Below are 69,352 nucleotides of genomic sequence, written 5' to 3'. Positions count from 1 at the left end.
TTGATACTATTATGAAATCAGGTGACCCCCTGTGAAAGGGTTGTTCTACGCCCAAAGGGGTCGTGACCCACAGGTTGAGGACTGCTGTCCAGGGAGACCCCAGCATGGAAACCCTGCGGGGCAGCTCCGCTCTACCCCAAGGGGTCGCCAACCACAACTGGGACTGGGGGCTGAGAAACAAGGTCCCTGTGGCATGCGACACATGGCACAGGTGCAGCAATTCCGTCCCTCCCTGCAGAGACGGGGTGCGGTTGTTTACCTCGTTACTGGGCAGTGCGATCTAGCTTCCTCGGTTGCCTGAGAGACACGATGCACGGCTTTGTACCGTGTAAATGTTAAGAGGGTCTTGGTGTTTCTACAAAAAGCCTGCTTATCCTGACACCAATTCCCAGGTCAGACCATTCCACAGCTTAGAAATACCCTTCATTGGAGAGTTCTTGAGCAGATGCAGGGTGTGGGCTTCTGGGGGGGGGGGTGTTCATGTTGTGCTTTCTTGCAATGTCCAAATTCCACATTCCTGTCCCCCGAGGTTTCAACCTGGGAACCCGGGAAGTCTCGGTGACTCGGCTGTCTGCTGTGGGGTGTACTGTGTGCTTCGCCCAGCCCAGCCGTCCTCTCTAATCCCCACCCACCCACCCTAAAATCTCAAGGGAGCTGATGAGTGTAATGTCACATAAAGAAATGAGGGTTCTTCCCCCACTGGGGGATGGACAACAGAAAAGTGGGTGAAGGGAGACATCAGACAGTATAAGACAATACAAAATAATAATTTATACATTGTCAAGGGTTTATGAGGAGGGAGCGAGGAGGGAAGGAGAAAATGAGGAGCTGATACCAAGGGCTCAAGTAGAAAACAAATGTTTTGAGAATGATGAGGGCAATAAATATACAAATGTGCTTGACCCAATGGATGGCCATGAGGAGGCTCTGGGGGAATCAAGAACCCCAGGTGGTATTTGTGGAGTGTGATAAGAGTTGTACGAGCCCCCAGTAAAATGATTTTTAAATGGGGGTTCTGAAAGTACAGTGCATCCAAAGCCTTGGCTAGATTCGGTCAAACGTAGCTTTGATGGGGTGTCAGGCTGCTTCCCATCTCTCTTTCCTCTTTGCCTCATATGCCCCCCAAAATTGGTTTTCCTAAAAAAATAAAAGTAAATTAAAATGCTGGCCATGATATTATTGAATCAAGGGCTAATCTTGAAAATCTACAGAAAACTGAAACACCTCAGTAAGAACAACCCAAATTATCTAACCCAGGAAATGGGCAGGAGTCACGCAGAGACAATTCACCAGAGCTGCCACCCAGAGGCAGCAGTCGGATAAAGAGATGCTCACGATGCTGAACACTACCAAGGAGTCTATTCCGGCTGCTAGCCGCCTCGTAGGACAGGGTAGAACTGCCCCCCTGGGTTTCTGAGACTGAAGCTCTTCACGGGAGTAGAAAGCCTCGTCTTTCTCCTGCGGAGCGGCTGGTGGTTTCCCAAGACTGACCTTGCAGTTGGCAGTCCAAAGCTTCACCCACTATGACACAAGGGTTCACACCGGCACTGACAGCAAGACGTTAAATTGGAAAGAAAATAGCAAATGCTGGTGAGGATGTGGAGGGATCGGAACCCTCGGACACCAGCTGGTGGATCGCAGAATTAATTGTACAACCACCAGGGCACTTCCTTAAACCGTGAGGAACAGAAATGCCATCGGACCGAGCAAACTCTCCACTCAGTGTATGCTCTGAATGCATAAAGAACAAAACACAGATGTGCATGTTTATCGCAGCGCTACCCACAACAGCAAAAAGACGAAACAACCACATGCCCATCGCGGAGAGATGGCTGGAGAGCCTCCAGCCGCGTACACAGTGGAATGTGCTGCATCCCTTTAAAAGGCAAGGCTAGCACGGCACGGTCAGACTCGTCAGGACACGCCGTGGACAGATTGGGAAACCAGTCTGCTCAGCAAAGTGCACCAAACTCACCAAAACAAATACCGCAGGAGACGCCTAATATTTAAAATAAACACACACACACAAATGGCTCTCACACCAAAAGAAGCAGACTTTAAAGGCTACAGGGAGGGGGATGGGAGGAAAGATGGGGAGGAGAATTGCCTCTGGGACATATGATCAATCAAAAGTTTAGAAGGAATGAAAAGCATAGAGGCTCACAAGGAAGGAGGAGGACTTGGGAAAGGGGGGATTTGAACCCCAATCCTCACAGGCAAAACCCCCAGACTGCTTCCACAATGGCATGCCGCAGCTGTGAGCTTGCTGTGAGTTGGCCCCCGAGTCGGGATGGCCCCTGTGCAAATGGGAACACATTGCCGCCAGGTCTCAGGCCCAGGGCTCGTGGACAGAACTGCTGTCCTCCACACGGTCTTCACGGGCTCATCTTCCTAGTCTGTCTCAGTCTGGAAGCTCTGCTGAAACCTGTCCGGCATCCTAGCAGCAGGTGCCCCTCTGTGGATGGACAGGGGGTGGCAGCACCTGAGGGGGTCTGCTGGGACTCCAGCCTGGGTCTCCTGCCAGAGGGGGGGGGGGGCATCTGCTGCTGAGCCACACTGTCCTCATAGCATGCAGCCCCCTGCATCTCCTCTCCAGCGACCTGAGGTTGCCACCCAGCCAAGTCTCCCAATGGTGTAAATGGTGATGGGCTCAGCTATTAACTGAGTGGTTGGTGGTTCAGATCCACCCAGAGATACCTCAGAAGAAAGGCCTGGCCATCTACTGGCCAAAGATCAGCCACTGAGCCCAGTTCGACTCTGGAACCCCCAGGCCATGATGGCTTGTTTGAACAGAGACCTGTGTGGGGAAGTGCCCTCGTTCACCACCCGAGACTTGGGTCAGATCCAGGGTAGCAACAACTAAGCAGCTCGGGTCCCTCATTTAAAAGAACACCAGGTGTCTCCTCCTTCCAGTACACCGAGCTCCTGTCCGAAGTCTCACCGGCACCTGTACAGGGACCAAGGCTGCCTCCACCAGAAACAGCACCAAGGACAGGTAGATGGAGCTCCAGAAGCATGTGCCCACACCAAAGCTGGCGCCTTTGGAGAGCACAGCAGGGTAGGGACCCCAGTGATTCAGCTGAGGGGAGCGCATGGCCAGTGGGAGGATCTTGTATACCTCAAGGGGAAGACCTGGCCCATGGGAACTGAGACAGTAACCCTGGAGGGGTGAGGGAGTTGTAAGCTATTAAAAATAGAAAGCAATGATGGGTCTTGGTTTTGATAGCTGATACCTTGGAGGATGACAGGCCTTTCTTCCAATGTGCCTCTGGGTGGACTTATACCTTCCACCTCTCCATTAACAGCCAATCTCATTAACCACTTGTACCACCCAGCGACTCTCTGTTCCCCACGCTCCCCATGTTAGTATTTGCTCCTCCCACTAACATGTCAGCCCCGGAGCAGCAATGCTTGGCTGGTTCCTTGCAGTATCTTCAGCATCTATCACTGAGCACATACGAGGGGGTACCCCCAAAAAACACGGGGGAAAGCTCCACTAGGCAGAGCTTCGTAGTACGCATTTTTCCTGCTAGGCGAGCAAGGAGCAACTCGCTCTGAGTTAGTGCACCCAGTGGCATCTCCTGGGAAGGTCCTCTCTGTTCCCAGTGAATTTTTTGTAAAAGCCATTTTGCTGAAACCTCGACTTTTGTATTGGCTGATTTTAGGGGAACAACATGCAACTGTGAAATTTTGTTTCCTGCCCAGGAAAATGCCACGGAAACTGTTGTGATGTTGAACACAGCTTACAAGGACAGTGCCATGGGAAAAACTCAAGTGTAAGAGTGGTTTTCTTGTTTCAAAAAAGGTGAAATGTCCATTGATGACAAACCTCCTCCTGGACATCCATCACCTTCCCAAACAGATGAAAATGTTGACTCGTAGTACATTAGGAGTTCCTTCCACCAGGTCAGACTGTTAATCAAGCTTTCTATTTAGAGGTTCTGAAAGGACTGCCTAACAGTGTGTGACCAAAAAAAGCCTGATTTGTGAAAGACAGGGATCTGGTTTTGTCACCACGATAATACACCTGCTCACACAGGTATCTCAGTGCACCAGTTTTAGGCAAAAAAAAAAAAACAACCAACCAGCATCTGTTGCCCCACATACCTGACTCATCTGCCCTTGCTCTGTGCAAATTCTTTTTGTTTCCTCGAATGAAGAGGCCCATGAAAGGGCAGCATCTGATGATGTAGAACAGGTGAATAACAAAACAAGGGAGGTGCTGTCAGCCATTCAAACAGATGAGCTTGAAAAATATTTCCAAGAATGGAACCACAGATTTGACAAATGTATGAAGTGTCATGGAGAGTGCTTTGATGGTGATACGGTTGTTTTGTAAAATAATAATAATAATAATTAAATATATAGTTTGGGGGGGAATCTAGGGCTTGGGGGTACCCCCATAGAGATGTGTAGGGGGGCGCTATGGATTGAACTGTGTCCCCCCCTACGCCTGTGGAGAAGCAGCCCTGGTGGGCCAGTGGTGAGTCTCAGCTGCTAATGGAAAGGCGGTGGTTAAAACCTTCCCAGAAGCTTCGTAGGAGAAAAGACCGGGCAGCTGGCTCCCATACAAATGGGAAACCCTTGGGAAACTTCTACTGTGTCACGTTGGGTGCCCGTGAATTGGAATCGAGCTGCTTTGGGGGCACAGCGGTGACAAGTTGGGCTGCACACTGCGAGCACAGCAGTTTGAAACCACCAGCTGCTCAGAGACAGAAAGATGAGGCTTTCTGCTCCCATAATCAGCTACCATCTCAGAAGCCCACAAAAGCAGTTCTGCCCTGTCCTGTAGGTAGGCTATGCGTCTGAATCCACTCCCTGGCAGTGAGACTGAGAACAAAGACAGCAACAATTCCCAGGGTTAAAATCTCACTTGAGAATGTTCTGTTCCGTTAACGAGGCACAAACAGATACATGTGTGTGGAAAGAGAAACTTAAGCAAGGAAACAGAGGTGGGGGAAGAGAGACACTGGGTACCACCAGGAGCCAGAAGCTGAAAAGAGACAAGGACACACCTCCAAAGCTGACAGAGAGAGGAGGGAAGCCTTCCCCTGACCTTGGGCTTCTGGCCTCAGGAGCCTGGAGTGGATGAAGTTCTGCCTGTGAAACTGCCCGCGCCGGTGTCCCCTGTTTCATTGCAGCCCCAGGAACTCAGTGTGGGAGTGGATGCAAGCAGGAACAGCAAACAGCAAACGCCTGGGCCTACTCTCGTGGGCGTTAACGCCACAGCACCGACTGCAGGTACTGCTACTCAGACCCTGCCCTGTGGGTTCACCTGTAGAAGTGCCCAGGGAGCCCTGGTGGCATGGTGGTTACAGGTGTGGCTGTGATCTGAAAGGCCAGTAGTCTGGATCCACCAGCTGCTCCTCGGGAGAAAGATGGGGCTTTCTGCACCTGTGAAGAGCTACAGACTTGGAATCCCACAGGGTCGCTATGAGTCGGCATCCACTGGATGGCAATGAGTTTGGTTTGGGTTTATAGTGGTGCCCTGGTTACTATGGAGACACCTAAGAAGCCATTGTTTGGAAATAAAATTACAAGAGGAAATTATTCACTTAATGCAAAAGTATGCATCTGAGAAGAAAGAGAAAACATGGAAAGGAAAGGCATGAATAAACATTCATTCTATTGTCAGAAGCTCCCCACCCGCACCCCACCCCTGCCACTATTTCTGTTTTTCTCAAGATGTTAAGTCAAGCCTGTGTGGTGCTTGTATCTCCTGGTTTTCTGTGTCATGCAGGGGCTCAGACGGCAGGGAGGGCGTTGAGGAGGGCCTGTGGGGCAGGGCTGAGTGTCTGGGTGGACTTGTCACTGACTCCTCCCTCAAGCCCCTCGTGCCCTTCTCTGGTGCAGGGCATGGGTCCCAAGGAGCTACTTCCCGAGTCTCCTGGGGGCTCCCTGAGCCCATTAACCTCCCCTCCTGTCTTGAGGTTTGATAGCTATTCTTGCTCCATCGCTAGCTTGTGATTCCTTCTCAGACATGCTTTTACTTCACCTGGAGTCCAAAGGTCTGGGGTCCATGGAGTTGGGTGCCCTGTCCAGGCCACTGTCCATGAGATGTCCTTCTCAACTTTGAACCTTGAGGAAAGTAGCCTCCTAAAGCCCTCTCTGAGGTCTAGAGGAACAGCTGCTAACTGCAAGGTCAGCAGTTCACAACCACCAGCCGCTGTTGACAGTCTGGATGAGTTAGCATCAACTCGATGGCAGTGTTTGGTTTTTCCTTTGTGTTCTGTTTGTTTACTTGCTTTAGATAAACTAGAAAAGACTGGTGTGCCTTTTGCAGACTTGGCTACATTCAGTCCTTTTCCAGAATCAGAAACCCCAAGGTCAGACTAGAAGCTGTGTCTGAACTGTTATTACAGAAATGCTGGTCCGGCCTCCGTTTCCATGACAACATCAAGAAAGTGTGCTGAAAGAAGTGTGGAAGTTCTCCTGGGGGGGGGGGGGAGGGACATGCTCTGGCTCCCGGGCCGGTCGCATTGCCAGGAGCCCTGGTGGTGGCACAGTGGTTCGAAGCTGGGCTGCTAACCAGATGCTCAATGGTTCAAATCCACCAGTCACTCCACTGCTTCTGGAAAGATCCCAAAGCCCACTCACGGCAGCCATGCCCACTCACGGCAGCCACACTCACTCACGGCAGCCACGGCCACCTCTGTAAAGGTGCAGCTTTGGAAACCAACCCTACGGGGCAGATCTCTGTCTTTTAGGACCAGCTTGAATCGGCTGAACAACAAACAACGGGTTTTAGTTGAAATAGTATCCTGATTGGCAAATCAGATGTTCAATAAACTTCCACCCAGTTCAGTTATTGGCTTCATACGACTTTTATTCTAACATTTGAAAACATGGATTGAAATTCCTCCTTCCACCAGATGTCCACGGGGCCTAGGACCTTCTCCTGGGACCCAGTGGCTGGCACGTTAACTCCCCCGCTTCCCTCTGACCTGCTCCCCGCTCCACGTTCTCCTCTCTCTGCCCCTCCCCCTTCACATTTTCTCAGAACCTCTTTGCTTCAAAACAAACAAACAAAGAAACCCTAACTCACTGCAGCACGATGATTCCGATGCATAGCAACCCTACAGGACAGGGTAGAACTGCCCCTGTGGGTTTCAGAGACTGTAACTCTTTACAGGAGTAGGAAGTCTGGCTTTCTCCCACAGAGCAGCTGGTGGTCTTGAACTGCTGACCTTGAGGTTAGTAGCCCAATGTGTACCTGTGGTACCTCAGGATGTCATGTTGCACTTTGTCTGGTGGCCCCTAGACTTGTGCATCCCCTCTTCCACCTTACTCGACTTCTGTGAGCTGCTGGAGAAAATATGCTGGGCTGACCCGGACATAAACTGCTCGGCAGCACCCCCTCAGGTAGCCCCTAGAACAGTGGTCCTCAACCTTCCTAATGCTACAACCCTTTAATACAATTCCTCATGTTATGGTGACCCCCCCCCAACCATAAAATTGTTTCCGTTGCTACTCATAACTGTAATTTCGCTACTGTTATGAATCGGATGACCCCTGTGAAAGGGATGTTCGACCCCCCAAAGGGGCTGTGACCCACAGGTTGGGAACTGCTGCCCTAGAACAAGTGTCAGCCCTACCAAACCTCAGACACCCCAGTGGGTTCCGGGAGCCAGGATCCACTGGCCGTTTTGTGCTCCTCATCATAAGGTCATAGTTCGGCTGGAGAAAGAGGAGGCTCTCTACTCCCATAGAGTTCCAGTCTCGGAAACCACAGAGGCAGTTCTACCCCGTCCTACAGGTTCACTGAGTCAGAATCAACTCGATGGCAGTGACTTTGGGTTTGTTTTTAACACCCACTGGTGACTGTGATGCATCAATATGTCCCCTCCTGTTTACACACACGCACACTTGGAGAAAAGACAGTGTTGCCTCTCCCTGCCCCCTCCTGGTTACATGAGGGCAGCTTGTAACTGGGCCCAACCTTGAGAGCACAAAGCCGGGGCCTCTCAGAGTCGGCAGTGGGAGGCAGGCAAGCTGGGCTCCATTGTGTGGACAGCCCCCAGTCTGTGTCCTTCCTGCCTCCACCAAGCGCTGCAGGAGCAAGCCAGCAGCACCCACGCCCACCTCCCCTCTGGCTTCTTTGCCTCCCAGCCAGGCCTGCAGACAGGAGAAGACTTGGCTCCTGCTTTTAGGTGCCGGCCAGCTGTTGCCCACCCAGGGGTCTTTTTTGAGTCCCGCTGACAAAGCAGGGAAACAACTTGGAAACCTTGGGAGATGGAGAGCGCCCCTCTACTCAAGGCCACCTTGTAGTGGCCATTGCTTCCCTTTTGTCAGTGCCCACAGACAGACAACTCACCGGTCCGGAAGCCAAGGCTCGGCTGGGGGAAGACAGGCTGGCAGCTCTCCGCAGCTGAAGCTCACAGATGTGTGAGCCAGCAAATGACTTAATGGGACCCTGTGGGTTTGCCCTGTTCCAGACCTAATAACTTCACACTAAATGACTGGGTGTGACTATGCAAATAAGGCTCTCCAGGGGTCTACCAAGGGGATTGGACAGCTTGTTAATGATGCAAATGAGTAGAGCATACAGAGAAGAGATCCTTGGAAGGGAGGGATGGGGCCATTACTGGGGGGAAAGTGGAGGTGGTCCCTTGTAGAGATGGGACCAGGCAAATAGAGTACAAGGAACCCCAACTAGGGGACCAGTCAGTTTTGCTATGCTCTTAGGCTTAAAGTGAGCCATTCCAGCAGCAGGAAAGCCCCTCACTCCCACCAAGAGCCAAGAGCTGGGAGTGCAGATGTTTGGACGGAGGTTCCTGCAAAGAGAACCTCCTAGACCCAGGAGCCAGAAGACAGCTGTCGTATCAGAGATGGTGAGAGACCATGAAAAATTGTGGCAGCAGAGGAGAACGTGTGCTGAGCTTCCCAGCCCATGAAGCAAGACAGCAGAGGGTCTTTGAGTAGGTGGCCTCTGGGCACTTGGCAGAGCTAAAGAGCTTGGTACCACTTGTTCACGAGGTATAGGGCCAGGCCAAGGGGGAGAGCCTGAGAGGCTGAGGGCTGGAGAGAAGCCTGCCTGTGGACCTGGCTGAGAAGAAGCTGTCCTAATTGAAGAACTGTATCCTGAGTCATTCCTGACCCTGAATTGTAAACCATTGAAAGAAGTCTAGATGAAACTTGCTGTCATTGAATTGATACTGACCCTATAGGAAAGAGTATAATGGCCCCTGAGGGTTACAAAGCAGACTCCACATCTTTCTCCTGCATAGCGACTGGTGGGTTTCAGCCATCCACCTTTCAGTTAAGTTGAATGCTTTACCCTGTACCACAGGCTCCCTGGAGACCACCTTGCCTCACTGCCAAGGAGTGGATTCCAACTCATAGCGACCCTACAGGACAGGGCTGAGCTGCCCCTGTGGGTTTCTGAGACTGTAACTCTTTACATAAGCATAAAGCCTTGCCTTTCTCCCTAGAGAAGCTGGTGATGTCAAACTGCTGACTTTGCAGTTAGTAACATGTAGCCACTGTACCATGAAGACTCTTACGGAGGCCCCCTTGGGCAAGCACAAACCCAAAGCCCGGCCCGTGGCTAGGGCGTCAATGGCAACTCAGGGAGACCCCAAGTGTTCCGCAGTCGAACATCCCCAACAGGGTTTTCTTGGCTGTCATCTTTACATGAGCAGGTTGCCAAGCCTTGCTTCTGCAGCACTGCTGGGAGGCTTTGAACCTCCAACCCTGAGGTCAGTAGTTGAGCACAAACTATGTGTGTCCCACGACTTAGGGACCTTGTGGGCTGTGCTCGTGGTGGGTTTTGCTGGGGACAGAACCAAAAAAGCTCACAGCCATGGGGTCGGTTCTGACTCACAGTGATCCTATGAGACAGGCTAGAACCACCCAGCAAGTTTCTGGGGCTATAAATCTTTACCAGAGCAGAAAGCATCATCTCTCTTCCTGGGAGAGGCTGGTTCATTCGAACTGCTGACCTCACAGTTAGCAGTGTCACGCATAACCCACTACCACTATGCCACTAGCGCTTCTGAGCCTGATGACAGAACTGTGTGATAGCCGTATTGGGAACAAGAGGCTGCTGCCGCCTTGGACAGAGGTGGCACTACCCATGTGCACAAGCCTTGCCATGGCTGTTTCACTCGTTTACAAGGGGCATGGGAAGGGCTGCCATTCCAGATCCTAGAATCACCTGCCTCCAAAGCCTCGGGAGTCTCTGGGTGAGGCAGTGGGGAAGGTTCTTAGCTGCTGACCTACAAGGTAGGGTTTGAGTCCACCCAGAGACCCGCTGGAAGAAAGGCCTGGGCATCCACTTTCCCAAACCAGCCTTGGAAACCCAGGAGAGTACGGTTCTACTTGACACACATGGGGCTGCCAGGAGTTGGAACTGATGCCATATCTGGTTTGGGTACACACACACACACACACACAATTTCCTGAAGACCCATCCCTGGCTCTGAGTGAGACTCCTGTAGTACCGAAACCACTTTCACCTCCAAGAGAACAGCTCTGATAAGAGACAGGTGCTCAGGATCTATAGAATCCAAGAACAGGAATGGGAATATCAATACCAGAAGGGTAGAGGGAAGGTGGGGAGAGGAGGGAAGGAAGGGATAACTGATTCTACTGATCAACACATAACCATACACACACACACACACACGCACACACACACACACACACACATACACACACTCAGGGAGATGAACAACAGAAACTATGGGGGAAGGGAGACAGTGGTCAGGGTAAGATATGAAAACAATAGTAATTTAAAGTTTATCAAGGGGTCATGAGGGTGGCAGGGGGAGGGAAAAAAGAGGAGCTGATACCAACGCCTCAATGGAAAGTAAATGTCTAGAAAAGAATGATGGCAACGTATGTCCAAATATGCTTGATACGATTGATATATGGATTGCTATAAGAGTTGTAAGGGGCCCCAATAAAGTGATCTTTTAATTGAAAAACAAACAAAAAACCTCACTGCCAGGGGTCGATTCTGACCCATAGTGGCCCAGAGAACAGACTGGAACTGCCTCCGTGAGTTTCCAAGACGGGACACCGTTACAGGAGAAAGCAGCCTCGTCTTCCTCCCGAGGAGCAGCTGCTGGTTTAGAAGCGCTGACCTGGACCTTGCAGTTAGCAACCCAAGAGTGACCAGGACACCACCAGCACTCCTTCCTTCCCTAATAAATACCTCATTTCCACCAGAAGAATCTGCAGGTCTTCAAGGGAGCAGACAGCCTCCGTGCTCTCCCACGGAGGCTCTGGAGGGTTTGAACTAGTCCCTGTGGTCATGTTACTTCCCTGCTTAGCTCTGAGGGTTCCGGGGTCACTTTTGAACTGATGAGGAGCTTCCTACTAGAAGGAGCCCGGTGTGTACTGGTTTACACAAGGTCAGCAGGTCGAACCCACAGATGGATGCATGAGACTGTCTCCTCCCGTAAAGAAGTCTAGCCTCAGAAACCCTAGGGGGCAGTTTTCCTGTCCAAACGCTTGCCTTGGGGTTGACTGTCCATGAAGGGGCTGTGGTGGCCCACTGGGTTGAGTGCTGGGCTGCTAGCCACTAGGTAGTCTGTTCAAGCCCCCCATTGGCTCTGTGGAGGGAAAGATAAACTGTTTGCGACAGTTCTACTCTGTCCTATAGGGTCACTGTGAGTTGGAATCCACTAGTTAGCAATGGGTTTTTTGGTTCCTGCCAAAGACAATGCGTGGCTCAGATGCACAAGACGTTGCTGAACAGAAAGGCAATTTCCCTGCGGGCGGCGGTCTGCCTTAGTGGTTGCACTTGTAAATTAACAGCTCTCCGGTACACCCCGGTCGCCTGGCCGGCTCCAGATCCTCCGCAGGGCCAGCTGCGCCGCCACCTGGGCACGCGGGCTTAGTGCAAGGCTGCACGCGCCCCGGCGGCCAGCGCTGGAGCGCGGTCTGGACGGCTCCCACGCACCCCACCGCTACCTGCACGCGGCGCCTGCGCAGGGGCGAGCGGAGCGCAGGTGCTGGACCCGGCTCCTGGATCAGGACGCTCGGCAGCCCACCTCGCCCTCTGCAGGAGCCTGCAGCCCTCGCAAGAAGCGAAATGCTGATGGGGACGGCTGCTCTCACTGGTCCTAGCCAGGGCTCCATTAACCAACCTGCAAAACGATGGTGGTGGCAGTACCGTGGCGTTGGTGTGAGGGGTGCAGGTGCCGATGACTCGGAGTGTGTGATAAAAAGGAGCAATTCCCAGGAGCCTCTGAGGATGGACGTCCCATCACGCCCTGCAGCTGCTCCTCAAACATAGCGGCACAGCGGACTCCTGACCAAAGTCCTCCTGCTCCCTCACAGCCATGGGAGCCCTGGTGGGGCTGTGGCTTAGGCACTGGGGCTAACCACAAGGTCAATGGTGCAAACCCCAGGCCTGGTCCGAGGAAAGATGAGGCTGTTGGCTTCCATAAAGATTTACCACCTGGGAAATCCTACACAGGGTCAGGATCCGTCCAAAGAGGCTCCAGTTCGATTCATTGCGACCCATGTGTTCAACAGAGTGAAACACGCCCCGGTCCTGGACAAGCCTCACAATTGTTCTTGTGTTTGAGCCCATTGATGCAATCACTGCATCCATCCATCTTATCAAGGCCTGTCCTCTATTCCGCTGCCCCTCCACTTGACCAAGCAAGATGTCCTTCTCCAGCGACTGGCCTCTCCTGACAACGTGTCCAAAGTACGTGAGATGAAGTCTCCATTTCCTTGCCTCTAAGGAGCACTCTGGCCTTACTTCTTCCAAGACAGATTGTTTGTTCTTTTGGCAGTCTATGGGCCTGTCAACATTCCATGTGGTGAGGGGTTTTGTTTGTTTGTTTGTTTTGAGAGTCATGCATATACTAAATGTTTCTAAACACAAAGCCTTCTCATGAAGTGTATAACATTGTTAGGCCCTTTTTACAAATAAAGAACAAGCTCAGAGAGGCAACTTGTCCAAGACTTCCTAGCAAGCGCGTGGCAGGGTGGGGATTCAAATACGAGCTGGCTTGTGTGATGGAATCTAGCTAGACTCCTCTGGACCTCATGTGACAGAGCAGAGCTGCCCACGGGATCTCCAAGGCTCTCGTCTTTACAGGGGCGGGGCACCAGGTCTTCCTTCCACAAAGCCACTGGGTGGGTTTGAAATGCCAACCTTTCAATTTGCAACTGAGCGCTTAACTGTTGCTCCACCGCCCCCTCACTGCCATTGAGTCCGTTCCAACCCGTAGCATCCTATAGGACCAAGTGGGACTTCCCTCAGGGGTCCAAGGCTGGAACTCTCTCCAGAAGTAAAAGGCCTCATCTTTCTCCTGGGCCACACCCCCAGGGATCCTTATACTAAACAGAATATACTTATTATATATATATATATATATATATATCTTAGTATATTTCATCTAATAAACAAATCGGTTGAGCTTTTAAAAAGCTGGCCTGTTGCCAATAAAGCAGGGTAGCTCGACCAATGTTAATTTTCCTTCCTGTTAATCCTCAGGGTTACTCTGCGTTGCCTAGAGAAACAAATCCAGAGACACTCATGTGTATGAGAAAGAACTTTATCTCAAACAGCAATTGTATATTGAGAAAACATCCTAGCCCAGCCCAGATCAAGTCCATAAGTCGGATATTAGCCCATAGGTCCAATCCCAGTCTATAAATTGCTCTTCAGACTCATGCAACTCATGCAATGATGCTGAATGCAGGAAGATCACAGGCCAGTGGGTGGAAAGTCGTGTGGATCCAGTGGCGGTGGAAGCATCTCAGCGCTGGCGTGAGTCTCCATGTGGCTCCTCCAGCTCCAGGGCTCTGGCTGCATCAGCATAGCTCCATGTATCTTGTCAGCAGGAAGACAAAGCAGACAGTGGAGTGTGTATCTGACCTCCAGTCAGCTATTTATCTCCTTCAGCCTCCAAATGAGGTCATCAAGCTGCAACCTGATTGACAGGCAAGGCTCCACCCCTTCACAAGTTGACAGGAGATTATGTAACGGCCACACTTGTGTTTCTCAGACATGAGGCAGAAGGCTGACTCGCAAAGACATCATACAAAACTTAAACAAAAAGTGACCTATCATTGTAGTCCCATCTAATGCATGGGATCTGATACATGACCCTTGGCTCTCTCAACGGTCATCAAAGGGAGTTCCTTCGAATATCACATCACACGTGCACCATCGGTTAATGATCCCTTTATTTTGTTTATAACTGCTTGTAAATAAAAGTTTATAAGTTAATTTTTGTTGATGGTAGTAGGTATCCTGAAGTTGATTCTCCTAGTGACCCTACAAGGCCATGCATAGCTGCCCCAGTAGGTTTCTGAGGCTGTGAGTCTCTATAGAACAGAGCACCAATTTGGTTCCCCCAGAGGGGTGGGTAGGTAGGCTGGAACCACCAACTTCTCAGTTGACAAAATTTAACTGTTGGGCTACCAGCTTCTCGTTGTCCATTATGCCCCCCATATTCACTGCAGTGGTTTTATTAGTACATTGCTCCCCAAGTGCCCCCCTGTCGGACTAGCCGGCCCAGGGCCTCCGTCCTGCCCACCCCCTCCCCACCTCAAAGCTTTTATTTGAATCTGACCAGTATCTTTGGAACTTTTAGAAAGAGCAATGAAAGAAACACAATGGTCTTTGTTGAGTTACTATGATTATTGTTTCTGTTGCTAGGTGCCATTGGGTTGGCTCTAGCTCACAGCAACCCCATCCAGGTATGACAGAAGGAAATGCTGCCCGACCCTGCCACAACCATCCTCACATTGGTTGTTTGTGGCCACTGTCTCCATCCATCTCGTTGGGGGTCCTCCTCTTTTTCACTGCCCTATTTACAACAGAACAAAACACTGCCTGTCCCCCCCCCCCCCCCCCCCGCGCGCCATCTTCATGGAAGAGCTTCCTCTTTTTTGCTCACCCTCCACTTTACGGAGCATGGTGGGCCGGTCTCTCCTGACCACGTGTCCAAAGTTCGTGAGAGGAAGTCTCCCTACCTGCACTTCTAATGCGCATTCTGGACGTGCTTTCTCTGAAACAGATTGGCCTGGGCTTCTGGTTGTCCATGGTCTAGTCAATATATTCACCAGTCCATACTTCAAACACAGCAATTTGACACCCGATCTTCCTTATTCATTGTCTCGCTTCACGTGCATGTGAGGTCATTGGAAGCGCCATGGCTCGGCTCAGATCGCATCAGTCATCAACGTGACATCTTTGATTCTAACACTTTAAGGAGGCCTTCGCAGCAGATTTACCCAATGCAGTTCATTGCTTCATTTCCTGGCTGCTGCTTCGCTGAGGGTTTATGGTCACAGATCTGAGAAAAATGACACCCTGGACAACTTTAATCCTTGATCTTCCTTCATCAGCAAGTGCTTCAAGTCCTCCTTGCTTTCAGTGAGGTGGCTTCACCTGCACATTGCAGTTCGTTCATGAGCCTTCCTCCAATACTGACCCCACATGCCTGGTCACTTACTCGGCTTCTCAGATTGTTTGCTCAGGATAAAGACTGTCTAATCACAGGGAAAGGACACAGCCCGACACTCACCTGTTCTGACTGAAAACCACTTAGTCTCCGCGTGTTTTGTTTGAAGGGCTGCCTCTGGGCTAATGTACAAGTTGTTAAAAACCTTTCTTCCAATCCTGATACCATATTCTACTTCATGTAATCCAGCGCCTCTAAGAATTTGCTCAGCATACAGACTGAATGGTATGGTGAGAGGATGCCACCCTGACCCACACCTCTCCTGATTTTAAACCAGGTTGATTCCCTCTTTCTCTTCACACAACTGCCTCTTGATACATGCCATGTCCAGGCTCTGCGCGAGCACAGTGAAGTGTTCGGGAATGCCCACCCTTCCCAAGGCGATCCACAGATTATTATGGATCCACCTCATCAACTGCCTTCGTAGTCAATAAAACATGGGGGGAAATCTCTCTGGTCTTCTCTACGTTTAGCCAAGATCCTCCTGGTGTCAGCTATGACAGCCCTTGTTCCACATCCTCTTCTGAATCCAGCCTGAGCCTCTGGCGGCGCCGTCAGTGAACTGCTAGAGACGCCGTTGGATGAGCCGCAGCACAATTTTACTTGCATGTGATATCCGTGATACTGTTCTATCGTTTGAGCAATCTGTGAGGTCACCTTTCTTTGAAGTGGGCATATATATGGGTCTCTTCCAGTCAGTTGGCCAAATAGCTGCCTTCCAGACTTCCTGGCACAGATGACTGAGTGCTTCCAGTGCTCCATCTATTGCAGGTAGATAGATAGATAGATAGATAGATAGATAGATAGATAGATAGATAGATAGATAGATAGATAGATTTCAATATAGAAGTGATTGCTCTTGCAAATGTTCTGTCGTGTGATCTCCAGCTTTGTTTCTATCACCAAGGCCTGATTGTCCAACTGCCCAATCCTTCCTGTATATTCAGCTGCTCTTAATGAAATTTGTAGGGTCTAATTGTTCTAAAGTGACGTGTCGATTCCTCCTTCCTACTCTGTCTCAGATCACAAGCTCCACTGACAGCCGTCCATCCTGGGTGAGATGCTGCATCTGATTCACCGGAGGGGCAAGCTTCCAGCATCACAGCAACACACAGGCCACCAAATTACAGCACAGGGACCACCAAGCAGTGGTCATAAAATGACAACCAAGAAATGCTATGAGGCAGCTCAATGGGGTCTCATGACAGCACCCAGCAACCGAACCCAAGGGCAAGGAGTAATACTTTACAGTATGGAAAATTTGTTTCTTAGCGTTCTGTGTGTGTATTTGTCAGATTTATTTTTAAGTTTAGTAAACCAAAGAGTCCCCATAACAATTTTGAATTAAAGCATGAAGACTTCCAGATAATCCTAATTGCTCTTTAAAAAAAAATCGTTTTATAGGGGGCTCTTACACTTATAATAATCCATACATCAATTGTGTCAGGCACATTTGTACATATGTTGCCATCATTATTTTCAACATATTTTCTCTCTACTTGAGCCCTTAGTATCTGCTCCTCTTTTTTCCCTTCCCCCTCCACCCTCTGCCCCCATGGACCCTTGATAAATTATAAATTATTATTGTTTTCTTATCATCTGCTGTCTCCCCTCACCGACGTTTTGGTTGTTTATACCCCTGGGAGGAGGGGTTATATGTCAGCCTTTGCAATCGCTTTCCTCTTTCTTCCCCCTTTCCCTCCCATCTTCCCCTGCCTCATGGTGTCACTACTCCCATTACCGTTCCTGAGGGGTTTCTCTGTCCTGGATTCTGTGTATTGAGACCTCTTATCTGTACCAGTGTATAGGCTGCGGTCTAGCTGGGTTTGTAAGGTGGAACTGGGGTCAAAATGCCAGGGGGTGGGGTGGGGGTGAAACATTAAAGAACTAGAGGAATGTTGTGTGTTTCATCAGTCCTATACTGCACCCTAGCTGACTCATTTCTTCCTTGTGACCCTTCTGTGAGAGCTATCCAATTGTCTACAGATGGGCTTTTGGTCTCCACTCCAACCCACCTCGTTCGAAAAGATATGATTGTTTGGGGTCTTCTGATGCCTGATACCTGATCCTGTAGACACCTCATGATCACACAGGCTGGTAGATACACCAGGCCATCTAACAGGGAAGCAACAAAACTCACTTGGAAGAAGCACACCAGTCTCTGTGTGTGTGAGTGTGTGTATTTAGTCTGTTATATTTTTAAGGATTTTATTTTTTTACTTGATTGGAAGACAGAGATGATCATGTGGATAAAATTTTAGTCTCAATTATTTAAGTAATTTAGTTCTTGAGAGATGAAGAGAATTTTTTAAGTGGGAAAGTATATTTTAATCAAATCTTGCTTGTTATTGTGATATTGGTCTTTTGGTAAGAAAGACGTCTTATTTCATTCTAAAGACTATACAGTAGACTCTAGAAGTCATGGTTGTGAGCTGCATGCGTCCCTGCCGTGGTTTATTTTCTTTTCTTGCACAGAGCGCAGGTGTTTCGAGTGCTGCTGGAAGCACATCCTCTCCTCCTACATACAAGCAGCTCACGTGGAGAGAAAACACGTCACGTGGCGTCAAAGGGGCCACCTCGAACCCTGAGCACACCGTAAAACAGATTAGCTTGTGGCCATCTGAACATTTGGTTTATTTCAATTTCTTTTTGTAATATAAATTTTAGGAAAATAATAGCTTAGTAAGAGTTACTAAACATAGAATTTTGGAAAATAGTTTTATTTTTAATGTGTTTCCTTGGGCTCATCGACCAAATTTTTATTTTATCTTTTAGTATATTTCATTTATTAGTAAATGAAGTAATTTGGAAATAAGTTGACCATTTTTACATTAATTTTTTAAACGTTTTATTAGGGGCTCATACAACTCTTATCACAGTCCATACATATACATACATCAATTGTATAAGGCACATCTGTACATTCTTTGCCCTAATCATTTTCTTTTCTTTCTTTCTTTTCCCTTTTCTTTTTTTACATTTTATTAGGGACTCATACAACTCTTATCACAATCCATACATATACATACATCAATTGTATAAAGCACATCCATACATTCCCCACCCCAATCATTCTCAAAGCATTTGCTCTCCACTTTTTACATTAATTTTAAAGGGTATGAATCTATATGTATTTTCTTATAATTAATATTTTGTTTTTTTAGAGTTTTGAAGGTTTTGTGGAAATGCGAATTTATTGTATTAACTTTAAAGAGGAAGGTTTTTTATTTTTGTTTTTTTAAGGTTTTTTTTTTCAAATACTTTTATTGGGGGCTCTTACATCTCTTATCACAATCCAATGTGTCAAGTGCATTTGCACATGCCGCCATCATCATTTTCAAAGCATTTTCTCCCCACTTGAGCCCTTGATATCAACTCCTCACTTCTTCACCCTCCCTCCCCAACCCATCGAGGCAGTTATTTTATTGTGCCAATCTGGCCGATAAACACGTGGGGTTAATTGAAGGGTAGAGGGATAAATGGTTCAATGAGTCTCACTTTTCTAATTCTCGGGTCTCTTGCTTTCTGATGGTTGGACCAGAGTGCAGCTGCCTTAGCCAGTTCCCTGCTTTAGCTTGCAAGGCTCACTTCCTGCAAGACATCCCCAAGGAGAAGCCGCATGGACCTACCCTGATGCAGCCTTGGGTGCTAGGGAAGCCGTGTGGAGACCCCTGCCAGCGCTGCGATACTTACACGTTCACTGACTCGGCTTTCCTCCTGCAGTCGGCGTCATAGTGTGTTTTGTGAGATGGAGGAGGACTTTGTGGATTGGTGTTGGACATATGGGTTAATGTTGAACTTTTGGGCTTGAGCAGCATTGGGTTGGGATGTTTTCATGATGCGCACTTACCCTTTATATAAAACTCTCTCTTATACTTATGAGTTTCTGTGTATTTGTTTCTCTAAAGTACTCAGACTATCATATGAACCTTGATAAGTTATAGATTATGTTCATATCTTACATCGTCCTCCGTCACCCCTCACCCACTTTTATGTTATTTGTCCCCCTGGGAAGGGTTCTAGATTGATCCTTGTGATAGGTTCCCCCTTTCTCCCCCCAATCTGCCCTAATCCTCCTGGTATCTCTACTCTCTTGTTAGCCCTAGGGGGGTTATCTGTCCTGGATTCCCTGTGTAGCAGGCTCGTACCTGTAGCAGTGTGCATACTCTGGTCTAATCTGACTTGTAAGGTAGAATTGAGGTCATGATAGAGGGATGAAGGAAACACCAAAGAGCTAGAGAAAAGACAAGCTAGTGACAGCAGGAAGGATCACGGGAAGTGTGGGCATCTCAGGGTCACGTGTCCACCTGGAGCAGCCTCATCGGTGGGTGTGGGGGACAGGAGTGAGTCTCCTCCGCAACACCACTGCTAACACGGTCCTTTACAAGAGCCGGGGCAGAGAATCCCTCCAAGAACCCCAGGAGGTGGGCTCGCTTGTTTTGACCCTCAGTGGACAAGTGATTCAAGCAGTTGAGAGGTTGAGCCACGGTTGGCTGGTGCTGGCGGGACTCGAACCCAAAAGACTGAGCTCATAACTGTTCTTCTCCACCACCTTCTTCTACACAGAACTGCCCACATCCAGGCTCACGTTGTTGTTCTCATCGTGTTAGCTGCCACTGGGTTGGTCCCCAATGTATCGCAACAGCCACCAACAAGGAACTCTTCCTGGGCTAGTCCTGGCCCATTGTGGACCGAACGATGGTTCTTCATAGGACTTTCAGGGCTGATTGTCAGAAACAGATCACCAGGCCTTTCTTCCGAGTCTACACCACTGTATTCTAGAAGCACCACGGAAACCTGTGCAGCGCCCCAGCAACACACATGCCTCCAGTGACAGGTGGCTGGTCGCTGCCTGTGAGGGGCACTGGCTGGGAATCAAACTCAGGTCTCACACATAAAAGGTGAGAATTCCACCAACAAACTACTCATGTCCTCAGGGTCGCTTTAAACCAGTGTGGAGTTGCTCTGGCCTGTGGGGGTCAGGGGAGGACTGTGCCCTGCATAGGGTCTTCAATGACTGGCTTGTGGGGATGTAGATCATCAGGCCTTTCTTGTGAGGTGCCTGTGGGTGGGCTGCAACCCCCAGCCTTTCAGTTAGCACCGGAGCAGGATGACTGGGGTTGCTTTAGACCTCCCATATGTGCACTTGGTTACAGAGGTATAGCTTCACCTTTCAGCTACACAGGACTACCTGTAATCGTCGCTGTGTGCCATTGAGTCACTTTCAACGGATAGCAACCCCATGTGACAGGGCAGAGCTGCCCATCTGGGTTCCCTAGCAATGGTTTCCGGTCTTAGCTGAGAACCAAAGGCTGGCTGTTCAAACTCAACAGCCGCTCCTAGGAAGAAAGATCTGCTTCCACAAAAGTGACAGCCTTGGAAACCCTGTGAGGCAGTTCAACTCGGGCCTACAGGGGTGCTAGCAAGGTTTTTTTTTGTTTTGTTTTGTTTTGGGGTTTTTTTTTGTTTTTTGTAGGTATAGTTCCAACCCTGGACCTTTGGGTTAGCAGCCAGGCACTTAACCACTGTGCCATCAGGGTACCTTCCAGTATGTTTAAGTTTTTAAGGAATTGCCAAATTTTTTCCTAAAGAGCCTGCCCCACTTCACATTTATACCAACAATGAGGGGGTTGGGGGTGTTATTCAAAAAACTTTTAACTAAATATTAACTCGATTCCCATGTTTTGTTTTTCTTTTGAACTAACAGGTACATGGCTCTACAGGAATACTGAGTTTTATTGCACGTCCCCTATATACATGCCACAAATGCCATGCTTAAAAATCAAAGGTTTGTGGTAACCCTGCATTTGAGCAAGTCTGCCTGTCAAAGGAAAACAGTCTCCAACAACTGGATGGCGATAATATAAAAAGATTATAGTAATGTCATAAAGGATAAGAAAGATTGGAGAGGAAATAAAATAAAGGAGTCGGACACATCTTACCTCAGCTCCTCTTAATGGACCTTGTGAAACTGGGAGACATGAGAGTGAGTCTTTACTATTTGGGGACATTTATAGGTAGATAAGTCATGCATACTCAGTAGTTACATTCATCACAAGATGGGTGGTAGCTACATTAAGGTCCCTGAGCTTAATACCTGAATTGGGGGAAGGGACAAGGGGTTGGGTATCACTGGGGAAGAGAGAGCAAAAGGATGATGTGGCTTCTATGGAGAGATAGAATCAACCATGTGCTCACTTTAAGGCAGCATAGCTGTTAAGGGGAGAATTTGTGGGAATGATTTTTAAAGAATTTTAAAATGATTTTTACTGTACTTGGACTTTACCTTTAACTTACCAAAGTGGAGGCTTTCCTACAGTGGAATACCAGCTTTCCAGATTCCCTCTGTTATAAGTTAGCGAATATAGTCCGCGTCATATTTCCCTGTATTAGTTTCCCACATCTATTGGCACCCTTAAAGTCTATTGGCTTTTCCCAAGAGGACAACCTTGCTTCAAGCCGCTGTGCCACGTTCAGCTCTTCGTCCACAACAGTGCCAATAGCGGGGCTCGCTTTACGGCCACATTTGCTTTACCGCAGTGGCCGCGAATGAATGAATGAATGGAGCCCACAATGTGTCAGAAGCACGCCTGTATAGTAGGGAGTATTTGCCCATTTCGTAGGGGGGAAAACTTAGAAATGAAAGCCCTAGGCCCACTCTTGTGCCCGCATAAGAAAACATCCCCACAGCCACCCTCTGCCCTCTGTAATCCACAGATCAGAAACTCAAAACCCCTCACTTGGGACACAGGTGCGGGCCTAGTGGGCGGAGCCAAAGAGAGTGCGCGCGTCTCGACCCCGCCCACCCGCGCTGGGCTCCGGAGGCTCAGGTGGGTGGGCGGAACCAAATAAATTGAACCCGCCTCCAGAGCCGCCCAATCCGCGCTGGGCTCCGACTCGGAAGGGGTGGAGCCTGTGGCCGAAGCAGGAGGGGGCGTGTTTTACCCGGCTCCGCCCACTCCACGAAGGCTTCCGACTCCTGGGAATGGGGGCACGGCTGATGGGAGGGGCCAAGAAGCGTGCGCTTCGTTCCCGCCCACTCTGCGCCCGGCCCCGGAGCGGCAGGCCAGTGGGCGGAACCAAGAATTTACGCGTCGGGGCCCCACCCACCCGGCGCTGAGCCGGGGGCCCGGAGGGGCGGGTCAGTGGGCGGGGCCTCGGCTGCGCGCGTCCTTGGCCGCCCGCCCGCGCCTCTTTGGTTGGGTTCGCTCCCTCCACGCGCTCCATGGCCGGGCTGCTGACGCTGCTGGCTCCCGCGGGCAGAGCGGGCGTCCGGGTGCGGCCCGGCGCCGCTTGGCTCCTCAGCGCCGCAGCGCCCTGCTCCCGGCCGCCCTTGGCCCGACCCCTGCTCCGGCCCGCGCCTAACGCCCGGGCGCTGTGCGCGGCCGGCAGGCACGGCCCGGGCCGCCAGGTAAGCCGTCCCCTCCGCCCCTCAACTCGGCCGCCTTCGCCCGCAAAGAGCTTTGCGCTTGTCGCTCCGGAGACTGGGCACCTACAGGGCCCCCAACACCCCACACGCCTAAAAAGCAACTTGCCCAGTTAACGGCTGGAGAAACTGAGGCACGGGGAGGGGACAGTTTCTCGGAAGCCACAAGCGCTCCGCAATGGGGGGGGGGGGGGCAGTGCCGAGGTAGAGGCCGGAGGGGAGGACGCGAGGCCTGGGCTTGGAGCAGACAACTTCCTTGCTGGGTCTTGGGTGCTGGCCCCTCCCCGGCCCCTGACAGTGTGGGGGTGCGCCCCGCGATGCTGCTGGCTGCCGCTCCTCTGTCCCTTTCGCGTTCCAGCCAAACTGGGGCAAGGCACCCATGGGGTGTGCTGCTCCACTCCGCCTCCTTTGGGGCCTTCAGAGCGGCCACGAGTAAACTGGTATTGATTCGGAGTGGCCGCGCCAACGACCACAGGTGTTTTTTAAAATCCAAACACAAACCAAACAAACTCACTGCCATCGAGTGGATGCTGACTCACAGCCACCCAATAGGGGCAGAACAGAAGTGCTCGTGTGAGTGTCCAAGACAGTCACTCTTTATGGGTGTAGAAAGCTGCACCCTGTAAAGAACAGTAGTAATAAACCGTGACAGAGGTGGTCCGGAGAGAGAGCAAAAGCCCTGCCCGAAGAACGGGCCAGGCAGGTGTCCCCGGGACAACGTCTGGTGCTCTGAGCATGGGGGCTTGGAGGTCCATCTCCCGGGTTTATGGATTTCGTCTTTGCCAGCCGGCACTGAAGGCCTCTGAGCCTGTTATCTTCCACAAGAAAACACAACCCGTTTTGCCCTGGAATTGATTTCATAGGGACCCTAAGGGACAGAAAAGAACTTCCCTCAGAGCTGCCAAGTGGGCTGGAGCTGCTGACCCTTCAGCTGGCAGTCACCTTAGAACTGTGCTACGGGGGCTTCATGCCTTCCAGAGGGCTAGCAATAGCCCCTTCTGGGAAGAGCATGGGGGACAGTTTTATGAGGGCCGAGAGAAAGATGCGCAGCCTGCTTCTGGAAGGATAGCCTTGGAAACCCGCTGAGGCAGTTCTACACCATCCTGTTAGGGTCACAATGAGCCGGAATGTACTCCATGACAAAAGGTGAGGTAATAATTAATGTGGAGTGTGTTCCCTTCATATATAAAAAAACCCAAACTCGGTGCCATTGAATCGATTCTGACTCAGTGACCCTACAGGACAGAGTAGGACTGTGCCTTAGGGCTTCCAAGACCTTAGCTCTTTACAGGGACAGACCACCTTTTTCCTGTGCAGAGACCGGTGGATTCAAATGGCTGACCTTGTGGTCAGCAGCTCACTGCACCGTGTCTCTAGGGCTCTGTGTCATAAGCCCCGCTATAAGAAAGAAAATGGCCCGGCTTATGGTGCTCACAGATAACTTCCTGTTTCAGAGATTAAAGAGAAAACCGCCCAAGTCAACATTCTAGAAGCCTGAGAAACGGGCTGGGGCTGGCTGTAGAGAAATGGCACCCATGGAGGAGGGGCTGAGTGTTTTGTCTCCTTCAGATCCTGGGGCTGGGCCTCTGGCTGCCTTCTCTTTTGGGTCGAAGACCTTCTGCCAACTCCGGAGATTGTAAGGGAGACTACCCACCACAGAGCGCGCTGGCACTGAGGGGGGGGGGGGGGATGGGTGTCCTGGGGAATGGGCAAAATGGGGCGGTGGGGGCTTGTTCTGTGGGAACCCGGGGCAACCAGCCCAGGCAGCTGGTCAGAAAGCTTTGAGGCAAGCTGGGAGGTGGAATCCTTCCACTTGCCCTGGTACTCCCTGCCGAGCATCTCCATGTGAGCATTTCTAAAAGGAAAAGCCATCCTTTTAGAAATGCTCACTGTAGGCCGGAAGGGCCACCAGGCTGTGTGGCCTCGTGGGGACCACCCCCAGCCAGAGCATGTGGCCCAGCTCTTTGCTTTCCAGGCTGCAATGGCACCACCGTCTGTCCCGCTGATTTGCTTAAACTTTTTAGTGTCCTGGGTGAAAGTTGAAACAATGTCTCGCGCACTTTTCACAGCTCTTGACCATGGATAGGACCAGTCCTGAGGACTGTGGAGGGTTCCCGGAGACCTCCCCCAAAGGTCGAGTTTCCTCTCTAGAACCCCAGAACCAGTCCTGGCCACACGGAGCCCCCCACCCTTCCCAAGTGCTTGCTTTCATAGACCTGAAGGCTGAACATCATTGTACATTGATGTCGACTTGATGCTAACTCAGAGCCCCCCCGACAGTAGCACTGGCCAGAGGGTGTCCGAGGCCGCGATCTTTATGTAATCCCATCCCTGCAGCCTTCATTCTTGGAAACCAAAGCGGTCTGGCCTTGGTTTATTTGGTTTTGTTGCTTTTGTTTCAACCGCAGTTTGGGAATAAAGAGACAGGCATCCCCCTGCCCTCCTGCACTATTAGTTATGTGCTAGGGCAGTGTTCGCAACCTTCCTAATGCCGAGACCCTTTAATACAGCTCCTCATGTTGTGACCCCCCAACCATAACATTATTTTCCTTGCTACTTCAAAACTGTCATTTTGCTACTGTTGTGAATCGTCATGTAAATACCTGGTATGTAGGATGTATTTTCATTGTTACAAATTGAATCTCATGAAAGCATAGTGGGTAATCACAAAAAACAATATGTAATTCTATATTGTGAAGTATTTATTTCTAATGACAAATAAATGTTGTCTTGAAGCATTGTGTGGCATGTTTAACAGTCTTCACGCCAGTACTCATAAATGGGTGTATCTGCATGTGGACAGCCCCGCCTGGAGACAGATAGAGGAGCAGTGTCTCGGTTCTTAGGACCATCAGAAATAGGTGTTTTCCAATGGTCTTAGGAAACCCCTGTGAAAGGGTCGTTTGTCCCCCAAAGGAGTCAAGACCCACAGGTTGAGAACTGCTGTGCTAGGGTCTGTGGAGTTGATTCTGACTCAGCTAAGCACCCTGTGCTACAGAGCAGAACTGCCCTCTCGGTAGGATTTTCCTGGCAGTGATCTTAACAGAAGTAGATTGCCAGGCCCTTCCTCCATGGCACTGCTGGGTGGGCTTGAAGCGCCAACCTTTCATTGGGTAGTCGAGCACAGGGAGGGGAGGGAAAGACTCTTAGAACTAATAAGCCTGTGTTTATTAGTTCTACGGACCTTGTGAGGGGAGTGGCCCATGAGTAGCTGTTGCGTATTATTAATAACCAGCATGACTCTGGGGAGATTTTAAATCCAGGCAGAGTTTCAGCCCCATTCGCCATGTGCAGGGGAGCCTTGGTGGGTTACACATTGGCCTGCTAACCGCAAGGCCAGTCAGCAGTTTAGTCCCCCAAGCCACTCCGAGGGAGGAAAAGGAAACCCACAGGGGAAGTTCTACCCTGTTCTGTTGGGTCGCTGTGCATCGGGATCTACCTACTCCCTAGCAGTGTTTAGTTCTTTTGGGTCACCATGTGCAGAACTTGGACCCCCATGGGGAGTTAGTTCCTTCTTGGGGGGCGGGGGAGGGTGGAGAAAGCCTGTTTTGTGACCCAGTATCTCATACCACATGCAAGCTCTATCTTTTGAGCCTGCTCCTCCTGCTGCCTGAACCAGGTCACCATGGCCGACCCGGAACGCCAGGGGGCGCAGTGCTCCCTAGCCGAGCAGGCATTCTTTCTCCCAGGGTGAAATGGCAGAATGGGCCACTTAGCCTTCGTCAAGGTCAGCTTGTAACCGGGAATGCAGCGCTGCAGGTGCTACAGTACGAGCGGCTCGTGAAATTGTCACCGTGGGACAGGGGGCAGACCCCGAGCACCGTGGATTGTGTGGCCCCATTATAGGCAGGGCCAATCCACAGATTGCTGGTTGCCAGGGGATTGGGGAGGGGGGAGGAGTGACTACAAAGGAATACAAGGCTTCTTTTTAAGGTGGCAGTGATTTCTTAAATTAGATGATGCTTAAAAAATGGAGACGAGAAACTCGTTCCTCAGAGTGGATTTGGACTCCTGGCGACCCTGTTCATGTCGGAGTAGAACTGGCCTCGTTTTTAGGGATGGATTTGTCAGAGGTACGTGCTGGGCCTTTCTCCTAGGGCCCCTCTGGAGGGATGGACTCGAACCTGCAGCTGTGGTGATGTTTTGTTGTTGTTGTTAGGTGCCATGGAGTCCATTCTGACCCATGTCGTATCCACCCTGTGCAACAGCATGAAGCACTGTCTAGTGCTGCACCATGCTCACAATGATCAGCTCCTTGTTCGCACTGAGACCGGGTCTCGAGCCTCAGTGAAGGTCTTCCTCATTTTCACTGCCCCTCTACTTCACCAAGCATGACAGCCTTCTCGGGAACGGATCGCTCCTGACAACATGTCCAAAGTACGTGAGATGAAGTCTTGCCATCCTTGCCTCCAAGCGCTTCATTCAAGACAGATCTGTTGGTTCTTTTGGCTGTCCGTGGTACTTTTAATAATCTTCGCCAGCACCGTAATTCAAATGAACCGAATCTTCTTCAGTCTTCCTTTTTCAATGCCCAACTTTTACATGCTTCCGAGGCCATTGCACCCTCCTCAAAGTTACATCCTTGCTCTTCAACACTGTAGAGAGGTCTTGTGCAGCATGTTTACCTAAACGCAACTCACCTTTTGATCTCTTGGCTGCTGCCTCCACGAGCATTGATTGTGGATCCAAGCAAGACCAAATCCTTGACCACTTCAGTCTTTTCTCCATTGAAAATGATGTTCCCTATTGGTCCAGTTGTGAGGATTTGGGTTTTCTTTACACTGAGTTGGGTTTGGGGTGCTAGATAAGTAGACCCCAGCAGGGAGTAGGAGGGGAGCATCTTATGAGAGTAGTTGAGAAGGCTTCCCTCAGCAGACTTTGGACAAAAACCTGAAGGGGGGGGAGGGACTGAGCTCTGAGGACGCTGTGGGACAGTGGGGTGCGGCTGCGGGGAGGTGGAAGGAATGGCAGATAGGAAGGACAGAAGTACTCAAGGATGTCTGGCCTCTTGGAGAAAAAGCAAGAGGGAGAAGGAAGGGGGTAGGGGGAATGAGGAGCTGATACCAAGGGCTCAAGTAGAAAGAAAAACTTTAAAAGGCAACATGTACAAATGTGCTTGACATGATGGATGGATGGATGGATGGATTGTGATAAGAGCTGTAAGAGCCAATACATTTTTTTTAAAGGGAAAGAGCAAGAGGGCCTGAGTGGTGGGGAGTCCAGGCTATTAGGGGGCCAAGTAGCTAGTGGTGGCTGACTAGCAGTGCCGTTGGGGGGTATGGAGAATCAACTGTAGGTGTGAAGGTGGAAGGTGGTCCAGATGGGGATTGTCAGAGGCCCAGGGGAGGCTCAGCCGATGGTCGGTCCCAGGTGAGCCAGTGGGGGATGGGGGGGGTGGAAGCTGGAAGGGTGGGCGAGTCCTTCTCCCAAGGAGTAGCTAATAAATTTGAACCACCGGAGCTTCTTGTTAGAGACCCCGTGCTTAGCCTGCTCCGCCACCAGGGCTCTGTTCTGTACAGAGTACCATCTCAGAGAGCCTGTGGGGCAGTCCTCGGTCCTGTAGGGTCACTGTGAGTCAGTCTACTGGGGGAAAGGGGTTTGATTTGGGTTAGTACCGTGTCTACCCGGAGTCTGAAAGGAACTTTGGTGGCACTGTGGCTAAGCTTCAGCACTGGACTGCCAAACAGGCCAGCGGGTCAAACCCACCAGCTGCTCTGGGGATGGTTTTGCTGTCTGCTCCCTAAGGATCTACAGCCTCGGAAACCCTGGGCAGGGTCTGCGTCAGTGGGAACTGACTCAGTGGCAGTGGGTTTGGGATCCAGTGTCCAGCCTTCAGTCCAGTTTCCAAAGGAGTTCAGGGCCCCTAGCTCTTAGGGTCCGAGTGAGGTGGCCTGCTCTCTCCAGGGCCGAAGTGGGTGTGGAGAAGCCTCCTGCCCCAGCGTCTCCTCTCTGTTGTGCGCAGGAGCCCAGCAAAGCCGTGGGGACGGTCCGGGACCAGGCTGGAAGCACAGAGGAGAAAATGCTGAGTAAGTCCCAGCAGCTGAAAAAGATCTTTCAAGAATACGGGGCAGTGGGGATGTCCCTGCACATCGGGGTCTCCTTACTCTCCTTGAGCATCATCTACGCGATTGTCTCAAGGTAAGCGCGAGAAATGCTGGGTCTTTCATAGTGTAATGTCTGTCTCGAGTTTGGAGCACTTTAAGGAACTTGCTCTCTGGCAGTGGTTCTCAATCTTCTCATGCCACGACCCTGTAATACAGTTCCTCATGTGGTGGCAATTCCCCCATCCGTAACATTGATTTTCATTGCTGCTTCTTAACTAATTTTGCTACTGTTATGAATCGAGTGACCCCTGTGAAAGGGGTCCTGACCCACAGGTTGAGAACTGCTGCTCTATGGGATCAAAGCGATTCTGGTCTATCTCACACAGATGTAGCTCATGCACTGGGCTGCGGTCTTTAAGGTGGGAAATTCAGAACCCCAGCCGCTCCTCGGGAGAAAGGCATGGCTTTCTACACCCGCAGTCTTGGAAGCTCTCAGGCAGTTCTACCCTCGCCTACTGGTTCTCTGGAAGTCATTGACTCAGTGGCAGCGAGTTTGGTTTTGGAATTTGGGGGTATGAAAAGGTGCCCTGGTGGTAACATGGGTAAAGCACTTTAGCTGCCACCTGAGAGGTTACCAGTTCAAATCCACCAGCTGCTCCAAAGGAGAAAGACCTTGAGAGCTGTGGGAACCTGATAGTGTGACAATTCTACTCTGCCCTCCGGGTCACGAGTCCGAATCAACTGGACGGTGGCATGTTAAGTATAGAAAACAAATCACAGATAGGAAGTTGGGGGGGGGGCGCGAGGGGAGGCTGTGAACTTTGGCTCACGAAGAAGGAATGATTGGGGCAAGCCGGGTGAGAACGGGTGCCTGGTGTGAGGAGCCTCATTGATGCCAATGAGTGACACAAGCCGTTCAATTAGTGCCCACTCTGCTGCCATGGGTATGCCCAACAACCAAGACACATTAGTAAAAGGATAGTAAACCTGGTGATTTGTTTACTGCCTATACACGTCTGTGAATTAGACCTTTTCCCTAAGGCTCTTGATTGACCCTAGCTCCTGTCACCCACTTTTTAAAGTCCTGGAGGTGTTTTGTTAACAAAGGCTGGCACCGTCATCCAGCTGCCAGCTTCCCTGATACCCTCTCTGATCTTTTCTCCAGCGGCGTGGACGTCTCCACCTTCCTGCTGAGCCTGGGATTCAAGGATTCGCTGGTTCACTCCAAGGTGGCGACTGGCACGAGCACCTTCGTGGTGGCATACGCCATCCACAAGCTGTTTGCGCCTGTGAGGATCAGCATCACCTTGGTGTCCGTGCCCCTGATCGTCAGATATTTCCGGAAGGTGGGCTTCTTCAAACCCCCCACGTCGAAGCCCTGAAGGGGAGCCAGGAGCCCGTTTCTTACCAACTCTGCATGGGGAGCGGGGGCTGATTTGGGGGTAGGGTGCTGTACTCAGGCCCAACTGTTGCCTCTGCCAGCAAGTCAGGCTTCTGAATAACTGTCATTTGTGACTTGGTACATTTTGCAAGCGTCCTTCATGGTGGGCTTGGGTTCATCTCAACTGCCCAAGTGAACTATCATCACAAGCCAGACCCTTCACTCGCAGAGCACATGCCCCGGGAAGGGCGTGTGTGCAGAGAGCAAGGCTTTGCATTGTTAGATGTGGTAACAGTCCCATTCCTGCCCCCATCATTCTGTGAAGCAGCTGCCCACCCTACAGCTAGCGAAGCCATGCTCAGACCTGTACACTCTGGAACTCGGAACTAAACCAGCACCCACCCTGTCCAGTCAGAGTTTTGCTCTGGGAGCAGAAAAGCCTGCAGGTGTGTGCCTCAGGTGGCTCTCCCAAGAACCCATTCAAGTCATTTGGGTCGTTTGTCTTCGTCTTGGCAAAACTGGGGCCTTCAAGTGGGAGGTGCCCGGCCACTCCCCAAAAGGCACGCTGGGAGAGAGCTGGCAGTCTGCTCCTGCAAAGGTGGCCCAGGACACCCCAGGAACAGGGCCCCCGTCGTTTCAGTTCGATGGGAGTCTGGCATCACTCATTTGGCTCCCAGCATGTGGGCATTTGGACACTGCAAGATGTGACAGCCGCAACTTCAGACATTCCAGGACTACTGTCACAAAGTTTACATTGTTGCTTATATTTTAAAAGGACTTAAACCTACAGCTAAAAAAAAAAACCTTAGCGTGCCCTAAGGCGGCAATTCAGTCTTTTTATAAATGGAAGCAGCCCTGGTGGCACAGGGGTTTAGCACTCGTTTGCCAGCCACCAGGTGAATGGTTCAGATCCACTAGCCACCGCAGGAGAACGCTGGGGCTGTGGCCTCCAAGGAAGCAGGAGCAGACCAGTCATCAGCATTGACGGACTGGGGGGAAGGCACCTGAAAATAGGAGGCAGTGTATTCTATGCTAGCTTTCCTGAGAGCAGGTATAAATAACCGAGGCCCCTCACTGTCAGGAACTGGGTAAGTGTGGGCACTCACACCCCTCACCCAACACTTGCCCCTGGGAACCATCAGACCCCACCCTGGGAAAGCCCCTCCCATGGGTCACCTTGCTGTGGGATCAACAGATCCCAGCAGCCTTCCTGTGCCCAGCCCAGCCAGTGCCCATCAGTTATTACACCAAGGCCGGGTTGCACGCTCACTTGCTGTGGTTTTAAAGAATCTTAAGCAGTCTGATACATGACCAAAAGACTTACAGGGTTTTGTAGGCCCTGCCTTTCAAGTCTCAGTCCAGGGACACCTGTACCCCAAACAGTGCTCTTCACACACCTGCTGCCACCAAGCCCCTAGAGCAGTGGTTCTCAACCTGTTTCGCACCCCCTTGGGGGTCGAACGACCCTTTTACAGGGGTCGCCTGATTCCTAACAGTAGCAAAATGACAGTGAAGTAGCAACGAAACTAATTTCACGGTTGGGGTCATACCATGAGGAACTGTATTAAAGGGTCACAGCATGAGGACGGTTGAGAACCACTGCCCCATAAGGTTTCTTCCCGCGGCTGGCACTGTTGCAGCAGCAGACTGCACGGCTTACTCCCACCCAATGACTGGTGAGCTCCAACCCCCACCTTGAGGCCAGCACTGCCAGGATGAGGACATTCCTCCGATATGTGAGCAGCAACTTGGACCCCTCATGCCTCTTTCCGGGATGTTGAGTCTCAGGGCTCTGGAAAGACAAACCCTTGTACCACATAGCCATATCCTTACCTTCCAAGCCCTGCCTGTGGCCAGCTCTCAGGTCTTAGGAACCTATGGGGAGAAGGGTAAGACCCCAGAACTAGGGGGCTGAGCATTTCCTGAACTCAACAGCAGGGTGTGTCCCTCAGGGCCTTTAATGTGGTGTTTAAGCAGAACAGGAACACTGGACCATCTATTTTTGAAATGTTAGCTATTGTTCATTTATCTATGCCGACCTGACCAAGCAGCTTAGCTTCTGAGAGACAAATAAAAGGCCTTTCTGAAGCCTGTGGAGAATTATTTAATCCTGAGTTAAGGCACCATTGTTGCCAATACTGAAGCGGGACTGGGACAGGTGTGGGGCTCCTCACTCAACGCTCAGCCACAGGTAGGCATCCTAACCAGGTGGATGATACTTGCCCTGCTGCTATGAGGGAGAGGGGGATGTTTGCTTGGTTAGAGACTGCACAGGTACCAACAGCCCTTTTGTCCTAAGGCTATCACTAGACAACTCTGTGACCCCAACATTGTTCTCAGATCAGTCTCTCACACCGACAGGTGGCCCCAACCTGCTATGCTAGCTCTCAGGATGTTCCATTGTTCCATGGTCTTCTCCATCGTTGGCAAGCTCACCGCCCCCTCCAACCTGGTGAACAGAAGCAGTTGATGTCAGAGCCCCAGAGAGTCAAGGCCAAGAGCGCGCCTGCAAGCCTCTCACCTCCAGGCCCTGTGGGGAGCTGGTGGCGCAGAGGGAGCCAGCCTCCTGGAAGGGTACTGCATTTATTTACACATTCATGTTTACAGTGTGCACATGCCCTAACTGTGATTAAAAACCTAGCCCTCAGCAGGGAGATCTGCAGTCTCACCAGAGTCCAGAACCAGGCCCACCTGAGATGGAGCATGTGCCAGTCTGAAAGGCCACTCAAGATGGGTGACGGAAGAGTGGGGCAGAAACCCAGGCAGATGGCAGGGGGCTGAGTGCCCTGCATGTGCCAGCAGGGATACAATCGAAGTAAAAGTCATAGGTCTGCCAAAGTCTTTATCAGAACAATGAAAGCAAAGCGTCCATTCCAACAGCTTTGCAGGCGTGGCCACCCAATAAGTTACACACACGCAGGAGCAGGGAGGTTATTGCACAAGGGCCTCCAGGGGTGGAGATCGGGGCACAGGCAGTACTTCCCGCCACCAGCCTCAGCCTGTTTCTCAGTGACAGGGCAGCTGCCATGCGGCCAGTGATGTCAGCGGACATCACACAGACTGAAGTGGGGCTTTCTGAATAGGGAGGCCGAAGCCTGCTCCGTACATACAGATAGGCCGCCCCACCTGCGGCGCTCGGCGCAGGACGGATGGTCTGTAGATGACGAGGGTTCCGTGGCACTGATTTCCCTGCTGGATCCCACCGCAGCTCTAGCTCAGATGGTCCCCCTGTGAGGCTCCTACGATGGCTGGCCAGCTGGCTCTCTGTTCTGGCTGCTTGGGGGTTTGGATGAATTGGCTGTGATCCAGGGGTGCTCCAGGAGTTCCTTCAGAGTCAGCCTGTGGCTCGGATTATGCTTCAACAGCCTTGAAATGAGGTCCCTGGCACCCACCGTGACCGACTCGGGGAATGAAAATGCAACCTGCAGTGCAATGAAGAGGAGGAGTCGTTAGGACCCGCGGAAGACGCTCGGTTTCGGAGCGATCAAGGGAGCAATCAGACAAATGAAGTATCCCTTACGGGGCTGGCTTACCCGTGAAATCCTGTCGTACGTCTCTTTGTATGTGCTTGCCTCAAAAGGGGGTTTCCCAACGAGAAATTCATAGCAAAGGACTCCGAGGCTCCAGAGGTCCACCTTCTCATCATGCATGTGGCCCTCGATCATCTCAGGAGGCAGGTAGTCCAGCGTGCCGCACAGGGTGGTTCTCCTGGAGAGGGAGGGCGAGCAAGGGTCGTCTTGAAAACCATCAGCAAGCAGCCTAGCATTTACTGTGTTCTCTAGGCCAGATTCTATGCCGATACAATGATGCTTCACATTTCTATAGCATTGTGATCGAAAGAGAAGAAAATAAATACAGCACAGAATTTCAAATGATTTTGGAATCCAGACTTCATGAAACCACGGAGGCTGGGGCACAGAAATGTTTAATGTCAAATAAGTGTTTAATGTGTTGAATTGGTGTATGGTTGGCCTGTTTCTAGCCCCCAAAAGTATTTTCAACAATAATCCCCCATACTAGACACAAAAGATTAAGGGTCTCTGTATGATCCCAGGGCCTGCAACCGAGCCGAGTCCCAGCTCTAGAATCTCCAATAGAGAATAGTTAACATCATTAGAATCTGCCTGATAGAGAATATTTATCACCATTACTGTGTGCTGTGTGATGGAGCACCGCTTCTACTAGGCCTTCCTGAGTGGGCTATGCAGACAAGGTGCTCAAATCCCACCAAGAAGAATGGAGCCTGTTGCTACATAGACACATCCCTGTGGGAATCCAAACACTGTCATAAAGTCGATTCTGACACACAGGAACCCGAGAAGGCACTCGAACAGTCCCTGTGGGATTCTGAGGCTCCAGATCTTTATAGGAGTTGCAAGCCTCATCTTTATCCTGCAGAGCTGGCAGGTTTGAACCACGAACCTAGTGGTTAACAGCCAGTCATCATCCACCCTGCCACCAAAGCGCACTCCTTGTGGAGGTGGGCCATGCAAATAAGATACACAGAACCGCATTGAGAAGATTGGTCAGGTTTGCCATCTCACTGGTCTTAATATGACCAGAGGCAAAAGGGGGACAATCTTATTACTACTAAAGAGAAGCACTGTGAAGGGAGTGAGCCATTTGAACCTGGGACCCCAGCCAGGAGAACCACCAAGGCCCAAGACACAGGCAGCTGTAACATCAGAGACGGCACGTGTTAGCAGTGGCAGACACACAGCTGTAGCAGAAGCAGGTGAGAGCAAAGTGGGCCTCCTAGGTGTACCAGCCCACAGAGTGAGAGGTGAGGACCTACAGAAACATACTGGGGTGCCTCAGGCAATTTGTAGGAAGAGCTAACGAGTTTTATAATGCTCCCCAAACAGGACAGAGGTCAGGCCAAGGGCAAGTAAGGCCTGCCTAACTGCATGCTTGGTGGAGAGGAGGCTATCCTGATGAACACCTGTATCCTAAGTGTTCCAGACTCTGAATTAGAATCGGTCGCTTCCCTAATAAAGCCCCCCGCCATGGATATTGTAAAAGTTCTCAAGAGCCACTCTGAATTCTCAATGACTTCACCCATGAGTTCTCAAGCCCAGCCGAGGCATAGAGTGGGCCATGGGAGATCTGGTAAAAGAGGCTGCACAGAAGAGAGTGACTTTGCTCTGCCTCAGCAGTTGGCCTCGGGCTGATGGGGACAGGGAAGCCCTGCAAGGACTGGGCACAATAGAATTTTTCTTGAAAAGCACTGGGGGCCTGTGAGGGCAAGCGTGGCCCCCAGGTTGCTTGCCTTAGCTGTTACCTCTCAGTCTGCAGCTGAGAGAAAAGCCATGCGGGGAGGGAGTAAGTGCCTGGAGCAAAGGCCACTCGGGCGAGCTGATGACTGCTGATAGGAACAAGGTCTCTGGTTCCACCCAGGCAGAGGGCAAGGCCATAGGCACAGGATTGAGAAGAGCATCGGGTGTGGAGGAAAGATAAAGCTGGAATATTTCACTGCTGTGTGTTTGAGTCCACTACAGATAATCAGCATTTCTTATGCCTTGGACTGCTAACCTCAAGGTCAGCAGTTCAGAAACACCAGCCACTCCATGAGAAAAAGGAGAGGCTATCTACTCCCAAATTACAGTCTTGGAAACGCACAGGGCTAAGTCACTGAGTGGGATGAATGGCAGTGAGTGGTATAATATGTGTGACAGATGTGAGTGTTGGGTATTAAGGAGCATAGACAGCACGGAACTGCCTCAAGCCCACACCTGACTGAATGTGCTGGAATGGGAACCAGGGTTTACGGCCAAAGAGATCCCAGACTGTTTAGTCCACCAGCCCTATGCAAAGCCTGGGCCCCAAATCACTGAACAGACACATCTGTAAGGCCCTTGGCCACCCTTCAGAGGTCTGGACAGGAACCACGGGAGACCTATGTGGAGAACACGAGGGAGGACACTTGGAAACCACCGGAGATCAGAAAGGCAGCATTCGCCCAGTCGGAGGGGCTGAGAGGAGGCGGCAGCACAGCACAGGGAGGAAATGGCCATCACGTTGCATTGAGGGAAGTGCAACCCATGAGGTAACACGTCATTTGGATGCCACCCTCAAAGGTGGCAAACCCTGACCAGGGCTGGGCACTCCGGCAGTGCCACCAAAACAAACAACCACTGAAGATCCAAAGGGCAGCATTTGCACAAGGACTGGGTGTAGAGGGGAGGGGAAGGAGAGCAGGAACCACAGGAAGAGGTGGGTGAGGATGGAACAATGAGGCGACGGCAGTGGATGAATCGAGTGGAAAATTGACCGGCCCTGTAAACGTTCACCTGATTCACAAAAATTAAAACAAAACAAACCCTTCCAAGTTCTGTCATCAAAGTAGTTGTGATCCTACAGGGCAGCGGGGAGCAGCACCATGGGGTTTCTGAAGCTGTGCATCTTTAGGGGAGCAGACAGCCAAATCCTTGTCCTGAGAAGCAGCTGGTGGGTCGGACTTAGGGTTCCTTTTCAGGAACCATAAAGTCTTAGAAGCCCATTGTAACCAGAAAAAAACTGTAGATTGCATGGAATGTGGTGGCTCTTTCCACCAGACCTAGCTAAGATTGAAGTGTCTCATTAGCTTGGCTTTTCTGCTCCAACTTTAAGCTGGGGGAAGACTTATTCCTATTGCCGGCAAAAGCAGACCAACAATCAGTAACTGACTGCTCTCTCGTCTCTCCACTGAATCCAGCCCAGCTTGAGTTTCCCCAAAGTACAGGCTGCTCGGCAACACCTTTTCGCACACCACCGTGCACACGCCTCCCTGCCACCAGTGTCATTCCTGCCACATCTCGAGTTTCTAAGGAAGGGAGCCTCCAACAACTCAGCCGGACACCAGCAGCCCCAAGCAATGGCAAGAGAAAGTGCTATCCGGCCTCCAACAACCAAAAGTACCTCACACCACCATTCTAGTCGAAGCCAACGCAGAGTGACCTACAGGACAGGGTTGAGCTGCCCTGTGGGTTTCCAAGCCCGTTTTCTGGAATAGAAAACCCCATCTTTCTCCCATGGAGTAGCTGGTGGATTTGAACTGCTGAACTTGTAGTTAATATCCCGATACATAACCAATACCTCACTGGAGCTGCAGGCTGTCAGACTGAGATGGCACCAAATTTGAGCCGGGGCAGAATGTTACACGCCAGGATCTTGTGACTTAGTGAGTTCCCTGGGGCTTCTGCTCGGCCCGCCAATGTCCCCCTTGGACTCACCTGGAAGACGGGGCGTGCACTGACCACCCAAAATCCGCGATCTTCAGCTCCCCAGTGGGGCCCAGGAGCAGGTTCTCTGGCTTAATGTCTCTGTGAATAACTTTCTTGGAATGACAGTAGGACAGGGCATCTGCCAATTCTGTGATATACTGCAGGAAAGAGGATACGCAGTAAGTCCTGGCTGTGGCGTAGGAAGGCCACTTTCATCTCAGCAGGATGCCCCCACCAGAGACTGGCATGGGTTTTGAAGCAAACACTTCATTCTGCACCTCCATAAATCAAACAAAGCAATCTGGAGGGTCAGTGTTCTGCTCACACTGGGAGATGGTGGGGTGCTGGTGGCGATGGGGTAGCACTAGGCCCAGCACAATGAGCCACTCAAAATGGGCAGGATGGAGGGGACACGGTGTGCAAACCAGTGCCTGTAGACGATGGCTGTAAACCAGGCTTACTGGGCTGGTGGAGCCTGGAGGGGCGACGCTCCTAGGCCCTCTGGCTGAGCTTCTCTAAATAGCAGCCAGGCTGTCACAGGACCACCCATCCAGTTCTGTGCTGCTTGATGAAACCCACTCGCCACGTGGGACCCGTCAGGCTTTAAAACCAAGACGAGAAGGTCAAAGGGTAGGGAAACTAGATTCCCAGAAAGCAGCAACCAGAATGGAGACTGTGAGAATATTCAACAGAGTGTGTCGAAAATGGGTTGAATGGAAACCTAATCCACCCTGTGAGCTTTGCCCAAAAACAGTCTTTGGGAAAAGAATTTTTAAAAGATAATTAAAAATAAAAACTTTCGAGTGTAATCAATCGGCTCATTTAAAAAACCCAAACCATTCTACACCAGAAAGATGTGTTTGACGTGGACAAGAGCAAGAGCAGCTGAGAGGTCAGGCGGGAGCCTTCGTGGGCAGCGGTTGACGCTGGCGGGGAAGGAGCCGCTAAGGAGGTGGGGACACTGCGCACAGCCAAGGTGCCCTTCACGTGGGTGGTCACAGTCGGGGGCATTCACCCAAAGGCATCTTTATTCAGGGAGAGAGCAATGAGACATCGAGCCTGGAGGGACATGGAGAATGTTCCTACGTGCATATCCCTAAAGACAGCGGCCAATCAAAGTGACCACCCGCTGCTGTGACCCACTGCCGCCCTGAGTGAAGTTGAGGCCTGCAAAAACAACACAAGTCGGAACCATGAGGTGGTCAGGGGATCCCAGGAGAGATTACAGTCTGTGGGGAAAGCCCGTGCGGCAGACGCAGGGGCGCCCCGCCCGGGAGAAGGTGCTGGCCTGGCAGTGGCAGAGAGGGGAGCCGACAGCACACAAGGATGCTGGTGGGTACAGTCATTTCCCCCGGGGGCTGCACATGCATGCTGGCATCAGCCATCGAGCAAGCGATGGCAGGAGAGGGAGTTTACAGACATCCTGTGGAGAGCAGGCAGCAAAACGGACTCGGGCAGGAACGCTGACAAACATGCGTAAGCTCTAAGGCGCCCCCGTCATGAGCTCTTCCCTCAAGATGTTTTTTTTTTTGTTGCAAATATTAAAAGCATTTTACAAACGTCCGTTGTCTAAAAAAGAAATGATTTGGAAAGGGGGGCAACTAACTAACTATATATATTTTTGCCAAAACAATGGCCATGGAAACACAAAGCAGCCAGGTGCCCCCGGCTGATTTCTGGGGGTGCGCTGCCTGTACAGAATGGCCCAGCTGGAGTGGCCTTTCCACTGCAGGCCCATGGCGACATCAGCCACGCTCTCATCCCACAAGGCAGGCCCTGGCCCGGGGACAGTGGCTGGTGGGAGACTCACTGTGGCTGTCCTCTGCTCATCAAACTTGGAAAGCTTCTGGAGCTCTCTGTAGACGGTTCCCAGAGGGGCGTACTCCAGGATGAGGTACACCCTGGTGGCGTCGTGGAAGTAACCGTACAGCCTGAGAATATTGGGGTGCCTGCAAGCAAGGACACACGTGGCCATGACTGGTGGTGTCTCCCCCACACCTCAAGAATATGTGCTGCACATACGAACCTCTCGGGCAAAGCCAGTGGGACGTGACTGCTTTGGGTCATGTCCCTTTCTCCAGCCCATCCCAGCTCCCCCTCGAGGTGCTGAAGCCAGACACCCATGTCACAGAGAAACACCCACAAATCACTTTCTGTGCAATGTCAAGATATTTGCGCGCCTCGGGTTAAGATGGTCATGTCCTTCCTGTAGGCAGCTCGGTCTTGGGGGTAAAATTCAGTTACTAGTTAGCTGCCTACAGATGCACAGCCCGACACAGCACTTCCCCGGGGGCTCGATCATCAAACACTAACAGGCAGAAGACATGTCCATTGTCCAATGCAGGCAAGAGTCCCAGGTGGCCAGTGTGTCTGCTGGAGAAGCTGTGCCCATTGAACTGCCTGCCTGCTGTTGCCATGGCTGGATTCAGGCCCAAAGAAAGCAGGATCTTAAGTACCAACAGCAATCCACTCCAATGGCCCATGCTGTGAAAGCTCAGGAAAAACTAAAGCCAAACCCGCACAGGCCAGAAATCAGCCTAGCTCAGAACAAGAGGGACTGGAGAAAAATGCAAAATGTGTTCACGCTCATAAATTATGTCACCACCAAAATAGTAAGCCTGCCAAGTGCTTCCTCAGGACCCACGGCAGAGCCCAGCCCGATCCCAGGGAAGTCACTGATGGCATTGCTGAGCCAGAGGCCCCCTGACCCAGCCTGGTCGTCCTGAGAGCGCGACGCTCTGCACGCCCCAGTGGGTGCTTACCTGAGGTGGGACTGGATCTCCACTTCTCTCCTGACCTGGTGCTCGACCCCCGCCTTCTCCAGCTGCGCTTTGAAGAGCACCTTCAGAGCCAGGATGAACTTGCTCTGCTTCTCTCTCGCCAGGTAAACATTACCAAATTTCCCCTTGCCCAGTGGGCGGCCAATCTCAAAATCTTCCAAGGCCCACTGCCTCCTAGGAACAAATAGGAGCACAGAGATTGCTCTTCCCCAACCATCTGTCAGCGGTGGTGCTGCCACGTTAAATTATGTCAGACTGAGAGCTGCCCCGGGTCTGCACCCACCCCAAGAATGGAGGCCACCCTGCTCCCCGCACTGCCATCGGCGGCACTCATCTGAGGCAATGGGCAAGCTGACCCTCTGAACAGGAGACATCCTGGGTTGAAAGGCCTAGTACCAACTCGGCTCTAAGAACATGGCTGGAAGCCCCCCGGGAGGGAAGAATGTTCCAGAAGCACGCGCGAGCCTCCGGGACACTATCTGCCTCTTCTTCCACACCCCCCGAGATGCAGACCCTGGGGTGGACACTGAGCCACTGTGATTGGTGGGAGCAGGCGGGACCCCCTGCGTTTGTAAGCAGGACAGTCTTGGGGCAGGTTCATCCCAGGTGCCGCGTCTACATTCAAGGCTCGACAGCTCAGGGGCTTTCACATAATCTCTGGGGAAGATGCTGTGCCACCTTTCTATTACATTCAGTATTTTTACTACTATTGTCCACAAAGCAGCCATGTGCAAGCTGTGTATAGTTCTGCCTCATGACCACATGCCTGTCTGAGTCGTAGAAGAGCAAATCTAGAAGCGGGCACAAACCACATCTCATGATTACTTTTAAAGGCAGAAAGCAGCTTTTACTGAAACACACACACATCTCTGTGGGTATCAGATTCACACAGGCTTTCTCTGCATTTGAGAAGCACAGCTTGAGTCAGTAACAGCCATCCTTTAAAAATTCCTTTTGGATGAGAGGGAATTAGTGGGGAAAATGAGGAGCTGATACCAAGGGCTCAAATAGAAAGTAAATGTTTAGAAAATGATGATGGCAACCTATGTACACATATGCTTGACACAATTGTATGGAATGTTATAAGAGCGGCAAGAGCTCCCAATAAAATGATTTTTTAAAAGAAAAAAAAAAGTCTTTCTAAATAAAGACTGGAGACCTGGACATGTTCTGATAACCAGTTGTGTGGCTTTTTAAGCGTTCCTCTAACCAATTCATATTTAGTGTGCTGTGAAGGTGAAGAACTACGCATGTAAGTAAAGCTTACTTTTTGGATTCTTCTTTTTTCTGTTTTGGTGCCAGCTCCTTCACAGGATTATTTCCTATATAGATTTAAAAAAAACCTGTTAATAATGGATCAAGATGCAGATGGTTAGCGAGACAAGATCAAAGGCAGTATGTTCACGAGGCAGGGCAGGCCGCACTCTGCAGGAAGAGTTGGTTTCTGTTCAGTCAGCCTCTCAGTGCCCGCTCTGTGAGCCTCCTAGATCCCCGGGGAGATTGATGCTACGCATGCACGCACGCACGCGCGTGCGCGAACCGCCAAGGGACAGGGGCCCAGATGTTTCAAGAAGCCAAGGATCTTCTACCTGACGAGAGAGAAAAAGCAAGCGCCTAGAACTGGCAGCCTGAACCTGGACTTCCAGCCTCTCCATTCCTGTCTGCCCATACCACCCCCAGAAGGTTCTTCTGTGACAGCAGCCCTGGAGCATCAGAAATGAGCCAGCCCCTCCTTCCTCATCCCACCCCATAAAAACTATCCAGCCCCGCCAGGCCCCTCCCTCCTGCATGGCCTGTGGGAAGGGAAAGCAGAAACAGAAGCCCCGCCCTGGCTGAAGCAGGCACAAGGCAGGCTCCCAGAGCGGAGTCATCAGCGAGCTGGAGTTTCAGAAACGTTGCACGCTCACAATGGCCCTGGGCTCAGCCCAGACATCTGCTGGCAGGTCCACTGGTCCCCTCCGCCAGGCTTCACCACCACCCCTCATCTTCCTAGGGGGGCAGCTCCCACCTGCCCACACCTCCCACACAGATGAAGGGGAGCACTGAGCACAGCCGTCTGTGCATCAGAGAACTGCTGCCAGCCACCGGGCCACAGCCCACTGCAGGGCGGCCTCTTGGGTGTCCCGGGACCCCTCGGTGTGACTCACCAATCTGGTTGGCACACCCGGAAGGCACTGTCTAAAATGCCCTTCTCCCCCATCCTCAGGCAGCTGCCAGCACACAGATGAAGACTGGCAACTACCGCTGCCCAGGCAGGCGGGCTCCCCCATACCCAGGCCCTCCTCCAAGTGCTGCTGCTACAGTAAGCCCTGCACCCCAGAACTGCCCACACCCCAGCGCTCTCATCGCAGTGGAAAAAGAAGCAGCTGGTTCACTAACACACCACCAAGCACCCTGCAGCCCCACCCCCCATTCAGCCATCGGAGGTGGGGGGATATGCTGTGAGGGCGGTGACCAGCACAGAAGCATTATTGCTTCAGCCTGACCAGCAGTCACCCTGTGTCCCTCCCGCCCTCAGGAGACAGGATGTAAATGCTAAGTCTTCAGGCGGTAACCTCGGCTCATTCATGGGCTCGGCTGTGGCAATTCGAAAGACCCCCGCTTCTCCAAGCTGCCTTACCGGACCCTGGTGGCGGCGGTGGGGGCAGGGCCTGCTCGGTCTTCGGGGGGTTGTTCAGTGGCTGAGAAACAGGCCGGGGGACGGTGGTCATCTGCAAGGGCGTCCGCTTTGGGTTCTGGCTCTGGCTCGGCACGGGCTTGTGGCTGGAGGGCAGCTTCTGTGCCTGGGCAGGGGCGCTGTGGGAGGAATTCGAGGGACACAGGACCCTCTTGGCCTGGCCACTAGAGGACAGCGGTTTCTGAGAAGGAATCCGCTGCATCACCGGAACACGCTTGGGACCGTCGCCGTGTGCCAGGGTGGCCTGGGTGGAAGGGAAGACAAGAGCGAGGTTACGGGCGGAAGGTGCCCAAAGCTGGTCCTCAAACAGTAAGGGACATCACTGTGCTCCCTTCTGTCTCTGTGTCACTGTCCGGTCGTCCTCACAGCAGTGTAAACTTCTCGTCATGCTGCTACACCCCCTACAGTAGAGTGGCAGTGCAACTTTTACATGTGCTGGGACCAGAACCCCGACATCTGCCTGGAGAGGGCCGGAGGAGCCCCTCCCCTTCAGTGACACAAGGGGGATTCGCAGGAACTTGGACCACACCAAGTTGTTGTTTCACAAAGAAGCCCCCAAACACAAACTTGATACTGACGGCTTGATACTAAAGGCTCATTTCCAATTTTGAAATCTGCTCGAATTATCTGTTAGAAAGCAAAAGCAATGCAACAAGGACTCCGTGCTGGCTACGTCCGAGGAGACCATCCACAGTCAGTATTTGCTAGACGGAGTACAAAAGGAGCTCACGGCGACTATTTTCTCTTGCTTGTCGAAGTTTGCCAACAGTGGTGAACAGAAAATTTTGACAAGGAAGAAATAGACGGAGGCTCTTCAGAAAGTTACCAAAATGTTCACTCCACACACTCAAAGCTTAAAAAGATTGCTAGTTTAACCCCTAAGACCTTGAGCCAATCGGCCTAAAACGGATGAGATTCCCTCCAGCCTGTTTCTCATCAGACCTGTGGAAGAAACAAAACCTCACAGGTCATTCTACAGTCACCGGGGTCAATGTTTTAACCCTTCTGTGACCCGTGGGACACACAGTGCCCACCGACATTTCCCACCCTTCTGGTGAGGGGTCTGTAACTGCGAGACTGAGGAAGAGGGCTCACTCACCCACCAAATCCCAGCACCAGAGACCCTTGTGACATGTGTTCAATAACTGTTTCAAAACCCAGATTCTCAAAAAAAATTTGTCATTTCAATCAGTGTCTTCCGTTACCAAAAAATACGGTTTCAGCAATACCATTAGTGCCGGAAACGACTGTCTGACACGGTTCGCAGAGGAGCTGCATGGCTTTCCCGCGCAGAGCAGGTCCCTCTGGAAGGAGCCGTGTTCACGACAGCCAGCACTGAGGCCATGGCACAGGATGACAAGTGTGCTGAACACAGCCCTTGCTTTTAAAGGCGCCCAAAATAAAATGGGCACTATGACTCCGTTTAGCTTTTTCTGGACAGGTTTACACTTCCCGCCACTAAGAACGGTGAGCATCCATCTATTTAAAGATGGAGACTTCTGAAAATAAGCCCACCACAAAACTAGAGATTTTTAAAGTAGGCAATTTAGAATTTCATGCAGGTTTTTTAAGAAGGAAAAACAAGCTGGAGGTGATTCCTACTGTGGGTCTATCACATTACGGACTTCCTCTCCCGGCGCCCCGCCAACACTCACTAAGCACTCACTTTTTCTTGGGGAAGCCCTTTCTGGGGTGCCCCACCCCAGGCTACCCCTTGGTGTGCCATCTCAGGCACAGGACTAGCTTGAGTTCTCTAAACTCCAGGGCCTTCTACCACAGTAATCCCTGCAGCCAAGACAAGTTCCCAGGAAATGCTGTCTGCATGCAGAACCTTCTGGACCACAGAAGTGAACCTCTGCTAGCAAGACGGGAGACATACAGGGGATCAATCTGGAAGCACACACAGGGGGCTCCCATCTCATCTAAGAGCATCAACCAGATGGGCGTGGGTGCGCCTGGTTTGTGTCAGTACTTTCTTGCGCACAGGGGAGGGCAGCGCTAACTGTGAGGACAGCTACACTAAGGGAATTTCGAAAAGGGCCAGTCAGAGCGGGGCATGCAGGGCAGCAATCCACAGCAACAACTGAAGGCCAGCATTCCAGATAGGGGACTTATCTCCACCTGAGACAGGATGGCCATCATCCCACCCAATCACCTTAATGGGTCCAGAAATGCAGTTTTCTTTAGCTCGATCCATGATGCCTGAAAGGAAAGAGAAAATCCTCTTTAATTCACACAAACCCACCCGCAGCTTCGAGTCACCGCTTCCTGAGGGAAAGCCCCGGTGAGACACAGAAGTGTGCCCTTTCTTAAGCCAAATGAGCCGGTCGGGGCAGTGCTGTCTAGTACGGCTGACGCCATGCCATGCACGGCCCCACCCCGTACACACTGCAGAGCAGAGGGGCTTCCTCCTCCATCACTTCTGCTCTGGGACTTCCTCCACCACTGTGACATGTGCCACCTTCAAGCACGCTCTACCTCCTCTCCTCTTTCAACAGCAAGGCTACGGAAGAAGGTCCCTTGCATTACATTCTCCTGAGTCCACCCCCTGGAGCTCTGTCCCTGGGACGGGACCTGTGGTTCCAAAGCCAGCAGTGAACTGCCCCGCCCGTGGGCTCAGCAGCAGGGCCTGCCCCCCCTGTGGCCCTTCCATCCTGGCTCAGGGTCCAGGAGCACTTCGTCCCCACCTCCGACCCTGCCTAGAGGGTTCACCGTGCTCACTGCGAAGAGTCAGGCCACCCTACAGTGGGTCCTTGGACCTTTCTTTCCCTCCTGGCTACACTCACCCAACCAAGTACCTGGGCCCAAATTCACATCTTCAGCCCTGAGCTCTCCCCTGAGCACATGAGGTATCCGACAATCAGACAGGTGTGGAAAGCAACTCAGTATTAATACAGGAAAAACACAAACGTATCCGAGTCCCTGCACACAAGAAGGTCCTGAGCTCCATCTGGAAGAGTATCTCTCCGTCCACTTGCATGTCCTGCGCTGAGCCCATCCCATCTCCATAAGCTGTTGACACCCTCATTTCCATTTCCAGCTCACAACCCTTCCCTGAATTCCAGGCTCAAATTGCTCACCACGGACATAGCATTGGAGAAGCATCTTGATTATAACCAACCCAAATGGAAGTCCTCATCCTTCCCCACCCCTACCTACCCAGGTCTGTCCTCACAGCAAGTCCACCCAGCCAGCTGCTCAGGCCAAACCCTTACCCAAGTCCTTCCCTCACACACTACGTCTAAGCTATGGGGGGTCTGCGGGGCCCCAGCCCCACCTTCATCACCTCACTATCACCACCTGCCCAAGCGATTCTCTGCAGGTCTACTTCCCTGCTGGGTCAGAGGTCTATGGCCCCCACCCCTGGCCTCAAGCCTAACAAAGAAACCCTGACCTATGGGGCATGTGGCAGGCCCCCAAAGTGCCAGAGCATGCAGTGGATGATGTCCATCGGGGACCCCTTCCTCTCCTCCAGCAGCTCGCCTGTCGTGGGGCCTTTGCGCTTCCTGTTCTTTCCTCGGATATGTAACTTGAGGGGGTCTCTTTCCAGGACCACCCACCGTGACTGTCCTTCACAGCCCCTTGTGGAGATGTGGTTGTCGGGGTTCTCTCCCACAGGCAGCTCCACGAGGGCAAGAGCTCTATCCTGTTTTAGTCAGTTGGGGGCCCAGAACCTACAGCAAAGCCTGGCACGGGTGTGCAGATGGCTGATCAAGAGTAAAACATGTACAGCAGAGCCCCCCAGTCCCCACCCCTCAGTCAGACACAGCCACCGACAGAGACAGCAGACATGGTTTGGTCTTTGTCTGACTCAGCTGCTCGCAGGATATGCGACTCCCCCAGAGCACATCCCAATGATCTCCGATCCCCTTTATCAAGACACAGACCGCTCTGTGATGAAGAGGCCTAGGAGCCCAGGTTCCATATGCCGTGCATTTTTACCCAAAAAAGAAACTGGAAAAGGAGCAGAAAATGCATTTAAAATGTTGATACACAAGCGGAGAAACCTCTATTACACAAAAATATCAAATGTGACGCTACTCTTCACAGTGTCCGTCATCTAAGTCTGTGTATTTCTGAAGGCTGTGTTCCCGCCTCTTCTAACCCGTCCCCACACAATTCGGCACGCTGCCACACCAAAACGGGGTTTGGATCAGGGCTGTAGTGGATGCTGCAGGGTTCCCCAGTGATGCGCTCAGTCAAATCGCCCTGGCTACCCTCTGTGGTGGAAAAGAAAATTCCTCCGCGTAACCTGCCTGGCCTTTTTCCTCACCAAATGCACTTTTCCCTCGTCTTAAAACTTCTTCCTAAAACTCCTGGTATTGTCCTGTGTCCTTTGAGAAAACCTGTCAAGATTACTCCTTTGGAATCCTAAAAGTCGCCTCCATAACCTTCTGAGCTGACCTTTCTGCCTTGCGCAGAAGACCCCCTAGAAGCCGTTATTATTGATTGAACTTTAAAACGTCATTTGAAAGTAACTAAGCCAAGGATTACTGAAATTGTCTGCAGCTACCGACTGGTGACAGACATGTTTTAATCACATTTTGTTTGGCACGAGCCAGGCCTGTATGACCTGGAACCTGGTGGTAAAGCTTTCCCTCTATCTGCTTGCATGCATCGTGAAAACACTCCTTCCTAGACAATGGGCTTTCATCTGTACTACTTATCACAAACAGCCACGGGGGGGGGGAATCAAAGGTTCTCCCACCCCCACCACATTCACTCACTAGGAAATATAAGTCCAAGAAAAAGGAAGAGGAGGTGGTGGCGTCAGGATTCAAAGTCAGAAGCAGGAGCTACATCACCTGCCTGTTGTTCCTTAAGCCCGGCCCACCATTAAGTGAGATCCAGCATTTTCCCCACCCCAGATGGTACCAAGCACCAGCACGGGGCACTAGCTCTCACTGACACATCAGAATCACCTGGAGTGCTTGTTGAAAACAGACACCTGGGTCTTTTCCAAGGGCTTCTCATCCAGTGGGTGCGCAGCAGGGAGGCCTGCCTACCTGTTCAACAAACCGATACCAACAAGCGAAGCTGCCACAGTTTCCTAGGCTCTAACCTTGACAGATGCCAACTGGGTAGGGGTTTGAAGTGCTGGCCTTGCAGTTAGCAGCTGAGTGCTTAACCAGTGTGCCACCACGGGGACTTACACTTTTCTACCCCATAGAATCCCATGTAGGTTGGTAAGACACTGTCCTAGGAAGGCCTCTGCGGAAGTGGTTCTGTATTTACTCATTCACTCAACCACCCAGGAAAAGCCTTCCCAGGCTCCTCTTCTAAAGTTGTTGGTAGCTGCCCTCCCCCGCCCACCGCCAGTCAATTCCCACTTATGCAAGCCCACGTGGACCGAGTAGACCCTCTCTCCAGAGGGTCTGTGCCCCTCAAGGTGCCATGAGCCATTCCAACTCACAGCCACAGCCGAGAACAGAACTGCCCCCCCCACGCCCCAGCCCCAACTTTTCTAGTCTTTGACCTTTATGGAAATCAGATCGCCAGACCTTTATCCCGCAGAGCCTCGGGGTAAGTGCCAAGTGCCTACTTCTCTGGCACAGTCGAGTACCTAAAGCAGGCAGCCACAGCCATGAAGTCCATACCAACTCAGCGACCACACGGGACAGAGGCGAATCGCTCCTTCTGTTTCCTGGACTGTAAATCTTTCCGGGAGCCGATGCCTCGTCTTCCGCCCCGGCAGCGGCTGGCCTTCACAACACCCCTCCACAGCTGGGAGATATCTCGCTAGCTCATGGTCTCTCTGCCCCCCCCAAGGATGGCAGCGACCTCTCCGCACTTCTTTCCCAGCTGCCCAGTGAACACGAGAACCCCATCGTTAAGAACTGCCAACACCTCTCGACAACCTTTACCCGCCATCGACGAGTGTAATCAACACGGGGCAACGCACCCGAAGGGCCCAGGTGGACGCGGGGCGGGGGGGTTGGCGCAGACAGAGAAGGTGCCCCTCGCTCACTCTTCCTTCCCCTCGGGCTCCATGGCCCCCAGCCCCGCCACCCGCGACCACCAGGCAGCCTGGCCCCAGGTCTCACCCCTGCCCGCCACACACTGGTCACCAGCCTCCTCCGACCCGAGGTCGTCAGCTCCTCCCAACAGCGTAACGGTTAGGGAGCAGAGCCTCTTCTTTTTAAATACGAGTTAAACCCTCCAGCCCAAGAGCCGGTTGGCCGGCGTTAAAGACAAGTCGCCTTCTGATTGGCTGGCCACGACGGGGCCTCGGGTCACGTGACGCGGCGGAGTGGACGCGCAGACGCCCTGGCTCTGCCAAGCCCCGGAAGTGGTGGCGCCAACGGCCGGCCAGGTTCGTGACTTTTCTAGCTGAGCCCGGTTCTCCCTGACGGGGCATCGGTCCGGGACGCAACCGCTCCCTGGCGTCGGGGCTGCTGCCGAGAAAACAAAGCCGGAGGAGGCGACCGAACCCCTCGGACGTGCCAGTAAGTAAGATGGCGAAGAGCGCGGGAGGCGGGGGGAGGGGCGATCAGTGGCGCGGCGCTCGGCTGAGCGTCCTAGTGCACGTGCTCTGTGAACGTGCGCCCCGAGCAATCGAGCGATCCATCGGGCAGGATCTATGCCTCCATTTTTCTGAGAGAAAGCGGGAGACCGATAGAGCCAGGCCAGCGGGTAAGGAGGCGCGGGGATACGGGCCGAGAGGCCGGGCGGTTTGCTGGGCTCAGCAAGGGCCCGCGGGCAGGGCTGGGCCGAGAGTGAGCGGAGAGGCCCGCGACTACCGGGCTGAGGAGACGGGCCCGCCCCCCCTCGAGCTCCGCACCAGCCCCCACGCCCCACACCCCCGAGCTTAGCCCGCCGCGGCTTCGGGGTGGCTGCGGCGCGTACATTGAGGCGTCCGGGGCCTCCGCCGCGGAGAAATCGGTCCAGGGTCACGCGCGGTCTTCCGGGCCACCTGCCTCAGTGCCCCCAGCTGCCAGCCTGGCGTGTAGGGGCTGCGAAGCCGGAGCTCGCCGTCTGGTGGGTTAAATCCTCATGTGCTCCCCCTGATGCCCCTGGCAGAAGTGAGGAGGCGGGACCGAGTGCGAGTTAGGTTCGGGGTGAACGTGGGTGGGTTGTCGCACCAGCCTCGCCGAGCCTACACAGGCGCAGGTCAGCGCGTTTGTTTCCACGGGCGCGTGCGGGCAACGAATGATTTCCTCCGATGAGTTCATGCATTCGAAGTGTCCGACGCTTAGTGCTTTACGAGTTGGGCAGCCGTTCAAAACCTCCAACCCCTCAACGTGAGACAGATGAACCCTTTGGCTCCCGTTAGATTTACCGCCTGGAAAGGGCAAGGCACTCCATCCCGCCTTCAGCGTTGCGAAGAGTCAGAATCAACTTGATGGGTGGCATCCAGAACACTTGGGTTCTGCAGCCGCGTGGATGTAGACAAGTTCACTACGCATTATATATTCTAACGTGGGGTCGCCATGAGTTGAAATCGACTCAATGGCAGCTACAAATAGCTAATTAGGACGAGCCGGTTTATGACATGTATAGGGACCATTACGAAGAAACCGTGGTTAGTGGCAAGCCACCAGTGTTCCAGCCTGGTTCCTCCAGACACTCGTTGTGAGACTTTGACTTATTTTCCCTCCATCATAGGATGCTTTTGAGGGTGGCGTGAGGTAATACATGAAAACTGTTGTGAGCATTCAGTACGCGTTAGCCACTGTTGTGAGCGGTCACCTCTGATTCTCCAAGGAGAGCTGTGTGGCTAGAGCAAGTGGGCCTCCCTCTTTCCTGTACTCTTTGACAGTCACTTGTAGAGTATGACAGGGCCAGGCCTGCCTGGTGGCTCTGTTCATTCGCTAACGAGTTTCCTGCAACCTTCTCACATTTGTCCACACATAACACTGGGGTCCTGATTTTCGAGACTGTCTAATTAAAGCCACGGTTGTGTGCTGTAGAGTCGATTCCCACTCACTGCAGCCCCAGATGGAGCTTTGCTGGTGCTGTGGCTTGGGTGTTGGGCCACCAAGCCCAAAACGGCTGGCAGCGCAAACCTCCCAGCCACCTGGGAGAAAGATGAGACTGTCAACTCCCTTAAAGATTTACTGTGAGTCAGAATCTACTTGATGGCAGCAGGTACTGGTATCAGGTGTTCTAAGTTGTACCCTTTACAGGCAGGAACCCCAGTGTTACTGGCAGGTAAGTGATAGGCTGCTAACTGAAAAGTCAGCCGTTCAAATCCCCTGACTGTCCGTCCTGTGAGAAAGCTGAGGCTCTCTGCTCATGTAAAGACTTACAGCATTGAAAACCCGTTACTAAACAGTTTGTCTTTCAAAATGACTTGAGTTGGTTTAGTGTTCATTAAGACAGTAGTTTTTTGCTCTTCCCTTTTAATTTAGATGTCTTAATTAAGGTTACATGTTGGGCAGCTAACCACAAGGTCAGCAATTTGAAACTACCAGCTGCCTTGAGGGAGAAAGTTGACGTCAACTGCTCCCATAAAGATTTATAGCCTCCGAAACCCACAGGGGCATGTCCTATTTTCTACTGCAGGGTCACTGTGGGTCAGAATCAACAACATCAGTGAGCTATAGAACTACAGTAGCCCGCGCAGCTGCTGGAAATAGTGGCCCCTGGACCCTTCCACAACTGACAGTGTCCGTCTTGTTCTTGGGATAAACAGAAGCTCCTGGGGGAGCAAGCAGTCAAGGGCCAGACTCGCAGCAAGGACGTCATTTGGGCAGAATGAGTCTTGGTGGCACAAGGGTTAAATGCTTAGTCACAAACTAGAAGGTTGGTGGGTGAAACCCACCCGCAGCTTCCCAGGTGCAAAGACCCGGCGATCTGCCTCCCAAACCCCCTACAGGGCAGGTCTACCCTTGGAGTCAGACTCGAGAACCACAGTTTGAAGGAAAGTTTGTTGATCTCAGCTCACAGCTAGCAGACGTTGCCTGGTACGGGAGGTCAGCAAAAGCCAGGCTTGGTGGGTCTTGCGTAACACCAGTGATGAACAACTGAGGAGCCCCCGTGCTGTGGAGGTCACTGGTCCGGGAAAGCGCAGCTGGTAGAGCTGGGAGCGCGCCTGCAGCCGTTTCTCTCTCGGCCCCTGCCCTCATCACCCTTCATGCCCCTCTTGCAGCTCCAGGGAATTGCCGCCGCTGTCGTCCTCTCCAAGATGTACCGCACCAAAGTGGGCCTGAAGGACCGCCAGCAGCTCTACAAGCTGATCATCAGCCAGTTGCTCTACGACGGCTACATCAGCATCGCCAATGGCCTCATCAACGAGATCAAGCCCCAGTCCGTGTGCGCGCCCTCGGAGCAGCTTCTGCACCTCATCAAACTAGGTAGCTCCTCCGAGGGGCCCGTCCGTCCGCCCACCGGCGGGGAGGGGGAGGTGGTGGTGGTGCCCAGCAGCCAGTGTTTTAGGATTCTTGCCGTTGCTTTTTGGTGTCCAGCGTGTGACTAGCAGGAGCCCTGGTGCTGCAGTAGTTCAAATGCTCGATTGCCAGGCGAGAAAGGTGGCAGTCTGCTTCTGTAAAGCGTGTGGGTTTGGAACCTGGAAGCATGGTTCTGCTCTGCTGCTCTACTCTGGGGCTGCCTTGGATGCCGTTGATTGCCCAGGTGGAAGGCCGGGTTCCCCGGTGAGCAGAGTCCAGGGCGTGGGCACAGTGAGCTGGTCTCAGCTTCGGGGCCTCTGTGCCTCTGCCTGAAGGACTCTGGTATTAGTACAACTTTCCTCATGTCTCAGCTCACCTCAGAGTCTTTCCCACCCATCTGCAGAGACCCCTACCCGCTTCCCTGTACCCCCTCCAGTTAGTGGACCTCGCTATCCTGTCCCTTTCCTTCTTGACTGAGTCACTGTGCAGCATGTCCTCCACTGTCTGGGTGTTCCCCCACTGGCTCAGAGAAAGCGTTCAACACAGCAGTGGCTGAGCCGTGGTCTTCATTACGGTCCTAGAGTGTAGCTTGGGGGTGGGGGGGTGGCAGTGTATAACAGGCCTGGTTCTCTGCAGCAGGGCTGGGATGGGTCTTAGGTAGTAGATGTTTAATAGCAATCAGCACCTACCGGCGGGGAAGCAGGGGAGACCTCGAGGCAGGGGGGTGGGTGGTCCCGAGTATGTCTTTTTGTAGAATATCCTCCATTTGTAGGAGAAAGATTGCCAGCCTCAGAATCCCCACATAGGGAAACAACTCCTGAGGCAGTGGTGGTGGTTTATCCTCAGTTTCCTCTAGAACTGACTTTGGAAATGACATGGAAAGGAAGTCATCAGAGCTGGAGCGTGAAGGTCTGGAGACTAGGTAGGAGTGTTTGCCGTTGGGCCATGGAGAGCTGCGTATGTGGTTTAATACCTAATAGGATAAGGCCACTCCTTGGTTTTCTTTCTTTCAATTCAGCAGACGTCTGTTTATACTGGTAGAATACAGTTAGTGGGGGGAAGCTAGCCCAGAACAAGGTAAGTAAGCATACCCACCCCTTCCTCGCTGGCATGGCTACATTCCAACAACAAGGTCCTCATTAGAGTTGCCGAACCACTGAGAATCCTAGCCCAACCCAGTGGGTACCATACCCTTAGCCGGGGTAGCCAGCGTCACTCAGACTGCTGCGTCCGGTGCTGCAGACACACAGCGTTGGTGTAAGTACCCAGCTAGCATGTGTGTCAGTGTCGTCGTGCAGAATGTCAGGCAGTACGTGTGTAAGTCAGGAAAGACTATATGTGTGCACAAGCACTTGTACGTTTGCATCAATTGAGAGCGTGGGCTGTCCGTCAGCTGACATTGCGAACTGTTTAGAAAAAGGATTCTCCTGACCTAGTCCTCCAATAGCAATCCCAAATGGATCGAGGAGTTTAAGTCCTCAAAGGCATTAGAAGGGAAAATAGCTGCCTGTTTCTTTAACTTAGAGTTGAAGAACACCTCTAGGCAAACCTATTTTCAGGTGGCTGTTGCCATTATAAAAGGAGGAGGGGGGGAGCATAAGACTCTGCACCTCCTGGAGTTGCCGGCAGTCGGTATTGACGGGAAGGCAGGGAGTTGGCCTTCTTGGGGTACCGCACGACACCAGCAGTGCCTCTGGCGTGACTGCCTCGTGGGCTGGAGTGTAAACACAGTCCCCTCTGTTTCAGTTTCCCATGATACGGAGTCTCTTCCCCGTGTGCCTCGCTGTGATTTGTCCTCACACTGCTTGCGGGGGTGGGGTGGGGTGCTTTCTGAGCCCAGAATGGTGGGCCCGACGTCATCGCCCACGAAGGTGTCTCCGGACCACAAGCTTCTAGCCTCATACACAGCCAGCATTGACCGAGTGCGGATGGGTGTCCTGCTGAAGAGCCAAGCCACCTGCTGTGATGCCCGGGGCTGTAGGTAGCTCTTCTATCCACCAAGTTGCACAGGGCCTGCTGTGGACGAACGCCCCAGGGTTTCCTTGTTGCTCAGCTGAGCGCTTCCCCCCACCCCCAACTACTACGGAGTGATTTTTCACTAGGCACTAATAAGTGAGGTGGTGTTGGGTTAAGTGTGTGCGGGGGCTCACACCCACGCATCCGGTTTCTTTTCAGGAATGGAGAACGATGACACAGCGGTGCAGTACGCCATCGGCCGCTCCGACACGGTTGCCCCCGGCACGGGGATTGACCTGGAATTTGACGCAGACGTCCAGACCATGTCGCCAGAGGCATCAGAGTACGAGACTTGCTATGTCACCTCCCATAAAGGGCCCTGCCGGGTTGCCACCTACAGCAGAGATGGACAGCTAATAGCAACCGGCTCTGCTGACGCCTCCATCAAGATCCTGGACACAGAGCGGATGCTGGCCAAGAGCGCCATGCCCATCGAGGTACGAGCCAGCCGCCCACATTTTGCTGTCCCTTCTTGTGTGACCCGAGAGGTGGCTGCTTGGCTTATGCTCCTCACGGTCTAGACGATGCGCTCTGGTTCTGGCTGGTGTGTCGAGCAGCTCTCTTTGTTGGTGTAGGTCATGATGAACGAGACTGCCCAGCAGAACATGGAAAACCACCCTGTGATCCGCACCCTCTACGACCATGTGGACGAGGTCACATGTCTCGCCTTCCACCCAACGGAACAGATCCTGGCCTCGGGATCCAGGGATTACACGCTGAAGTTATTTGATTACTCCAAGCCATCTGCAAAGAGAGCCTTCAAGTACATTCAGGTTAGCAAGCACACGGTGTGTGGCGGTTCTTTGTGAAGACTAGTCCCAGGGAGCATCCTGCCAGAGCCCAGCAGGAGGAGCAGGGGCGGGGAGTGTGCAGCAGGGCCGGGGTCAGCGGCCACCTCACTTTCAAAAGCAGCCCGTCTCAGTGAGGTCCAGCTCGTCAGGATCCAGCAGTTACTCGGTCCAAACCACTGCTTACAGGACAAGCAGCTACTCTCTATTTTGAATATAGTCAGTGACGGTGTCTAATAACCGAGTTTAATTTCTTAGGCATTTTCTGGAAGGAGCCCTGGAAGCCCCTTGGTTAAGCCCTCGGCGGCTTAAGTCGGCTGTTTCAAACCCACCAATCCCTTAGAGCAGTGGTTCTCAACCTTCCTAATGCCGCCACCCTTTAATTCAGTTCCTCATGTGGTGGAGACCCCCAACCATAAAATTGTTTTCATTGCTACTTCATCACTGTAATTTTGCTACCGTTATGAATTGTAATTAAATATCTGATATGCAGGATGTATTTTCATTGTTAACATAAGCACAGCTGAATATAAAAAGACTGGTCAACATCCAGATTAAGTTCCTATGGTACAGATATATTTTTTTGCAGATTAAGTTCCTGTGGTACAGATTTTTTTTTTTTGCAGTACTCGGTGCTTTTACAGTACGCAATTTTACATTTACCCAGTAATTATAATTCATGAAGTGTCGTTTTACCTAGAATACTGCTGCTTTCTACACAGTAGCTGCTTTCTACACACGTGTGACTGGTCCGCATGAGTACATTATGGTGCCATTCATGTCACATACACCTGTATCTGTACAGGGTGTATGTGATGGGGTTGGCACAATGACATTATCACGCCCGGTACTTGTACATGGGCATATATCTGCATGTGGGCGGACCCGCCTAGAGACGGATGCGGTGTCTCAGTTCCTATGACCATCAGAAATAGGTGTTTTCCGATGGTCTTAAGCGACCCCTGTGAAAGGGCCGTTTGACCCCCTCAGGGGTCATGACCCACAGGTTGAGGACCACTGCCTTGGAATGAGAGGACGCCATCTGCTCCTGTGCGGGTCCCAGCCTGGAAAGCCTGTGGGGCCCTGTTACCCTGTCCTCTGGGGTCACTGCAGTGGCTGAGGTTTGCTGTGGGTCTTCAGGGAAGGTCTTGGGAGGGAGTGTTTCACAGTCAGGGGTAATCCTGGTGTTTGGAGACAGGGCAGAGACAAGGGGCAACGGTACACCAGTGCCGGCTCCCTCAGCACTCGGCCGTGAGTGCTTCATTGGTTAGGCGCTTAGCGGCCCTGCTGCCCACCTGCCGGTGGTGAGGGCTTCGGCTGGGGCTTGTGCAGCGAGCTCACCAGTACGAGGGAGGTGTCCCAGATCCCTGCTGAAAATTAACGTTGATTTACACGAGGGCACTCTTTGTTTGTTCCGGGTGTGCACGCCCGCCCATATAGCCTTCCTGCTAGACCGCTGCTTCCCTGAGCAGTGGGTCACTTCTGGCCACGTCTGTCCTGCAGGAGGCGGAAATGCTGCGCTCCATCTCCTTTCACCCCTCCGGGGACTTTATTCTCGTGGGGACTCAGCACCCGACCCTGCGGCTGTACGACATCAACACGTTCCAGTGTTTCGTCTCCTGTAACCCCCAAGACCAGCACACCGACGCCATCTGCTCCGTGAGCTACAACCCGAGCGCCAACATGTACGTCACGGGCAGCAAGGACGGCTGCATCAAGTTGTGGGATGGCGTGTCAAACCGCTGCATCACCACCTTCGAGAAGGCGCACGATGGCGCCGAAGTGTGTTCTGCCATTTTTTCCAAGAATTCCAAGTACATCCTCTCCAGCGGCAAGGACTCTGTGGCCAAACTCTGGGAGATATCGACGGGACGCACGCTGGTGAGATACACAGGTACGTCGGAAACGGGCCTGGGGCCCAGATTAGCACCATGTGCTGGAGCTACACGCATTAGATGGGAGCAGGTCAGGGCTGAGGGCAGCTGGTCTGAGAAAGAAGGGCCAATGGGACAGGTCTTGGCCCATTTCTTGCAATTAGCAGCCCAATGCATAATCCACTATGCCACCAGGGAAGGCTACTTGACCCATTTCTAAGTAGAGGTACCACCACCCCCCTCATAAGACCACGTGTGTTCTGAGTCTCCGTAAGAGTGGGCCTGGGAGATGGAAGCCATCATCCCCTCCCTCCGTGGACTGCACCACCCTGGTGTCCCGAGAAGGAAGAGCCTGTGGCTGCGCTCTGACGATAGCATTTGCTTTCACTCCACTGCAGCCTGGGTCTCTGGTGGGGAGTCCCTAGGGGTGGGCCTCACTCTGTCCCTGTACTCAGCAAAGACCTACTTCCCTCTGTTGTAAGATGTATTTGGATCAGGCATCATCGGTGCTGGCACTCAGTAGAAAGCCCGCTTGCCAGGGCAGGTTCTGCTGGCAGGCAGTGGTCTGTCCCTGTTCACGGGAGCGTTCTGGAGAGGGAAATGGAAGGGGATGTGGCACTGCAGAGGAGCCCTTGTGATGCGGCAGGGGAAGTGTGAGTCTCGCAGACCCAGGGGGCAGTTCTTTGTCCTTCCTGCAGGTTCTCTAGAATCCACTCAGGGACAGTGGGTGGGTGGCATTGGAACCACTAGGGGGCAGCCTGACTAGCCACCCCTTTGTCCAGTGACCAGTTACAGCAGGAGGCTTCAAGATATTTTGGGGGTTGGGGAGAGGGGTTCCATTCTCTTAATTCCCTTATTTCATAAACTTTTCAAGGCGCCTTTGTATACAGCTACCAAGACTTACAAAGAGCCTTCTTTGTGACTTTGTTGAAACTTCTGCGTGTAGCAATCTGTGCGCGGCTGTTAAAGGATGGGGTGGTCGGCTTATTTCAAAAAGAACTTGCCAGGGTGATGAAAACACTGGTGCAAGCGCCCCCGGCAGCAGTGGCCATGTCACTGTGAGCCCTGCTGGGCCACCTGGGGCCCAGGACGCACCACTGACACGTGTTCTGTCTGCTTGTCCTTCCCTGTGTGGTTTCGTGGGTGCTGGCCGTTGTAGTGTGCTGTGGTGGCAGGGGGCTGTTGGCCTTTCCAGGGTGGAATGGACATGGGACCCCTGTGTGCAGGCTCCCTGGGGTGGCCTGCCTGTCCCAGGTGAAGACCTTTTCCTTTCAGTACGTTAGACCCATGTTTCCGGTGCAAAGGCGTACTTAGTATTCAAGAGGTTCTCGAAATAAAGGGAAAGGGAGATTTTTAAAGAAAATACTAGACATCTTGACATCAGAAATTAACTTAGAACATTGGACCAAAGGCTGCCCTCGAGGGAAAGTCTCCACAACCCGGAACCCCTGCAGTCCTGCTGCGCGAGTTAAGCCCTCCACCGAGAGGGCGAAGGTTGGTGGTTGGGGCTTAGCTGCTGCCGCCACGTTTACAGAATCTCCTGCAGGCGCTTAAACCCACCTCTCACTGGGCGCTTTCCCCGGGCCCGCCTGCGGGAGAGAGATGTGGCGTCGCTGCCATAGAGGAGCTCCAGCTTGGAAGCCCTCTGGGGCAGGCAAAACCCGAGCACCGGCTTGGCAGGACAGCGGCCAGAGCGCATGCGCTCTTTTCACAAGAGGAGGACCAGGGGCCCCTCGGCACAGAGAGTCTCAGAAATGCAAGTACAGGTCGGTCTTTTTCTTTTTTTTTCTTTCACTGTTAAGATTTTAAGATGATACGATCTGGTGTCGATAAAGATCCAGAAATTACACACAGTCTGTTCTATCAGGGGAAAGTGCCCATTTTAACGTACCCCTGAGCAGCGGTTGTATCAAGACTTTTAACTTGCAATTGGACTTCAAAAGATGCATGGGAAAATTCTATTAGCTTTTCATTCCATTTTCCCTAGAACTGTTTGAATCCCCTTCCTATGTCGTCCCACTGTGCCCTGCCGCGGAAAGCCAGCTGAGCACTCAGACAAGCGTCCCTCACAACATGCTCGTCTCCAGTGAGCCGGAGTCCTCAGAAAGCAGGCACCGTCTCACACTCGGTGGGCAGCACCGAGTGGGTCTTTCAAGGACATACCCGACTGGAGCAGCATTTACTGAGTGCATGCTTTGCTGCAACACTTCGCAGGCAGTTCTGTTGGTTGTCATCTGTGGGTCCTAACTCACAGTGGTGCCCTGTGTTCAGGGGAGAGCTGCTGGCTCCTTGGATGCTCCCGGCTGTCACTTTGTGACAGATTGCCACACCTGTCTTCTGAGCCGCCGCTAAGACTGCAAACTCAATGCCAGCGAGTCGCTCCAGACTCCTGGCACTGGAGTCGCGCTGCCCCCTGTGGGATTCCGAGCCTGTCTATGACTCTTCACCTGAGGAGAAAGCTTCATCTATCTCCAGTCGAGCATTTGGTGGTTTTGAACTGCTGACCTTGTGGTTAGCAGCTCCTGAGGCTCCCCTTGGTGGATTCAAACCACCAGCCTTTTGGTGCACAGTCAGGTGCTTCCTGGGTGAGTGAGTCATATTGTCCTCGATGGCAGGTGGGAAGCTGGAGGCTTACACTACTAGGTGATTGGCCAAGGCTGCGCCTGGGTGTTGGATGCTGGTGTGATCCTGGCAGTGCCATGGCCTCCACAGAGTGCAGGGTGGGCTCCAACGGGTGCAGCTTGGAAAAGCTGTGGAAGGTCACACATAAGGTAGGTTTTTCATGGTCCTAGAAAAAAATACACGCTGCCTTTTGGAGGTTCTTGTACGCTTTAACCCAGTCATTCCATTCCTGAAGACTTAACCCTGAGAACGTGAAGCTTTCTGTGCTAAGGACGTGTATCACAGCTGGGCTGCTCAGCGCTGAGTGTGCCAATGGGAGAGCGCTCCTAAGTAATGGTGTCCCAGGCGATGGGTAGGACACAGCCAGTTGAAGACGTAGGAATCTGACCCAGCATCAAACCAAACCCATGGCCATCAAGTCAGTTCTGGCCCACAGCCACCCTACGCAGGGTGCCCAAAGCTCTGAATCTTAATGGGAGCAGCGCTTCATCTTTCTCCCAGGGAGTTTGGTGGGTTTAAACCACTGACCTTGCGATTACCCACCCAACGCCTACCCAGCCAAAGCAGATTATAGAGTATATCACATGGCACCAGTGAAGTGTTGGTTAAAGATGGTGTGTTTCTCATGTCACAGCATTAGCCTTGGATGCTGGTTTCCAAAACCATACAGCAGGTGTGTTCCTGAGACTGTGTGACAGTGCCCTTGGACCCTGGGCCTGGGCAGGCAGGCTGCCTGCTGGCCCCACACTCCCCTACCTACTCTCCTCCTGTCCAGGTGCCGGTCTGAGTGGGCGGCAGGTGCACAGGACGCAGGCCGTCTTCAACCACACCGAGGACTACGTGCTGCTGCCTGACGAGAGGACCATCAGCCTGTGCTGCTGGGACTCTCGCACGGCCGAGCGCCGGAACCTGCTGTCCCTGGGCCACAACAACATCGTACGCTGCATCGTGCACTCGCCCACCAACCCCGGCTTCATGACCTGCAGCGACGACTTCCGCGCCCGCTTCTGGTACCGCCGCTCCACCACCGACTGAGCTACAGCTGCCGCCGCCGGCTGAGTTCATAGCCTTCTCAGACTGGACAGCAGGACCTCTGTTTACCTTGATGGGATTCATGGTGGAAAGAGCTGGAGATGCAAGTCTGTGCCGGGGCCGCCTTCACCACCTCCCCATGTGCTGGGCCTCGGCCGGCTTGTAGGGAGAGGGCCCGCTGCTGCCCCAGGCTGGTTGAGTGTTTGAAGGAGGACGGCACCCTGAAGGGCTGTGGAGCCCTGGGGAGGAGGGCTGCCAGGCCGGCTCTGGGGATCTCAAGCACCCACGCCAGAGACCGTCTCGTTCCACTCCTGCCAGTGGCATTGATCTTAATAAAGCTCAGACCTGCACCCCCAGTGTGACGGCTCTCTTACTCCACCACAATTAACAGCCACTTGTTCCCTGAAGGGTGCAGGTGAACGCGCCTGCGCCTCCCACACTGCCCTGTGCCCACCTGCTGGGCTGCCTGCAGTGAGAGCATCTCCCAGGACGGAGCCGTAGTGTTCTTGGCCCAGGACTGACAGAACGGCCTCGAGTCTGAGAGGCGTTTCACAGGTTACCTTCCCTTTTGGGTATGTACCCCCCAAAACCCATCACCTCATGATCTGGGTCGGTTTCAGAAAAATGCTAGTTGAAAGTAAAAGTGCTTACTTTCTACTCTAGGAACTTTTAATTCCTCTCGAAGTGGCTGCATAAACATGTGCCTTCCATCCCGACCCTCCAGGGTCAGTTTTAAGTCCTTGGTCAGTGAAGCCTGTTTTAAACATGGTTCTCGTGGTGCTGGATAGAGCCCGGTGTTCAGGTTTCCAAAGAGCCACCAGTTTAAATAGTGTAATTGGTGTCCGGATCCCGACCCTCAGCCTCTGGGTGCTACTTTTGTGACAGTAAAATAAACCAACTGGACAAACACTGGGACAGCAGTTCAGCCCACGCCCCTTAAAACTACCATGCTTTCAGCTTCAGACACCGCACGTGTCTGCCTGCCTCTGCTTTGGCCCCCACACTGTAGAGTGAGCAGCCACACTCCCTGCACGAGTGCCGGGGAGTCAGTGTGCGAGACCGAAAACCCTGGTGCCAGGGTTGCACAGGGTGGGGAGTCAGTCGGCAGTGTCGGCGCAGGGGGCCTGGTTTCTGGATTTCTGTTGACAAGCTCCGACTAGGCTTGCATGGTCCCAGAGAGAGGCCCGCCCCCACCACCCCTCTATGTTTAAAGCCCTGCAATGTGCTGAGCTGATGACGGTGCCAGGAAGGTCTTGCTGGCGTGATGTCCCCACCTTGTTCGCCATGCCAGACAGAACCACACGGGAAACACTGCCCACTCGGAGCGGACCTGCAACAGCTCTGTTCTCTTTCAAAGCTGTGCGATGGCGACAACAAAAGGTTTTCTGTACAAGAAAGCCAGTTCCTTATTTTTTTGGACCTTCCTTTGCCGGCCTCCATCTTGGAGCACCCTTCCACAGCAGTGGGGGCGGGGGGCCCTGGATCCCTCCGGCGCGATGCTGGACGCCCTCGGGCCTGAAAGCAACCTCTTGGCTTAGGCCCGGGAAACTCCCACCACTCGAGAGAGGTAGCGCGGTAGCAGGGAGAGACTCCTGGACCACAGCTTTTATCTTTTACCGTCGAACAGGGACGCTCCTCTGTCCTCAGTGCACCATTCTGTGACCGTGGGGAGGGGAGCGGGCACAGCACCCACCGTCAGGGGAAGACACCTGATTCTGAATCTGACAACCCTGGAACGAGTCTCTACGTAAATAAGCTTATTGGTAAACTCGTTCCTCCTACTGGGCGTTGTTTGCTTCTGCCGCACACAAGGTAACACACACCCGACCTAGGAAACACACATCAGAGGTGATGTTTTCAGATGTCCCTGATGTCCCCGGGACTACCAGATGCTGCCAGACGCAGCATCGCCTCAGGAGAGGGGCTGTGTGTCCCCCGCTCCAGGCAGGCGGCCTGGTTACAGCAGTGCGAACCCCTGTCTCCACACTGCATCCTCGCAGCCTGAGACCAACCTCCCAAACAAGGAAAAGCCGCAGTGACTATCTTGGGGGTTAGGTTGGTGATGAGTGAGGCTGGTGGGAGCTGCTGGTTTATGTGCTAGGGTCCCCTGTGATCCTCGTTCGCTGGAGGACTTACCGAGAGATGCTCTGTGGCCTAGCATGTTACTCCTGTGAACACACAGCCTCGTCGGAGGCCAGACAGACACCATCCTCCATGCCTGACAGCCCTCCTTCCCGCACAGGGACATAGAGCCTGTAGGTGACGAACATACACCTGCATATGTAAAATCAACTATTGCAGATGATGTGGTCTAAAACCAAACTCACTGCCATCCGGCCGATTCCAATTTGGCGAGCCCATAGGGCAGGGCAGAACTGCCCTTCCAGGGTGGACAGCCTCAACTTGCCCAGCAGCAAGCAGGTGGTTTGGAACTGCTGACCTTGAGGCCTATATAGTCTGCAGCTGCCAGTTTTGCTTCGCTTGATAGCATGCTTGTTTTTCCTTTTTTAAGAAACTAAGTTACATTGTGCATCCCCACCCTTGCAAAGGCCACATTCTGTCACCGTGATGTCTGCCTGGTCAGACTTAACCCCAATTGTTAAGACGCTACCATCAAGTTGTCACCGGCTTCCCTTCAAAAGGCACCTGTGCTCATGTGTTGGTTGTTTCTGTGTCGTAATAAGGAGCCCTGGTGACGCAATCAGATCAGTGTCGGGATGCTCGGCGCAAGGTCGGCAGTTCAAGCCCACCGCCTGCTCCTTGGGAGAAAGAGAAAGCTGCCTGCTCCTGAAAGGATTTACCGCCTCGGGAACCCTGCTAGGGTAGCTGTAGACTCCGCGGCAATGGGTGTGGGGTTTGAGGAGCTAATACCTTAATAGCCACCCAAGCCGTCATTAACAGAGACACCGGCACCCGTCACGAGACCCCAGCAAGACCAGCGCCCTTCCTGGGGAGCAGCAGCAGGTCAGTCTTGAATAGTCACTGCCCACCCCCCTCCGTCCTACGCACAAACGCAGCCTAGCACAAGCCCTTTTAAAAAGTACCCAGCCATGATGCCTTCGGCAGAACCTGCTACAGACCTCCGCTCACACAACATTCCCCTGGTTCTTTAGTGCTCTTCCCCCCACCCCTCCCCACTATCATGACCCCAGTTCTGTCTTACCTCTCCGGCTGGACCAGAGCTTGTGCACGGTACAGATAAGAGCCCTCAATACACGGAATCCAGGACAGATAAGCCCCTCGGGACCAATAATGAGAGTAGCAATACTATAAGGGTAGGAGGAAGGTGAGGGGAGAAAGAGGGAACCGATCACAATGATGATCGACAGACAATCCCTTGCCCCCAGGGGAATGAACAACAGAAACATGGATGAAGGGAGACAGCCAGCAGATGGTGTGAAATATGATAGTAAAAATAATTTATAAATTATTCATAATTTATAAAGGTGGGAGGGAGGGGGGAAAATAGGAGCTCAAGTAGAAAGAAAATGTTTTAGAAATGATGGCAACATAAATACAAATGTGCTTGGTACAATTGATGTATGTATGATCATAAGAGCTGTAAGAGCCTCTAATAAAATGATCTATTAGAATTAAAAGAAAAGGGGAAAGAAAGAAAGAAAGAGACCTTCACTCAAGCTCGCTCTTCCCATAGCCTGTGAGTTGGGGCATTAGGTGACTCGGCATGGATGACAGACAGTAAGCCCACCAGTGCACACCCCTCATCTCTTGCAGGTCACCAGGGGGCCATACGCTGACACCTCCAGCCCATTTGGAAGTCCCTAGTGGGTCTCCCTCACAGCCTCTGGAGAGGCCAATTCTGGATCCGAATTGGGGCTTCGAGTTGCAAGCCATCACCATGCCCAGTGGGTCTGGCCGTGTGCTCTCCACCTGCCCTGCAGGCAGAAGGCGCTCTGCCCGGCCAGCTTCCAGCCGATTTGATCACATGCCGCATCCCCTCCTCTGAGACGTATCTATCCCTGTGTGTCTTGCAGGGTGCACCCCCAGGTGTTACTGTTCACCCTACAGGCCTATGTTGGATTGCCTGAAAGTTGGGCCCCCGGGGTGAGTTGTCAGGTCCAGGCGTGAAAAGTGACTAAGGTTCTACTAGGGGCTCTCTCTCAGACCAGCATGTCTGGCCTTTTTTTTTTAGTTTTGAGCTTTGTCCCACATCGAAGCATTCCTTTTCAATCTCGGAGGAGGCCTCAGCTAGCAAGAGGGGAGGGAATCCCTGGGAAGAGGCTGCCTGCAGAGGGCGAGGGGGCATCCGCTGGGGCTGACCCTGCCCCAGGGGCACTCTGAAATCCCATGTAGCCTGGAGAGGTCTGAACAGAAGTCAAAACTCTGCGTCCTCACAGGATCGGAACTTTAATCAAGACTCCAAAAGCCCAGAACCCTTCCATGAAAGAATAGGAAAAGGCAAAACAAAACAAAATGTTGCCTCTGACTAAGCTAGACTGCCTGCCTGCCTGCCTGCCTGCCTGCCTGGGCAGAGGCTCAGGGTTTGCTGGGGAGGAGGGGAGAGAAAGGGGAGGCTTTAACCATAAACCATTCCTCAAACAGATCAGGAGCAATTTACACTACCTTTGTGGCCTGGAAATATAAGCCAGTTTGACATATGGCTAGTCGGCAGTGACCACAAGCACCTGACAGATGGGAGCTGGCCCAGGCCTCTGAGGACTCTCCTTGACAGCGGCTGGGAGAGGAGATGGCGCACCGTCCCCCTGATGAGAAGCAGAAGCAAACCCAGGAAGACTTCGACGTGGACTCCCTCGGGGCAGAACAATGCACGTTTGCAAATTGTGAAGAACGCCAGAGGGGTCCCGAGCTAGGATCTTTCAAAGCTGGCCAAGTGGACTTGACTAAAAACAGGAGCGTGTCTAACTCATCCTCTGTGCCACTGCCACACTCAATACTGCTGGGCTTTTCCTGGCGTCTCCCCGCCACCTCCCTCTGTACCCCCTTTATTGTGCACGTTATTCTTCAAGAGGCCTCTTTCTGGCCACCTTTTAGCCAGGCGGTTCTTCACCGCTTTCTGTCTGCACATAGCTTGTCTACTAGCCAGGGACATTGCTTCCTACCCTGCTCTGTCTCCCCCACACAAGCCTCCAGCCTTTCTCCAGTGTTCTGTCCCAGTTCCACACCCACAGCATTCCCCTTTTCAATCTATGCTCTATCCCTCCCCCTGCTGGACAGGGACGGCAGTGGCGGCTGAGTCCCAGTCCCACCTGTGTCATTTCTAGACGAAAATATTGCAATGCTTTTAGGAAGTGCTGCTTTTGACCACAAGGCCCATGCTGCTCGGTCCTCTTTATGCCGTCAAAATCCGCCTGCTAATTATAGACCATTGTAAAACCCTGCAGGCTTAAATTTCCCATCATGCCTTGCACATGCCTTGCACTCCACGTCTGGTGCCCGGCTGCACTGGGCCACCGGGGCTTTGATTGGTGACCCCCAAGGAGCTGGAGGGATGTAAGTCCGCATGCTGATAAACAGCACAAGATCCAAAAGCAGTTTGCCTTCCTGGCCAGGAAGAGAGGAGACCAGCCCAGTGACCTTCTCAAGCTTCTCAATGAGCTCCCTAACAAGGGTCACGAACTCTCTGAGTGTCAACCTTCAGATGACCTAGCCTGCCGGATATTACAAAAGCCAAGTTCCTAGACCAACACCTGTTGCAATCGGGCAGGGTCAAGTCAGCGTGAACGAAGTGCTTATCGCCATTTCTCAGGTCTTTGATTCAGAAAAATCCAAGGGAGGGATTGCCAGCCAAGCAGATGCCAGACCTCTAGCTGATGGGTCACAGATCACCCTGGGAGTCTGGAGGACCCAGTCGCTCGTCATCCCAGGGCCCAGGCCTGTTCCCTTTGCAGGGAGGTGGCTTTCCAAGACTGTGACTGTGGACAGGTGAAGACGCACACATGCCACCGTTTTTAACAGATACACATTCACGCCAATCAAATACCTAGTAGGTGTGCGCGTTTCCCGTAGTCTTTACACCAACTTGTTCAGAATTAAGATCCAAATATGGCCCCTCCCTGGTGACTTGATGGCTCTGTGAAGCCGTTTCATCTTTAGACTGCACCTCCCTCACTGCTCTCCCCCATCCCAGCGCCTTTGTGTTTGTTTAGTTGTTGAAGAAACTAATTGCCGTTTGGCCAAATTGTTTCATCTCCTTCCTTTGCCGGATTCTTTATCAGGAAAATAATTCCCAACCAAACCCACTGCCATTGAGTCAACTCTGACTTACAGTCACCCGCTATAGGGGTTCTGTGAGGAGAAAAGTTTCATGAGAGCAAGCAGCCTCGCCTTGCTCCTTTGGAGCAGTGGCTGGTGGATTGGAACTGCTGACCTCATGGTTAGCCACCCAGCACCTATCTCATGAGCTACCACTGAAAGCTGCTATGTGGGTTAAATAAGCTAACCCACAGTGCCCGGCACACACAAGCACGGGATTCGCAGGAGCTGTTGCTTCCAGGGCTCAGAACTCCTGCCTTTAGCTGGGTCACTGGCACCCCTAGAAATTGCCTTCAGGTCTGGCTGCACCCAGGTTCTTCGGTGAGTCTGGTCCAGTCCTCATGCCCTTCCCTGCCCAACCTGTCCCAGTGTGGGCGCCATTCCTCCTAGGCAGACACCTTCCACAAGGGGGCAGTGTCCTCCACCAAGAGATCCCAGCCGGCAGCAGGCCTGTGACCACCTCAAAGGGATCATCTAAGAGGGCACAGGAACATCTCTCTGACAATTCCAAAGGCCCTATTGACCCCACCTGGGATACATCACTTCCCTGTGACGGGCAAACCCTTCCCCGTGTCTAGCAAATCCTCCTGATCTAACAGTGTCCCGTAGCGTGGGAAGGACCTTGACCCCAGGAAAGGAAAGAGAAGACGGGAGAAGGCACCACTCCGAGGAAGCCTTCCACAGCGATTAAACATTATTGTCCGAAAGAGCCACCCTGAACCTGTTTGTTCAACAGAGACGTGTGAGCGATCGTGCCCAGCACAGTTCGGAAGACCAGGAGAGAAGAGGTCTCCGCTCAGAGCCACACACGAAGAATTCTCTCACGGCTGGTGTGTTGGCTGTGTCTCACGGCGACCCTCCAGCACAGGGTAGAACGGCCCTAAAAGCGGCTGTTACCGGAAGCAAGGACCCTCATCTTTTCCCTCATGATTCTTCAGATTGGCTGTTGGGCTCGAACTGCTGACCTCTGGTTAGCAGCCCAATGCATAGCCACGACTCCCCCAGGACCCTCACTGAGAATGAGCTGTTACCAAAGCATTTCTGAATTATTTGGCAACAAGAAAAAGAAAAGGCACATGGAGGGTTGTGTGTGGGGGGGGGGGGCGGGGGGGTGTCCATTCCAAGCCAGGGTGACCTCTAGGACAGAGTAGAACTGTTTCGTGAGGTTTCTAAGGCTATAAGTGTTTTTGGAAGCAGAATGCCACTTTTAGAGTACAGTATTTTTCATTCTCCTTTTTAAGAAAGACCCCAAAACTTGAACCTGCTAATGGCCTGTTAGGAGCCCATGCACTGGTCTGCTAACCGACAGGCAGTAATTCAAAACCATTAGCTGCTTTGAGAGAGAGATGAGGCTCAGAAACCCACAGGGGCAGCTCTGCCCTGTCCTATAGGGTCACTGTGAGTCAGCATCGACTCCATGGCTGTGCGTTTGGATTGGTATGCTCGGCCTAACATGCCACTTGATTTTCATTCTTAATCAAAATCAATTATTCCTTACCTACCTCAGCTGTCAACCATAGTGATCAGATAGCTCAGCTGATAATCAAAGGGCTATGGTTCAAACCCACCAGCTGCTCTGTAGGAGAGAAAAAAAGTGGTACTCTTTCCAGAAAGATTCCAAATATCAAAAACCCAATCCTCAGCCATCAAGTTGATTCTGAATTATGGCAACTCTATATACGGTTCCCAAGGTTGAAAATCTTCATGGGCGGAAGCAGCCTCGTCTTCCCCCTGGGAGCAGTGGCTGCTGGGTTTGTACTGCCTGCCTAGCAGTTAGCAGCCCACTGCTTAACTCAGCGCACGTGGAAGCCCATGAGCTCGCTCTCCATCGGAACCTCCTCGGCAGTAACGGGCCGGATTCACACTCAACTCGCAATGCTTGGGACACGTGAGCAGCTGGAATGTCCAAAATGTTCTAGAACTTGGAGAGTCTAAATTATACTTGAAATAGCTCAATGAAATGCAGTTGCTTAATATGCCAGATTGTTTAGTCACCGATAACAGATGTGAAGATAATCAAAGTGTTCAGAGATGCAAGCACAATACTCTCTCGGACTTGGTTTTTTTCATTTCATGGTTTTCACACCCAGAGAAGCAGCCCTTTGATGGTTACAAAGGGGCAGGGTGTGAGGAGAGGAAAAGAGGGGTAGGGAGAAGAAAAGAAATAAAAGTAAATTTATAAGAATAGATACATAGATAGATACATGGATAGTGGCATGGATACAGGTAAACAGACAATAACACAATACAGAGGTGGTAGGTAGGGTGGGGGAGGGGGACAACAAGACCCACCTACATGAGGCCGAAGAGCAATTAAAACAAAGATGAAAATGTATGGGGGCAGAGAAAGTAGATTTTTAAAAAGAAATGTAAGAACACCTTTAGTAAAGAGAGCCCAACGTGTAACCCCTAAGCCACCAACCTCAAGGGCCACAGTTCAAACCCACCAGCCTCTCTGAAGGGGAAATACGAGGCTGTCTGCTCAGCCCTAGAAAGTCGCTATGAGTCGG

The 69,352-nt window shown here is 52.3% G+C and overlaps 3 protein-coding genes across 5 annotated transcripts; 2 read left to right on the top strand and 1 right to left on the bottom strand.

Moving 5' to 3' along the window:
* The first annotated feature begins 22,612 nt into the window (after window positions 1-22,612).
* Window positions 22,613-34,397, top strand: FAM210B (family with sequence similarity 210 member B). The gene is made up of 3 exons (XM_075528481.1): window positions 22,613-22,848; window positions 28,826-29,001; window positions 30,073-34,397. The coding sequence occupies exons 1-3, from the start codon at window positions 22,663-22,665 to the stop codon at window positions 30,287-30,289; spliced, it is 579 nt and encodes a 192-aa protein (XP_075384596.1). The 5' UTR covers window positions 22,613-22,662; the 3' UTR covers window positions 30,290-34,397.
* Window positions 32,856-49,283, bottom strand: AURKA (aurora kinase A). 2 transcript variants are annotated; one of them, XM_075528479.1, is made up of 9 exons: window positions 48,992-49,283; window positions 45,103-45,149; window positions 42,891-43,191; window positions 41,538-41,592; window positions 40,253-40,444; window positions 39,301-39,439; window positions 37,500-37,648; window positions 33,822-33,996; window positions 32,856-33,710 (listed from the first exon to the last, which is right to left on the bottom strand). In XM_075528479.1, the coding sequence occupies exons 2-9, from the start codon at window positions 45,142-45,144 to the stop codon at window positions 33,528-33,530; spliced, it is 1,236 nt and encodes a 411-aa protein (XP_075384594.1). In that variant the 5' UTR covers window positions 45,145-45,149; window positions 48,992-49,283; the 3' UTR covers window positions 32,856-33,527. The 2 variants fall into 2 exon arrangements, with proteins under 2 accessions (XP_075384594.1, XP_075384595.1); XM_075528480.1 differs by lacking the exon at window positions 48,992-49,283 and adding an exon at window positions 48,850-48,919.
* CSTF1 (cleavage stimulation factor subunit 1) lies at window positions 49,208-60,768 on the top strand. 2 transcript variants are annotated; one of them, XM_075528476.1, is made up of 6 exons: window positions 49,208-49,393; window positions 52,039-52,243; window positions 54,452-54,729; window positions 54,868-55,065; window positions 56,584-56,974; window positions 60,352-60,768. In XM_075528476.1, the coding sequence occupies exons 2-6, from the start codon at window positions 52,075-52,077 to the stop codon at window positions 60,609-60,611; spliced, it is 1,296 nt and encodes a 431-aa protein (XP_075384591.1). In that variant the 5' UTR covers window positions 49,208-49,393; window positions 52,039-52,074; the 3' UTR covers window positions 60,612-60,768. The 2 variants fall into 2 exon arrangements, with proteins under 2 accessions (XP_075384591.1, XP_075384592.1); XM_075528477.1 differs by lacking the exon at window positions 49,208-49,393 and adding an exon at window positions 49,488-49,580.
* Window positions 60,769-69,352: the final 8,584 nt, after the last annotated feature.

Source organism: Tenrec ecaudatus, chromosome 12 (genome assembly GCF_050624435.1).
Source record: "Tenrec ecaudatus isolate mTenEca1 chromosome 12, mTenEca1.hap1, whole genome shotgun sequence".
NCBI classification, from domain to species: Eukaryota; Metazoa; Chordata; class Mammalia; order Afrosoricida; family Tenrecidae; genus Tenrec; species Tenrec ecaudatus.
This window is presented reverse-complemented; position numbering and strand designations above follow the sequence as displayed.

What these genes read in the sequence shown, in the direction of transcription:
- FAM210B (XM_075528481.1), top strand. Translation starts at nt 22,663, where the DNA reads ATGGCCGGGCTGCTGACGCTGCTGGCTCCCGCGGGCAGAGCGGGCGTC. An exon ending in GGCACGGCCCGGGCCGCCAG is followed by an intron (nt 22,849 to 28,825) that starts GTAAGCCGTCCC and finishes TGTTGTGCGCAG; the next exon opens with GAGCCCAGCAAAGCCGTGGG. An exon ending in ATCTACGCGATTGTCTCAAG is followed by an intron (nt 29,002 to 30,072) that starts GTAAGCGCGAGA and finishes TCTTTTCTCCAG; the next exon opens with CGGCGTGGACGTCTCCACCT.
- CSTF1 (XM_075528476.1), top strand. Translation starts at nt 52,075, where the DNA reads ATGTACCGCACCAAAGTGGGCCTGAAGGACCGCCAGCAGCTCTACAAG. An exon ending in TCTGCACCTCATCAAACTAG is followed by an intron (nt 52,244 to 54,451) that starts GTAGCTCCTCCG and finishes GTTTCTTTTCAG; the next exon opens with GAATGGAGAACGATGACACA. An exon ending in CACGCTGGTGAGATACACAG is followed by an intron (nt 56,975 to 60,351) that starts GTACGTCGGAAA and finishes CCTCCTGTCCAG; the next exon opens with GTGCCGGTCTGAGTGGGCGG.
- AURKA (XM_075528479.1), bottom strand. Translation starts at nt 45,144, where the DNA reads ATGGATCGAGCTAAAGAAAACTGCATTTCTGGACCCATTAAG. An exon ending in AAAAAAGAAGAATCCAAAAA is followed by an intron (nt 40,445 to 41,537) that starts GTAAGCTTTACT and finishes ATTTGTTCCTAG; the next exon opens with GAGGCAGTGGGCCTTGGAAG. An exon ending in GAGATCCAGTCCCACCTCAG is followed by an intron (nt 39,440 to 40,252) that starts GTAAGCACCCAC and finishes CCTTGCTTGCAG; the next exon opens with GCACCCCAATATTCTCAGGC.